This window comes from Salvelinus namaycush, chromosome 1 (assembly GCF_016432855.1).
Source record: "Salvelinus namaycush isolate Seneca chromosome 1, SaNama_1.0, whole genome shotgun sequence".
Taxonomy (NCBI): domain Eukaryota; kingdom Metazoa; phylum Chordata; class Actinopteri; order Salmoniformes; family Salmonidae; genus Salvelinus; species Salvelinus namaycush.
The window spans coordinates 14,470,149-14,542,237 of NC_052307.1; the positions used below are offsets into that span (position 1 = coordinate 14,470,149).

At 41.3% G+C, this 72,089-nt stretch overlaps 2 protein-coding genes and 1 long non-coding RNA gene across 3 annotated transcripts in view; 1 reads left to right on the plus strand and 2 right to left on the minus strand.

Moving 5' to 3' along the window:
• Window positions 1–14,425: 14,425 nt before the first annotated feature.
• LOC120048821 lies at window positions 14,426–17,097 on the minus strand. The gene is made up of 2 exons (XR_005477044.1): window positions 16,919–17,097; window positions 14,426–15,464 (listed from the first exon to the last, which is right to left on the minus strand). It is a non-coding gene; the product is annotated as an uncharacterized LOC120048821 (long non-coding RNA).
• Window positions 17,098–29,110: 12,013 nt separating this feature from the next.
• Window positions 29,111–47,851, minus strand: LOC120053926 (formin-binding protein 1-like). Its single transcript, XM_039001245.1, has 15 exons — window positions 47,777–47,851; window positions 46,142–46,257; window positions 43,922–43,978; window positions 42,868–43,015; window positions 41,573–41,635; window positions 41,384–41,488; window positions 35,146–35,274; window positions 34,653–34,799; window positions 33,658–33,846; window positions 32,754–32,940; window positions 30,929–31,022; window positions 30,681–30,813; window positions 30,187–30,314; window positions 29,663–29,799; window positions 29,111–29,289 (listed from the first exon to the last, which is right to left on the minus strand). Exons 1-15 carry the CDS (start codon window positions 47,849–47,851, stop codon window positions 29,111–29,113), a joined length of 1,887 nt encoding a protein of 628 aa, XP_038857173.1.
• A 22,627-nt stretch (window positions 47,852–70,478) lies between these two features.
• slc2a6 (solute carrier family 2 member 6) overlaps window positions 70,479–72,089 on the plus strand; it is an 18,344-nt gene continuing 16,733 nt past the window's right edge. The window contains exons 1-2 of the mRNA XM_039001257.1: window positions 70,479–70,571; window positions 70,695–70,848. Of these exons, the coding sequence (XP_038857185.1) occupies window positions 70,525–70,571; window positions 70,695–70,848 (201 nt within the window). The 5' untranslated portion in view covers window positions 70,479–70,524. The remainder of the gene's footprint in view (window positions 70,572–70,694; window positions 70,849–72,089) is intronic.

Sequence of the window (72,089 nt, forward strand, 5' to 3'; positions counted from 1 at the left end):
GGGAAACAGCTCCCCTCTGTCTCAGTATGTGTAGCCCATGTACCTGATGCTGTCTGGACCAAAAGAGTATGACATGTTGTCCTGTAGCATTTGATTGACTGATGCCAGCAAGAGCTTGGCCTCCATTTATAAAACAAATTACATAGGAATTAGCCAATCAGTGTTGAGCTGAGCTCAACTGTGGGTTATACTGGTGCAGCAAAACGCCACCTGAGTGAGGCAGTTTGGATTTGGCTTCACACCAATCAAATCACATCCTAAGCAAAACCTAATTTTAATTTTTGGTCTGCTTGTGTTGATGTCCTGCAGTAGCTAGCTTGCTAAATCGGCCATTTCATAAGCCATGGATGGAGATGGGGATTTGAACTTGTTTGAACTTGTTTTGACTTAATTCTCTGTACAAGCCCATGATAATGTTGGCAATTCTGATTTAACCATAAATGTATATGTTGTGCCACTGTCCTGAGACGATTGAAGTTCAATATGTAGCCTAGATGTAGACTAGTAGGCTCATATTAACTAGCTAGCTAACTTAGCTGGTTCATTGTTGCCCATGCAAGGAAGTTAGGATAGCAAGCATTTTAGCTAGGTAGTCTAAGACAACAAAAACTAAAAGCTTACTGTATGACAGAGGGTGAGTCAAAGTTTTTTTTTTTTTGTTTTACTTGCGTGTACCCGCACGCACACACACAAACACACAAACACACAAACACACACACAGAGGCAGAAATCAGTTCCATGGACAGCCACATCATATTTAGCAACATTGATTGGACTAAATTGTTTTTGGTATGTTTAAGTTTGTTTTCAGTGTATTAAACTGAGTATATATAGTCTTGTTGATTTGATTATGTTTAAATGTTTAAGATGAAACGATGCTGAAATAGCGGCGGCAGTGCTCCGATTGACTTTGTGCTGATTTGCGGTAAGTCTGTACTTCTAAATTAGTAGTTTAGTAACTTTCTTGACCATGTTGCAGGTCATGTAACTGTTTGTTACATGTAATATTTGCTTTGCAGATTTCACCGGGCAGATGTTGCTCTCCGGTTTTGGGATGAAACAAATCTATGTGCACTTGAATTTATTCCACCACTGCGTGACTGTCTTTTTGCTGTCTCTGCCTTATTGTAAGTCACGGTGGCGTATGAACGAATGGGTTACAGAACAAACAACGCAAATATCACAACATAGGTTGTAAAATGTATTTTTTACTGGCTTGGCTTAGCTTCCTCAGTGATTTTACCCACGCACCGCTACTGACACTGATGATGAAGATGAAGCCATAGGCTACTACTCACGGTGATGGCTGATGTGCATGTCTTGGCAATAGCCTATCTCAAGATGAGCTACTTTGAAAAGCAGTGCTGCTGTTCGCAAAAAAATTTAATCCATCTATTGGATCTACAGACAGATTAGTCTTCTCTATTCAGCAGTAGGCATTTGTTTTCCATACTGTACGTTTCCCCAGCGATTTTATTTCCAAAAGGCAAACGTACAGCCGCAACCAACCATAGAAATATAATCCATAGATGGCAGTTCCCATTCAAATCAGGACTGGCAGCCATGGCTAGTGTACCCATTAGTTCAATAGTCAAATTGTCAGGGTAAGAGGTTCCAAAACCCTTCTATGGATTATACACTCTTCGAAAAAAGGGTTCCAAAAGTGTTCTTTGGTTTTCCCCAAAAGAGCAACCTTTTTGGTTCCTGGCAGAACCCTTTTTGGTTATAGGTACAACCTTTTTGGGTTACATGAAGAACCCTCTGTGGAAACGGTTCTACTTGGAACCAAAAAGGGTTCTTCAAAGGGATCTCCTGTCACACTCTGGCCTTTGTTATATTGATTTTCTTTATTAGTTTAGTTAGGTCAGGGTGTGACATGGGATGTTTGTGTGTTTTTGTCTAGTTTAGGGTGTGTGTATTGTTTAGGGGGTTTTGTAGTATGTATGGGGTTGTGTTCAGTGTAGGTGTTTAGGAAAGTCTATGGTTGCCTGATTTGGTTCTCAATCAGAGACAGCTGTTTATTGTTGTCTCTGATTGGGAGCCATATTTAAGGCAGCCATAGGCTTTAGGTGTTTGTGGGGTATTGTCTATGTTGAACGTTTGTAGCTTGTGTGTGCACTAACGTTTGTAGCTTCACGGTCGTTTGTTGTTTTGTTTTGTAAAAGTGTTCGTTTCGTGTTTCGTCATCTCTAATAAAAGAAGATGTCCTCATATCCCGCTGCGCCTTGGTCCGCTTATTATGACGATCGTGACATCTCCTATGGGGACAGCAGAAGAACCCTTTTAGGTTATAGATAAACATAAACTCTTAGAAAAAAAGATAACCACCAGTCAGGAGGATACAGACAGCTCAAGAGCTATGATATGCAGAACAAAATATATATATATATAAAATAAGCATAATGACTATGTTTTAGGTATTTGAAAAAGGCTAAATTCTCTAACCACCCCAGAGCCATCCTCGCGTTCTTTTTGTACCCTCAGATTTTGGGGGTGCATGATGTCACTGATAGCAGTAGCATTGCCAACCCAAGCCTGTCAGATTTCTGACAGTCATTACTGAGCTGAAAATGGGTCTAGTCTCCGTGGAGAGTGGGAGAGCTCTACACTCTAAAACAGAGGAAAATGTGTCTGCGACCGTGCTAGGGCTTTTGGGACAGTTTCCTCTCCGTGCTACACCTAATTATAATCTGTAGCAGACAAGGGAAGCGTTTCATTTGAGATGGTTCAAATGTGCCCAGAAATAAGCTTTTGGAGAACAGGAGTTGTAAGGAGAAATGGCAATTGTAAACTTAATCTTACACTGTAAGGGAAATTACTATTAGAAATTGCAGACAAAGACATGCAGTCTAGTTATGCAATGTGATATATTGTATTGCACACTGAGTATACCAAACATTAGGAACCCCCCTCCCCCACACCCAAAATGTGTTGGGGGATGGACTCTACAAGGTGTCGAAAGCATTCAACAGGGATGCTGGCACATGTTGACTCCAATGCTTCCCACATTTGTCTCAAGTTGGCTGGAGGTCCTTTGGGTGGTAGACCATTCTTGATACACACAGGAAACTGTGGAGCGTGAAAAAACAGGTGTCTTTAATGTTTTCTATACTCAGTGTATATTGATATGTGTCTACAATTAATATTGAGCACACATTCTATTCTTAAATATGTGATCTATGATATAAGGGATCGATCCCCCGATTTATTCAGTGGGGCTCAGAAGGGAAACGTTGCTTTACATTATGCTAGATAATAATACTAGCATTTAAATAATGCTTAGAAAAAAGGTTTCCAAAAGGGTTCTGCGGCTTTCCCCATAGGATAACCATTTTTTGATATCAGGTAAAACCCTTTTTGGTTCCAGATAAAACTCTTTTGGGTTCCATGTAGAACCCTCTGTGGAAATGGTTGTGCATGTAACCCAAAACGGTTTTACCTGGAATCAAAAGGGTTCTACCTCTCACTGGGCGCATACTGGTTGGGACACTTTCCTCTTCGTGATACATCTAATTATAATCCGTCATGTGTTGCTGCCATGTTGTGTTGTTGTCTTAGGTCTCTCTTTAAGTCTTTCTTAATTGTTGTGGTCGCTCTCATCATGATGTGTGTTAAGTCCTACATTTTTTTTTTTAAACCCAGCCCCCATCCGCATAAAAGGAGGCATTTTGCCTCGTGGTAGGCCTTCATTGTAAATAAGAATTTATTCTTAATCGACTTGCTTAGTTAAAAAAAGGTTAAATATATAAAACATGTTTAATCAGTGCTGACGTTGAACCAACGTGGAATAGACTTTGAATTGATGTCTGTGCCCATTGGGCTGGAACCAAACGGGGTTAATCTCCTATTGGGACAGCCGAATAACCCTTTTAGGTTCTAGATAGCAATTTTTAATAATTGTGTATGGCTTCACAGATACGAGATGGCTTCATTGATTCAAAGTATAGGGTGTACAAGCATTTTTTGTATTTTGCATATTTTTTTAGATCAGCTTTAATAATTCAGATTGTGGGTTCCATCAATGTAATTGTCTACATCATTTCCAATCCCCCATATATATTTTTTGTAAATATATATACAAATATTTGTTGTATATTCTCCCCTAACCCTACTACCCCTCCCCTAATTGGCGTAAACTAATAGACCACAACACTTAGGCATCTATTTCCAGCTTATACAGTACATAGTATCTACATTTTATGGACACAGCATATTTTACAATAGTTATCTTTTGTTTGTTTTTTAGTTCCATCCTACAGCTACCCTCAACACCTCCAAGCATTACTCAAAAGGAGCTAAAGCACAGATAAACCTACTCTATGCTGTTGTACACTTCCCTCAAAATAGCCCTGTGAGGAGGGCATTTCACTACTATTCTCTTATTTTAACATTTACACCATGTACATTAGTTAATTCATGTTCATCAAACAAAATGTCTTAATATCACCTTAGATGATTTGCCACCGATTTATTTTCCTTCTGATACTTGTCTTGGGTTCACTAGTTTCCTAGCAACCACTTTAAGACAATATTTTGTGTTACTTGTGTTACCATGACCCAGTTTTCTGGAATAATTCAAGGTGGTTAAATATAATTTGCAGGATCAATTTAAACTTAGAATATCTATTGAATTCCAAAAACTTGTACAAATCTTCTGTTTGAAAGGTACCAGGAGTTGGATCAATTCTTATCCTTTACACAATAATAGAGTAATAAAACATAGACTAAATGTACAAAACATTATGAACACCTGCTCTTTCCATAGCATAGACTGACCAAGTGAATCCAGGTGAAAGCTATGATCCCTTATTGATGTACTTGTTAAATCCACTTCAATCAGTATGGATGAAGGGGAGGAGACAGGTTAAAGAAGGATTTTTAAACCTTGAGGCAATTGAGAGGTGGATTGTGTATGTGTGCCATTCCGAGGGTGAATGGGCAAAAAAAGTGCCTTTGAACGGGGTATGGTAGTAGGTGCCAGGTGCACCAATTTTGTGTCAAGAACTGCAACGCTGCTGGGTTTTTCACACTCAGCAGTTTCCCGTGTATATCAAGAATGGTCCACTATCCAAAGGATATTCAGCCAACTTGGCACAACTGTGGGAAGCATTGTCGTCAACATGGGCCAGTCCATCTCCCGACGAATTGAGGCTGTTCTGAGGGCAAACTCAATATTAGGAAGGTGTTCTTAATGTCTTGAACACTCACCGTATATACTCAATGCATGTGCCAGCAAAATACTCAGCAAGTTGTTAGATCACCACCTTGTGGCCAAGACTGATGTTGGGGTAAGGTTTTTATTGAACCAATCACCAATGGTAGGTGGGGTCTAATAAAAGAAGGTGAATGTTCTGTATGATGTTTAAATACTCATTATAGGAATTGATCCTTATAAAAGGCAAATAGAATGAATGGCATACAAATGTAGCAATGAAAATTAATTAAGGTAGGTGGAGTAATGTTTTCAATTCTTTGGACCATTCCCACTGTCGTATGCATAATTAAAGTTGATCCGGTCTTGAAACATGGGGATGGTGTCGTGTCCTGTGATTTTGCTCTTCTCAATGGACGTGTTGAAACCGTTATCTCTGAACATCCCACTTTTCAGCATGTGTTCTGAAAACTTCCGATAACTGCCATTAAAAGTTGTCTGATGGGATAGGAAAAATGAAACAAAATCAGGTTCAGACAGATCAGTGCAAATAATCATGTTTTTTTGTTTGTTTTAGATTTTCATACTGTTTATGGCATCTTTCTTACAGGCATTTCATGAACGGTTGGTCTCTTGCTTCCATATATTTGGCTTGATGTCTGGTAGAATGGGTGGTTTTTCTTCGTACTGAAATAGACAAATATTGTCTCAGTGCATTGATCATCAAAAGCAAACAACCTTTTTGGTGCACAACATTTATTAGCAAAATGGTTAAAGGACCAATACAACTTTTTATTTCTCAATCTGTTTGTAACATATTCTAGTTTTGGGAACATATAACTGTATTGAGATCAAATGTTTCATCGATGAGAAAATGTGCAGAATGTTGGCCAAAAACCATCTTGCATCACCTTCTCCGACTACCGGCCACTGGGTTTCCTCTCATCAACATATTTGGTGGTGAGTGGAAATGCCAACCGGATACTTCAGATTTATACATCCGGTGAAACATCTGGCTCATTGTTCTATCTGTGACAGCGGTGATTGTCAGACCAGGAGACATTCAGAAAATCTTCTCACTAAAACATCTGTAGCGTCCGACCGGTTTGGGCTACACCAGGGATTCTGTTTTTCCATGTATGAAAATGTTATTCGATGCATTTCTATGGGCTAATAGCAGTAAGACCAAATTCAATGTTCCATTAAATATATGTTTATTTTCTACCTACAGGGGTCCTAAAATTCTAAATCAAATAGCAAAAGTATCCTTGGTATGACCATCTAAAAACAATTCCATATGTTAGCTGAGTAGAAAACCATCCAATATTCATTTCTTTAGTAAAAAAACATGTGCTGCTGATAATACTGCCATAGTCGTCAAGGAAGAGGCAGAGGACATGTACAGTTGAAGTAAGAAGTTTACATACACCTTAGCCAAATACATTTAAAATCAGTTATTGACAATTCCTGACATTTAATCCGAGTGAAAATTCCCTGTCGAACGTCAGTTAGGATCACCACTTTATTTTAAGAATGTGAAATGTCAGAATAATAGAGAACGATTTATTTCAGCTTGTATTTCTTTCGTCACATTCCCAGTGGGTCAGAAGTTTACATACACTCAATTAGTTTTTGGTAGCATTGCCTTTAAATTGTTTAACTTGGGTCAAACGTTTCAGGTAGACTTCCACAAGCTTCCCACAAAAAGTTGGGTGAATTTTGACCCATTCCTCCTGACAGAGCTGGTGTAACTGAGTCAGGTTTGTAGGGCTCCTTGCTCGCACACGCTTTTTCAGTTCTGCCCACAAATGTTCTATAGGATTGAGGTCAGGGCTTTGTGATGGCCACTCCAATACCTTGACTTTGTTGTCCTTAAGCCATTTTGCCACAACTTTGGAAGTATACTTGGGGTCATTGTCCATTTGGAAAACCCATTTGCGAAGAAAAGCTTTAACTTCCTGACTGATGTCTTGAGATTTTGCTTCAATATATCCAAATAATATTCCCAACTCATGATGCCATCTATTTTGTGAAGTGCACCAGTCCCTCCTGCAGCAAAACACCCCCACAACATGATGCTGCCACCCCCGTGCTTCACGGTTGGAATGGTGTTCTTCGGCTTGCAAGCATCCCCCTTTTTTCTCAAAACATAACGATGGTCATTATGGCCAAACAGTTCTATTTTTGTTTCATCAGACCAGAGGACATTTCTCCAAAACGTACGATCTTTGTCCCCATGTGCAGTTGCAAACCGTAGTTTTGGAGCAGTGGCTTCTCCTTGCTGAGCGGCTTTTCAGGTTATGTTGATATAGGACTCGTTTTACTGTGAATACAGATACTTTTGTACCAGTTTCCTCGAGCATCTTCACAAGGTCCTTTGCTGTTGTTCTGGGATTGATTTGCACATTTCGCACCAAAGTACGTTCATCTCTAGGAGACAGAACACGTCTCCTTCCTGAGCAGTATGAAGGCTGCGTGGTCCCATGGTGTTTATACTTGCGTATTATTGCTTGTACAGATGAACGTGGTACCTTCAGGCATTTGGAAATTGCTCCCAAGGATGAACCAGACCTGTGGAGGTCTACAATTTTTTTCTGAGGTCTTGGCTGATTTCTTTTGATTATCCCATGATGTCAAGCAAAGAGGCACTGAGTTTGAAGGTAGGCCTTGAAATGCATCCACAGGTACACCTCCAATTGACTCAAATTATGTCAATTAGCCGATCAGAAGCTTCTAAAGCCATGCCATCATTTTCTGGAATTTTCAAGCTGTTTAAAGGCACAGTCAACTTAGTGTATGTAAACTTCTGACCCACTGGAATTGTGATACAGTGAATTATAAGTGAAAACATCTGTCTGTAAACAATTGTTGGAAAAATGACTTGTGTCATGAACAAAGTAGATATCCTAACCGACTTGCCAAAACTACAGTTTGTTAACAAGAAATTTGTGGAGTGGTTGAAAAACGAGTTTTAATGACTCCAACCTAACTGTATGTAAACTTCCGACTTCAACTGTATGTGTTGCCCATGTATCTGATGCTCTCTGGCCAAAAGGAGAATGGCATGTCATATTCGTTTTGGCCAGACAGCATCAGATACTTGGGCTACATATAGTAAGCCAGAGGGGTGCTCTTTTGCTCACTCGGATACTTTTTCTAATGAGATCGTTTCAACCACTTGCGAATTGAAGGAAAGTTGGCGGGTGCACAGTGCACTGTTAGAATTAGAATTATTTTGGATGAACGTGTGAAAGTAACCTACATTTCATCAGATGAAAACATGACTGGTTATGTTCATGGCACATGACTGGCCTCTGCCTGGAGCCTCCAAATCACTAAGTCCGCCCCTGCTAATGGGAGGGATATGTAACCTGAAAACTAGCTGTTATTGGCAGAGATGTTTGAATCTCTCTTTGTTTTTGGTCTATTAAAGAGGATCCTGTACTTTTCAATACTTTTTCGCCTGTAGTTCTGAAAGTAGCACTCATGAGCCGAAAGTGGTCCCCGACAATTGCACATCTCTGTCTGTCTGTCTGTGTGTGCATGGGAAACATATATTTACATTGCCAAAGCAAGTAAAATGGACCAACAAAAGTGAAGTAAATATTACACTCACCCAAGTTCCAAAATAATAGAGACTTCAAATGTCAAATTATGTCTATATACAGAGCTGTAACGACGTGCAAATAGTTAAAGTATAAAAATATGGGTTGTATTTACAATGGTGTTTGTTCTTCACTGGTTGCTCTTTTCTTGTGGCAACAAGTCACAAATGTTGCTGCTGTGATTGCACAATGTGGTATTTCGCACAATAGATACGGGAGTTTATCAAAATTGGATTTGTTTTCTAAATCTTTGTGGGTCTGTGTAATCTGAGGGAAATATGTGTCTCTAATATGGTCATACATTTGGCAGGACGTTAGGAAGTGCAGCTCAGTTTCCACCTAATTTTTTGGTTTGTGTGCACATAGCCTGTCTTCTCTTGAGAGCCAGCTTTCTCAATAGCAAGGCTATGCTCCCTGAGTGTGTACATAGTCAAAACTTTCCTTAATTTGGGGTCAGTCACAGTGGTCAGGTATTCTGCCACTGTGTACTCTCTGTTAAGAGCCAAGATGAGAGGAGTGGCGCCGAAGGAGATCGCTGCCGTTTTACGATCCCGTAACCAATTGTGCTATTGTGTACGTTTTTTTGCATTATTTCTAACTTATTTTGTACATAATGTTTCTGCCACTGTGTCTTATGACCGAAAATAGCTTCTAGATATCAGGACAGCGATTACTCACCCCATACTGGAGGAATACTTTTTCTTCAATGAGACGGAGGGGAAGGATTTACTTCAGACACCCAACAAGGCCCCCCTCCCCGTCATTCACAGGCAAAAGAGATGGAGGTATCGTGGACGAAGGTCCGGGTGCCTTGTAAGGATCCGTCGCCGAGAGGGTAATCTACCTTTACCATCGGTCCTATTAGCCAATGTACAATCAATCGATAATAAAATAGACAAACTACGATCGCGTATATCCTACCAACAGGACATTAAAAACTGTAATATCTTATGTTTCACCGAGTCGTGGCTGAACGACGACATGAATAACATACAGCTGGTGGGTTTTAAGCTTTTTCGGCAGAATAGAACAGAGGCCTCTGGTAAGACTAGGGGTGGCGGTCTATGTATATTTGTAAACAACAGCTGGTGCACAAAATCTAAGGAAGTCTTGAGGTTTTGCTCACCTGAGGTAGAGTATCTCATCATAAGCTGTAGACCACACTATTTACCAAGAGTTTTCATCTGTATTTTTCGTAGCTGTCTATATACCACTAGAAACTGATTCTGCCACAAAGACCACACTCAATGAGCTGTATACGGCCATAAGCAAACAGGAAAACGCTCATTCATAGGCGGCGCTCCTAGTGTCTGGGGACTTTAATGCAGGGAAACTCAAATCCGTTTTACCTAATTTCTACTAGCATGTTAAATGTGCAACCAGAGGGAAATAAAACTCTAGACCACCTTTACTCCACACACAGACGCATACAGAGCTCTCCCTCCATTTGGTAAATATGACCATAATTATATTCTATGGAAGCACCAGTGACTCGGGCAATTAGAAAGTAGTCAGATGAAGCAGATGCTAAGCTACAGGACTGTTTTGCTAGCACAGACTGGAATATGTTCCGGGATTCTTCCGATGGCATTGCGGAGTACACAACATCAGTCACTGACTTCATCAATAAGTGCAACGATGACGTCGTCCCCACAGTGACCGTATGTACATAACCCAATCAGAAGCCATGGATTACAGGCAACATCTGCACTGAGCTAAAGGGTAGAGCTGCCGCTTTCAAGGAGTGGGACTCTAACCCGGAAGTTTATAAGAAATACCGCTATGCCCTCCGACAAACCATCAAACAGGCAAAGCGTCAATACAGGGCTAAGATTGAATCGCACTACACTGGCTCCGACGCTCGTCGGATGTGGCATGGCTTGCAAACTATTACCGACTACAAAGGGAAGCACAGCCGCGAGCTGCCCAGTGACACAAGCCTATCAGACGAGCTAAATTATTTCTATGCTCGCTTCGAGGCAAGTAACACTGAAGCATGCATGAGAGCGTCAGCTGTTCCGGACGACTGTGTGATCATACTCTCCGTAGCCGATGTGATTAAGACCTTTAAACAAGTCAACATTCACAAGGCCGCAGAGTTACCAGGACGTTTACCAGGACATGTACTCCGAGCATGCGCTGACCAACTGGCAAGTGTCTTCACTGACATTTTCCAACTCTCCCTGTCTGAGTCTGTAATACCAACATGTTTCAAGCAGACCACCACAGTCCCTGTGCCCAAGAACACTAAGGTAACCTGCCTAATGACTACCGACTCGTAACACCCACATATGTAGCCATGAAGTGCTTTGAAAGGCTGGTCATGGCTCACATCAACACCATTATCCCAGAAACCCTAGACCCACTCCAATTTGAATACTGCCCCAACAGATCCACAGAAGATGCAATCTCTATTGCACTCAACACTGCCCTGGACAAAAGGAACACCTATGTGAGAATGCTATTTATTGACTACAGCTCAGCGTTCAACACCATAGTGCCTTCAAAGCTCATCACTAAGCTAAGGAACCTGGGACTAAACACCTCCCTCTGCAAATGGATCCAAAACTTCCTGACGGGCCGACCCCCAGGTGGTAAGGGTAGGTAACAACACATCCGCCACGCTGATCCTCAACACCGGGCCCCCACAGGGGTGCGTGCTCAGTCCCCTCCTGTACTCCCTGTTCACTCATGACTGCATGACCAGGCACGTCTCCAACACCATCATCAAGTTTGCCGATGACACAACAATGGTAGGCCTGATCACCAACAACGATGAGACAGCCTATAGGGAGGAGGTCAGAGACCTGGCTGTGTGGTGCCAGGACAACAACCTCTCCCTCAACGTGATCAAGACAAAGGAGATTATTGTGGACTACAGGAAAAGGAGGACCGAGCACGTCCCCATTCTCATCGACTAGTTGAAGTGGAGAATGTTGAGAGCTTCAAAATCCTTGGTGTCCACATCACCAACAATCTAACATGGTCCAAACACACCAAGACAGTCGTGAAGAGGACACGACAAAGTCTATTCCCCCGCTTCTTTAATCAGAACAACAGTTTTCAGCTGTGCTAACATAATTGCAAAAAGGGTTTTCTAATGATCAATTTGCCTTTTAAAATTATAAACTTGTATTAGCTAACACAACGTGCCATTGGAACACAGGAGTGATGGTTGCTGATAATGGGCCTCTGTACACCTATGTAGATATTCCATAAAATAATCTGCCGTTTCCAGCTACAATAGTAATTTACAACATTATCAATGTCTACACTGTATTTCTGATCAATTTGATGTTATTTTAATTGACAGAAAATGTGGTTTTCTTTCAAAAACAAGGACATTTCTAAGTGACCCCAAACTTTTGAACGGTAGTGTACATATTACCTCGACTAACCGGTGCCCCCACACATTGACTCTGTACCGTTACCCCCATATAGCCTCGCTATTGTTATTTTACTGCTGCTGTTTAATTATGTTACTTTAATTTTCTATTTTTTACTTAACACTTTTTCTTCTAAAAGCATTCTTGGTTAAGGGCTTGTAAGTAAGCATTTCACTGTAAGGTCTACACCTGTTGTATTCGGCCCAAGTGACAAATAAAATTTGATTTGAAATAGTATTCTAGTTTGCTCAGTTTTTTTGTTCATTCTTACCAATGTGTCAAGTAATTCTATTTTTGTTTTCTCATGATTTGGTTAAGTCTAATTGTGTTGCTGTCCTGGGGCTCTGTGGGGTCTGTTTGTGTTTGTGAACAGAGCCCAAGGACCAGCTTGCTCTTCTCCAGATTAATCCCTCTGTTGGTAATGGCTTTGTTATGGAAGGTTTGGGAATGGTTGTAGAATTTAACAGCTCTTTTCTGGATTTTGATAATTAGCGGGTATCGGCCTAATTCTGCTCTGCATGCATTATTTGGTGTTTTACATCATACATGGAGGATCTCTCTCTCACACTCCCTCTCTCTGCTGTGTCCACTGAGCAGTTGGGCTAGCCCTGCAACCTCATTGGATAATACTTGGCCGGCCTCTTGCTAGCTGTCACTCAAATGCTAGGGGCTCATTGGCAAGAACTCGAATTGCTAGGGGGCTGGCCCACATTGGGGAAAGTGGCACAGCAGTTTCAAGAAAACAGTTGCTTTCAAACTAGGGATTCCATGGCTAATTGAGGTAAAACAATAATTCTGCTCATAGATTATGCATGTATGAACTACACATTGACACATCCGGTACAAAGTGGTAGGTTTAAAAAATACTTTGTCACCAAAACATAGACATTTCAGGCAGTCTTTTCCATACAGCAATTACACTAAAAGGGCATTATCATTTTCACAGTATTATTCCAACCTCAGTGTATACACTAACCTATCAGGCTATCTTATTTAAAATTAGGTTAGTCTTGTTATTGTGAACGTCTAGTTTCAATGTTGCACACACACAAAAGCATCGAGGCTACCCTGTGAGTGGTGATAATGCAATGGGGGAACACAGCGTTCCTAACCGCATTGCGGGTTCGCTTTAAATGAGCACTTTAACATGCTGTAATTAGGATTTACCTGTAGCCTTGAAAGCAATCGGGGTTATTAAAACGCTTAGGAAGATTTTTGTCCACTTTGTAAACGTCACTGGTTTTCATAGCTTCATTGCCGTCTGATGGATGAGTTCCCACATAGTTTTCAGAATCCATGATTATGAGACGAAGGATTCGGGCCCCGATGCGCACGACAACAAGGAGTAGGCTACTGTTTAAATGAGTTGCTACCAACACAACTGTAACGAGGTGACGTCGGAGGGTTGGAACCATAGAGATCCTATTTTACGGGCTATAGAAGTAGGAATTAGAATACTAGAATGATCATGAACCTTATGGTATAAAAGTCAGGGAGTTGGTCAGCCATGGTTTGCCAGTGTTGTGACAAGATATTGTGTAAAACAATATATTTGAAGAATTATCAGAACTGTTGTTACGTAACTAGGAGTGGTGGGTGCGGAGTCAGGCGCAGAGAGCAGAGGTTTAAGGAAACCCGTATTTATTCCGGTGAGAAAAGGTCATGCCAAAACAACAGGCGAATAAATGACCGGCCCAAAACAGGACACAAACAGTCCGGAAAAATACAAACAATACCATCCACAAAACAGAACAGAGAAACAAGCCCGTACAAAAGCAGGCGGGCATAACAGGCTTAAATAGCCCTAAACCAAACCCCAAACGAGAAACAGGTGAAACCAATAAGACATAACCAACAGAAAAGGAAAAGGGAATCGGTGGCAGCTAGTAGACCGGTGACGACGACCGCCGAGCGCCGCCCGAACAGGAAGGGGAGCCACCTTCTGTGGAAGTCGTGACAACTGTATGTTAGCTAGCTAGCCAGTTTTAGCAGAATGATTCCGTAAATGTTTCCAATTAACTACCAATATGACAACATTCCATAAAAATAAATGCAGCCAATCCACAGCCATACAGTGGCTTAATAATTTGATTAAAGGACAAATTGTAAATGCAACAAGTAATGATATTGTATCATATAATAGCACTCACAGCTTTCCACAAAAATACAACATTTAGATATTTGTGGTCTGTTTACATACAGAACATTTGTATAAAGCCCATATAAACTGTATTTATAATTATATAACAATATTGTAGGTTGACAATAATTCTATTACACAATTTGAGATATATCCCATGCCTTACTTTTATTTTCAGGTAATGCATCACCTCTGCCTCTACTTCCATTCATTCCATTTGGATTTCTCCCTAACCACAATAGCTGCCATTTTCACCTCATTCTGGAACTTTGAGGGTTTATGACATAGCCTAGCCTCTCTATTAAAAAACTTGTCAATGGGTGCATCAGGGTCGCTTTGTTCAGAGACTGATTGTGTATTCAATTTCGCCTCTAAGTGTAGAATTGAGTTGTCAATTATAATGAAAATTTATTAAACAGGCACTGCAATGTAATTGTCTATTTCAAAACATGTCCAACTAGGAGAGTTGGCTATAATGTTTCTGAACATTATTCAATTATAGGCCCATTTTTTGATATTTGAGAAAAAGAAAAAAAATCCTACAAAGAATTAAGACATAATAATAGGCTATAGCCTAATATGACTGTTTCAATGTACTGAAACTAGACATATGCAGTCAACATAAATATAACAGTCACAAGGCACAGGGAATTTCTTTTGCAAGTATAAATAAGATTTACCATTTAGAGTTATAATTTTCAAATGTCAGTGTTACATTCAACAACATATTTAAAGTAAATAATTCAACAATAACATTTAAGTAAACTGGCTAGTCAATTTCTTCCCTGGATATGAAAGTATCCTAAATTATTGTATTCAAATGCTGTCATTCTGACACAAGGGCTGAGTTTTCATCACATTTCCTGCTTCACAACTGGCTATACAACGATGAGAAGCATAGGATTATGGAGAACTGTGGTGCTGTCCGTCTCTCGTTGGCAGTGACAGCCACAGTGCATTATTACTCACGGTACGAGTTTGAGACTGGCCGAGCGCGTACCAAAAGTAATAATGGACCGTGAAGCAGGCAGAAACTCTTATCTTCGGTTTATCTGTGGGGGAAAAAATCCCAGGTTTGATCTGGCTATGAGAAGCCAACAATCCTCTATATCCCATTGTACAATATTGTAAAATTCCATTGGGCATTGAGGTTGGGGTGTGAGATTATAGCTTCCATCTATCTGAAACAAGAGAAGAAAAAATGTAATATTAGCCGACAAAACCCACTGGGCACATACTGGTTGAATCAACGTTGTTTCCAATTCATTTCAATGAAATGACGTTGAACCAATGTGGAATAGATGTTGAATTGACATCTGTGCCCAGTGGGAATTTGATGTCAAAGGTACATGAGCTTTACCAATATCTAGCCTATATTATAGGGCTGCATTTTGAATAGCAGAACAATAATCAGGCCTAGAGGGCAGCATGCATAGCCTAACACAGTGGTTCCCAACCTTTTTCCGCTACTATACCACCTACGGTATTTTGCTCTGCCCAGAGTACCTCTGAGTACCTCTCCCTCATGTGCCTACCATTAGGCATATGGTCTCATAAGTCTTCTCAAGTACCCCCTGTGGATAGGCCAAGAACCCCGCCCACTGTTCACGCCATGTTCATCTAGTTTTGAGTTACATTTGAATGAGTTTTCAACTAATGTGAATTCAACTTGAAAAAAAAATCAACAAGTCATTGGGTTTAGGTTAAAAGTTGGCAGAAAAAAAACACGAATTGCCCTTAAATTGATTACTTTTTGCGAATCCAATCAGTTTTCCATGTTGATTTTGTTCAAATGACTACATTGATTCAACCAGTGTTTGCCCGGTAGATAATGATGTTTGCATTTTCAAGGTATTATTGCAATAGTGTGAATCATTAGTGGGACATTTGTGTTTGAGGGTAGGCCTACTGTAAAATCACAAACTTTTTTTGCATCAAGGTGGGTGTTTACATCACTGGCTTCAATTCAAAACAGGCCAATGTATGATCATTGTAATGTCTAATAATAGTGTATGACCTGAATTCGTTGATGCTTTTAAGCTTTAAATGTTCAATATATTGTGCTTATCAATGGTCTAACAAGTTCCTTGGTTTATTAGGCCAGTGGTTCCAAGCCTACCCTCAAACACAAATGTCCCACTAATGATTCACACTATTGCAATAATACCTTGAAAATGCAAACATCATTATCCACCGGGCAAACACTGGTTGAATCAATGTTGTCATTTGAACAAAATCAACGTGGAAAACTGATTGGATTCACAAAAAGTAATCAATTTAAGGGCATTTCGTCTTTTTTTCTGCCAACTTTCAACCTAAATCCAATGACTTGTTGATTATTTATTTATTTTTCACGTTGAATTCACATTAGTTGAAAACTCCTCCAAATGTAACTCACAACTAGATGAACATCACGTGAACAGTGGGTAGGCGTCATGGAGAAACATTTCAGTGTTTCAAGTAATCAAAGGACAAATAACAAATTGCATTTTCTGAATAAAAAATTACAGAGTACTAGTTTTGAATATATGTTACCTTTGTATATCACAACTGCATCATGATAATACTGACTTTTACGTTTTCTCTGGGAAAAATAAAGTTTAATCTATAATGGTGAAATGTCCTCCCTACTTACCATAGAATGGAGAACAAAATGCCAAGCCTCTTGAGTCTACCTGGTTGCAGCTGCCACATCACCTCTATTCACTTGACTGACTTGTTGGGCTATTTTGCCATCGCGACCATCTCCCAATATTGGTTTCATCACAGTACAGGCTACAAATGTGTATTTCCCTTCTGTTCCGTCGCTGCCGAATGGAGAGGAATGGTATAGCCTGCCCGTTTTGGAAGTGCTTTTTATGCATACCTTCCTGTTGCGGCCGGGAACTGGACGGTCATTCCCAAGCCGGAATTCCTGTGTGTGTTTCCAACTGATAAAATAAGTTGTAAAGCACAAACACCCTCCATCCTGCTGAAAATGCTTCACGAATGACATCTTCAAAGAAGTACGTGCTTTCTAGCGTCCATGTGTAAAGCAGCTTGAGTTCTAAAATCCATTGTTTGTGTTTGTAAAAATCTATTAATTAGACCAGAATTACTGTAATTCATCCCATTGCATATTGCCATTAATTAGGCCTAAAGATGTTCAGAATGAGGCTGATTATGAAGGCATATAAAGGCAACTTAATGTGTCAACTGAAATGACTTCCTCTACATTAAAATACATGTACGGTCATACATGCCATAGCCTACTGTAGCATTGATCTAAACCGATTTAATGACCCTAAGTCTAATAAGGCACGACCGTGATTGTTATCACCAACGTGGACTATTTAGCTTTTTATCCACTAGCACAGTAGTATAATAGTGTAGTAAGTCGTCTACTTGTGTTGTATAGAACATTAAGTCGTTTTGAGTTTGCAAGAAAGGCATTTCACTGTACTTGTGCATATGACATTAAAACTTTAAATTTGAGACTAGTACACTGTAAAGGCCTAGTTAACATATAGTTAGCTGCTAAGTCATTTTTTCTAAAGGACGTTTTTACTACAAGTCTGGGGTATAAGTGAGTGTGTGGATAAACAGTGATTTATCCTGCTTCCTTAGGGTATGTGCCATTGGTCTTTATAAAACTCTGTCAGTCCCCTTCTTTGACGCAGATCCGTTTCCTGTGTGAAGGAGACTTTGTATTGTTCTGAGGGCCCACCATGCAGTATCACCATCCTCCAGTCACTTCCCGCTTCCTCTCAACCAGGAAATGCTGCATTGCTATTTTCCACCAATAATCCAGATTTAAATTCAAAATTTTAAGGAGAGGATTTGTAAACCTATTGACCGTTAAATGGTGAAGGAGTCTCCCATTGTAAGCATTGGTGTGTTAATACACCTAGGACTGGGCCAGATTTACTAAGCGTTCAGCAAGGAATCAACACCAAAATGAAGACTAAACCAAGACACTTCATGTACACTCTAGCTTGATACAGTGCATTCGGAAAATATTCAGACCCCTTGACTTAACACATTTTGTTACCTCACAGTCTTATTCTAAAATTGATTGAATTGTTTTTTTTCTACTCATCAATCTACACACAATACCCAATAATGCATTTTTGCCAAATGTATTTAAAAAAAACGGAAATAATACATTTACATAAGTATTCAGACCCTTTACTCACTACTTTGTTGAAGCACCTTTGGCAGAGATTACAGACTCGAGTCTTCTTGGGTATGACGCTAGAAGCTTGGCACACCTGTATTTGGGGAGTTTCTCCCATTCTTCTCTGCATCACCTCTCAAGTTCTGTCAGGTTGGATGGGGAGCGTCACTGCACAGCTATTTTCAGGTCTTTCCAGAGATATTCGATCGGGTTTAAGTCTCTGGCTGGGCCACTGAAGGACATTCAGAGACTCCTACGTTGTCTTGGCTGTGTGCTTAGGGTAGTTGTCCTGTTGGAAGGTGAACCTTCGCCCAGTCTGAGGTCCTGGAGCAGATTTTCATCAAGAATCTCTCTCTGTACTTTGCTCCGTTCATCTTTCCCGCGATCCTGACTAGTCTCCCAGTCCCTGCTGCTGAAAAACATCCCCACAGCATGATGCTGCCACCACCATGCTTCACCGTAGGGAGGGTGTCAGGTTTCCTCCAGGCGTGACGCTTGGCATTCAGGCCAAAGAGTTCAATCTTGGGTTCATCAGACCAGAGAATCTTTTTTCTCATAGTCAGAGTCTTTAGGGGCCTTTTGGCAAACTCCAAGAGGATTGTTGTGTGCATTTTACTGAGGTGTGGCTTCCGTCTGGCCACTCTACCATAAAGGCCTGATTGTTGGAGTGCTGCAGAGATGGTTGTCCTTCTGAAAGGTTCTTCCATCTCCACAGAGGATTTCTGAAGTTCTGTCAGAGTGCCCATCGGGTTCTTGGTCACCTCCCTGACCAAAGCACTTCTCCCCCGATTTCTCAGTTTGGCCTGGCGGCCAGCTCTAGGAAGAGTCTTGCTGGTTCCAAATTTCTTCCATTTAAGAATTATGGAGGTCACTGTGTTCTTGCAGACCTTCAATGCTGCAGAAATATTTTGGTACCCTTCCCCAGATCTGTGCCTCGACACAATCCTGTCTCGGCGCTCTAATCAAATAAAATGTTATTTGTCACTTGCGCCGAATACAACAGGTGTAGTAGACTTTACCGTGAAATGCTTACTTAACAAGCCCTTAACTAACAATGCAGTTCAAGAAATATAGTTAAGAAAATATTTACTAAATAAACTAAGGTAAAAAATGTTGTAAAAAGTAACAATAAAATTACATAAATAACGGGGCTATATACAGGGGGATAACGGTACCGAGTCAATGTGCAGGGGTACAGGTTAGTTAAGGTAATTTGTACAGGGGTAAAGTGACTATGCATAGATAATAAACAGCGAGTAGCAGCAGTGTAAAAACAAAGGGGGGGGTTGTTAATGTAAATAGTCTGGGTGGCCATTTGATTAATTGTTCAGCATTCTTAAAGCTTGGGGTTGAAGCTGTTAATTAAGTAAAAATAATTTAAAGTACTACTTATGTCGTTTTTTGGGATATCTGTACTTTACTATTTATATTTTTGCCAACTTTTACTTCACTATATTCCTAAAGAAAATAATGTACTTTTTACTCCATACATTTTCCCTGACACCCAAAATACTCATTACATTTTGACAGGAAAATAGTCCAATTCACACACTTATCAAGATACTGTAACATCCCTGGTCATCCCTACTGCCTCTGATCTGTTTGTAAATTATGTTGGAGTGTGCCCCTGGCTATCCGTCAATAAAAAATAAATTGTGCCGTCTGGTTTGCATAATAAGGAATTTGAAATGGTTTATACTTTTACTTTTGCTACTTAAGTACATTTTAGCAATTCCATTTACTTTTGATACTTAAGTACATTTAAAACCAAATACTTTGACTTTTACTGAAGTATTATTTTACTGGGTGACTCACTTTTACTTGAGCAATTTTCTATTAAGGTATCTTTACTTTTACTCAAGTATAAAAATGTAGCACTTTTTCCACCACTGCTCAGTACTTTGTTGAAGCACCTTTGGCAGCGATTACAACAGTCTTCTTGGGTATGACGCGACAACCTTCACACACACCTGTATTTGGGGAGTTTCTCCCATTCTTCTCTGCAGATCCTCTCAAGCTCTGTCAGGTTAGATGGGGAGCGTCACTGCACAGCTATTTTCAGGTTGCTCCAGAGATGTTTGATCAGGCTCAAGTCCGGGCTCTGGCTGGGCCACTCAAGGACATTCAGAGACTTGTCCCAAAGCCACTCCTGCGTTGTCTTGGTTGTGTGCTTATAAGAGAAGATGAGCGACATGTGGAGGGGAGGGAGATGATCACAAAGACAGGTGAAACAGATCAGGGTGTGACACAAAGAGTTCAATCTCGGTTTCGTCAGACCAGAGAATATTGTTTGTCATGGTCTGTTTTAGACTGATTCAATGAACCATTGTTTTTCTGTTCAAAATGTTGTATCAAGTCTGACCAAATGTGCCTAATTGGTTTATTGATACATTTTCAAGTTCATAATTGTGCACTCTCCTCAAACAATAGCATGGTCTGCTTTCACTGTAATAGCTACTGTAAATTGGACAGTGCAGTTAGATTAACAAGAATTTAATCTTTCTGCCCATATCAGATATGTCTATGTCCTGGGAATACAGGAACAACCTCATACTAGAGGTTATTAAGTACTTTACACCACTGGTACTGAGTAAAGGGTCTGAATACTTATGTAAATGTGATATTTCAGTTTTAAAAATTGTATAAATTAGCAAACATTTCTATAAACCAGTTTTTGCTTTGTCATTATGGGGTATTGTGTGTAGATTGAAGAAAAAAAAGCGATTTAATCAATTTTAAAATAAGGCTGTAACTAACAAAGTGGGAAAAGTCAAGGGGTCTGAATACTTTCCGAATGCACTGTATATTCAGCCTGTAATCTTAGTAACATGACAACTAGTCTCTGGGAGTGGTCTTGGTCTAAATGGAAGGCTCTTGGTCATTTTAACTAACAGCACACAAGGAATGTAAAGACATTCCTTGACTGCACAGACACATCTCCAATGCATAAATCCATAGGAGTCTAAATACGTGTGCAAGCGTTAAGGGTACAGTATAACTGAAGTCCAAGTCCAGTATAAATGGTTCCCACATTTTAATGATCAACTACAGAATGTTTCAATACATTGTCTTGCATGGCCTTCATTTTGAGCCTAGATCAACACAGTTGAAGACGTTTTAAATTTTTTAGACACAAAGATGTGTATGAGGATGGTGTAAATCACCTCTTTCAAATAAAGGCGGGTGGGGTCTCAATCCAGAGCTGTGACATGGTTTCCAGAGCTAGGAGCCAAACAGGAATTCCTGGCTCCCCATAGCAAGTCTCCGCTTCCTCTTCAGAGAACACAGAGCGACCTCGTAGGGGGTGGCTGCACATTCCCCAGCTCATCAAAAGCAGCAGTAACGGCATCATTGTGCAATTTGGGACTCATAATTAGGAACATAATGAGCCTAATCTGTCCATCATTTTGATCCCCAAATCACCATCAACACACACAGTTCAGTCTTCAGAAGGGGGATTCTTGCCCCAGGGCTGCGTCTGCTTGAGTATTTAAATTAGACAAGCTCAAATAGTACAGCTTGTGTTAGGATGGCTCATTCATGCTCCGAGATAGTACATTAGTAGAACAAGCAGCCATTCTGGAAGGGTCTGCTGTCTGTATGAATGATCCATGTAGCCAAGGACCGAAAAAGACTGAGTTCATAATGGACAAGAGGGAAAGGCAGGAGCAGCACAGGATGTATGATGGGTGTGGTGCAGACATAACCTAATTCTCACACACAAACAAAACGCCAGGGCTACTGGGTAAAGCATAGTTACTAAACTCATTTTGAATTCCTTTGCTCGCAGTACTGAGGCCCATTTCATTCTACAACTTGAAGATCAAATCGAGAACAAATGAAGGAAGTGATGTAAGAAGTTCCTAACTTTATCGTGGCCTAGCAGTCTTCACCTGCTAAACTAATTACCCCCTCACCGTTCAGCGTTGAGGGCTCAAGGGCCTACCTCATCTAACACCCACACACAGTACTGAGCCCAGTCAAATCAAGCCTAGCCATACTGCACAGGCCTGGTTACGCATCACCCATAGTTGTTGGAACCATGCTGGAAAGAAAATATCCAAGCCAGTACAGTGTGCTTCTTCTGGCACAATAGTGTGAAAAGGGTATCCAACGAGGGAATTGACACATGATGAGGACTATCAGTGTATCAGTCACCATAAGATACTATCCTATCTACAGTGAGCTCCTAACATATTGGGACAGTGACAATTATTTTATTCTTTTGATGGTGTACTCCAGCACTTTGGATTTGAAATAGTGAAATGACTATGAGGGTTAAAGTGCAGACTGAGCTTTAATTTGAGGGTATTTGCATCCATATCGCTTGAACTGTTTAGAAATTACATCACTTTTTGTACATAGCCCTCCCATTTTAGGGGACCAAAAGTATTCTGACGAATTCACTTGTGTATTAAAGTAGTCCAAAGTTTAGTATTTGGTCCCATATTCATGGCACGCAATGATTACATCAAGCTTGTGACTCTACAAACTTGTTGGATGCATTTGCTGTTTGTTTTGGTTGTTTCAGATTATTTTGTGCCTAATAGAAATGAATGGTAAATAATGTATTGTGTCATTTTGTAAGAATAAGCATAGAATGTTTCTAAACACTTCTACATTAATGTGGATGTTACCATGATTACCGATAATCCTGAATGAATCGTGAATAATGAGTGAGAAAGTTAGAGGCCTAAATATCATACCGCCACCAAAATTCGAACCTTCCATGTTATTGTAATGGTGAGAGGTTAATATGTCTTGGGGGCATGATATTTGTGTTTCTAACTTTCTCACTCATCATTATTCATGACGCATTCAGGACTATCTGCAGTCATAATAGCATCCACATTAATGTAGAAGTGTTTTGAAACACATTCTATTCTTATATACAATAAAAGTGACTCCAAAATGACACAATACATTATTTACCATTACTTTCTATTGGGCACAAAATAATCGGAAACACAAGCTAGAGTCACAAGCTTGAAGTAATCAATGCATGCAAGGAATATGGGACCAAATACTAAACTTTGGACTACTTTAATACACAAGTGAATTTGTCCCAATACTTTTGGTTCCATAAAATGGGGGGACTATGTACAAAAAGTGCTATCATTTCTGAATGGTTCACATGATATGGATGAAAATACCCTCAAATTAAGTATGACAGTCTGCACTTTAACCTCAGACATTGTATCACTCCAAAGTGCTGGAGTACGTAGCCAAAAAAATAACATAATTGTCACTGTCCCAATAATTTTGGAGCTCACTGTATGTGATGTGCATGTTGAGCAAATTATATTTTTGTGGTAAAATAATCCATCTAAAGATTAAAGTAAGTATTCAAGCTAGCACGCACACACACACACACACACACACACACACACACACACACACACACCACACACACATCCTATCTCTCTGTGAAAGAACCAGCAACCAGGATTTTGCTGGGACAAATATGCCATCTAGTGGGTTGAATAAGTGTTAGGACAAGTTGTACCTACATAGATACAGTTGAAGTTGGAAGTTTACATAAACCTTAGCCAAATACATTTCAACTCAGTTTTTCACAATTCCTGACATTTAATCCTAGTAAAAATTCCCTGTCTTAGGTCAGTTAAGATCACCACTTTATTTTAAGAATGAGAAATGTCAGAATAATAGTAGAGAGAATGATTTATTTCAGCTTTTATTTCTTTCATCACATTCCCAGTGGTTCAGAAGTTTACATACACTCAATTAGTATTTGGTAGCCTTCATATAATTAATTAAAATGCCTTTATTAGTATGGCATGTTCAATAGAAACAAAGTTTTAAAAAACTTTGTTTCTATTGAACATGCCATACTAATAAAGGCATTTTAATTAATTATATGAAGAGTGCCTTGGTCCTCCTTTCTTTTTTATGACCAGCAAAGAGCACCTTCTATCTACCAAAATGTACTATTGTGTACCTTAGTAGCGCTTCCTTTCCTCCTCTTTCTACTAGTATTTGGTAGCATTGCCTTTAAATTGTTTAACTTGGGTCAAATGTTGTTTCGGGTAGCCTTCCACAAGCTTCCCACAATAAGTTGGGTGAATTTTGACCCATTCCTCCTGACAGACCTGCTGTAACTGGGTCAGGTTTGTAGGCCTCCTTGCTCGCATACGCTTTTTCAGTTCTGCCCACAAATTTTCTATAGGATTGAGGTCAGGGCTTTGTGATGGCCACTCCAATACCTTGACTTTGTTGTCCTTAAGCCATTTTGCCACAACTTTGGAAGTATGCTTGGGGTTATTGTCCATTTGGAAGAACCATTTGCGACCAAACTTTAACTTCCTGATTGATGTCTTGAGAGGTTGCTTCAATATATCCACATAATTTCCCTCCCTCATGATGCCATCTATTTTGTGAAGTGCACCAGTCCCTCCTGCAGCAAAGAACCCACACAACATGATGCTGCCACCCCCGGACTTCGTGGTTGGGATGATGTTCTTCGGCTTGCAAGCCTCCCCCTTTTTCCTTCAAACATAATGATGGTCATTATGGCCAAACAGTTATATTTTTGTTTCATCAGACCAAAGGACATTTCTCCAAAAAGTACCATCTTTGTCCCGATGTGCAGTTGCAAACCCTAGTCTGGCTTTTTTAATGGCGGTTTTGGAGCAGTGGCTTCTTCGTTGCTGAGCGGCCTTTCAGGTTATGTTGATATATGACTCGTTTTACTGTGGATATAGATACTTTTGTACCCGTTTCCTCCAGCATCTTCACAAGGTATTTTGCTGTTGTTCTGGGATTGATTTGCACTTTTCGCACCAAAGTACTTTCATCTCTAGGAGACAGAACGCATTTCCTTCCTGAGCGGTATGACGGCTGCGTGGTCCCATGGTGTTTATACTTGCGTAATATTGCTTTTACAGAGGAACGTGGTACCTTCAGGCGTTTGGAAATTGCTCCCAAGGATGAACTAGACTTGTGGAGGTCTACAATTTTTTTTCTGAGGTCTTGGCTGATTTCTTTTGATTTTCCCATGATGTCAAGCAAAGAGGCACTGAGTTTGAAGGTAGGCATTGAAATACATCCACAGGTCCAATTGACTCACATGATGTCAATTAGCATATCAGAAGCTTCTGAAGCCATGGCACCATTTTCTGGAATTTTCCAAGCTGTTTAAAGGCACAGTCAACTTAGTGTATGTAAACTTCTGACCCACTAGAATTGTGATACAGTGAATTATAAGTGAAATAATCTGTCTGTAAACAATTGTTGGAAAAATTACTTGTGTCATGCACAAAGTAGATGTCCTAACCGACTTGGCAAAACTATAGTTTGTAAACAAGACATTTGTGAAGTGGTTGAAAAACGAGTTTTAACGACTCCAACCTAATGTAAACTTCCGACTTCAACTGTATATAACGGTATGTATTCATCATTCATCAGGCTTTTCTAAAGAATATAATACATCCCTTATTTCCATTTCATAGTGTCATTTATTTCCAAACTCCAACATAGTATATTAGATTTCAGAAAACATTTCTAGGTGAAACAAATCCCAACGTGGAACAGAGGTATTATTCTTCTCAAAATAAATAAAACTGGCATTATTTGACTATAAAATAAATAAACTTAAAATAAAGACATGATTCCAAGCTGTAGCATATAGTTATCACATATCACACACCAGAGTATATAATTACATCATTAATGTCAACAGTCAAGAAACAAACCTTGCTTTCACACCAGTTCTGTACAGTATAAGGAACAGTACACAGTGAATTCAAAGCACAAAATACTTCTAGAATACACTGAAACTTCAGTAATATGCATCTCTATCAGTAGACATACAAATACTGCCATTTGTCAGTTTGGGTTGGTAATCAGCTAATGCAAAGAGCTGCAGCTCCCAGATTAACTTCAGTGAAAATTTTAAACAGAAGTGAGATATGAAACTGTCAGTGTCTCTCTGGAAGATGGCAAAACTGCATGGACATATCAATAATTCATTGAGAAAGCAAAACGGTCATGCTTGCATTGACAAAAGAAATCACAAACACGTTTTGTTAAAATTACAAAACCACAGGCACAAACACAGGGTAGGAAAGGAACAAGGTGGAACCCCATAAGTGATGAGTTAACGTAATAGATAGTCAGGCCCCCTACAGGACTGGCACAGGCATGACAGGGCAAGCATGCATGCGTAGAGAAACACAGCGCCAACCGAAGAGTAGCTACCGCCACCACAAGTAGCCAGAAAGAGAGAGAAAAGGAAAACAAAGTGTGAGAGACGGAGAAAGAGTTGTGAGACAATCACCATAGTTACTGCCTGTATGGCGGTGTAGCCAGAGAGAGCAGCTGTCACTCATATTGAAAGGCAATAGGAGAAAGCAAAATGAGAGATCCGTCATCTCCGCTCAGATTGTATGCTTACCAGTAGACCTGCACTGAGTGCTTGAGTTAGACTATAACACAATGCACTCATTTGTCAAAGTTTCCAACTAAAACTCAAAAGTAAAATTGGTGCCAGAACAAATTTGTGCAGATTTGTTGCAAGCCAACAATCGGTGTCATTTAAGTATGATCGGTATATAACCTATATACCCCAAAATAGATACATGGGTGTGTACAGTAATCGTGAGGCATTACTGTGTTGAATAAGAGCTGGAATTGAATTCCCCTGGAAAATCAGCAACATTGTTCCAGTGCTAAGAAAGACTTAGATGTATTCTGTTTTATCTCATTGACATTACTGTAAACATGTTTTTTTGTGGCGCAGACACAGTGGCTTTTTTTCTTTGCCATGGGGTTTAAGCAATTGAATTCCAGCCCAAGTGTAGTGTTGTTTTCCATGGGTATTTTCCTAAGGTGTTGTGATGATAGCTTGAAGGCAGGTTTGGAATAGTAAATATGTAACAAGGCCGTCTCAGACTCCCCCCTCCCCTTAAACAGGTACCGCCCCTGGCTTCAAGGTACAGTAGAATAGCAAGTAGCCACAATATGAACATACTCATCTGCAGTTAGAAAAACAACAAGCAAGCTTGCAGAAACAATCAATAAGAAAATGACTAGAAATGGTGGTTGCCCCGCAATGTGTGTTGTTTTTGCTCCATTCAACAGAACCCCACAATGGATTTCTGTACTGCGTCGCAAATTGGACTGCCTTGCAACTTGTCCGTTTAGTCTGTCGTCTCTCTGACTACAGTTTTAAGAGGAGGGCGCTTTTTGAAGGACCTGTGCCCTGCCATCCCTGTGCGAGCCAAAGACTTTTAGGAATCTGCAATAAGAAAAAAAGCAAACAAAAAAAGCAAACAAACAAAAATGACACGACATGTTAGAGGTGATGCATCAAGACACGAGGAAAGTCATTCCATGACATTCCTTCACATTCTGACAATTATTGTGGCAGATTACGTTTCCCTAGAGTTGAGTCTATGCTGCACGAGAGCATGTTTCTGACCGTCAATGGCAAATCAACGTACAGAAAACTTGAGGCTACATGTGTTAATCATTTTCAAACAGAGGAATATCACCTGGTTGCAATACTATGTTCATTCATCTACTTTGACTTATCAATTGGCTCAAGCATGCAAAACAACTCCGTATCAAATAAAAAACTAAGCGGGGATATATTATTCATTCTAAAAAATAAATTAATCATATGCCAATGATAGTGGTGATAATGGTGGTGGGTGCGTTACCATGTGTCTCAGAATGAAACGTTTCTGTCGAGAACACCACTGTAAACCTAACACGACATTCAGTAATTTAGGCGCTTCAATGAAGCCCCATTGTCAGATTTTGGAGGAGTCAACAACAGTTTGTATAAGAGAATACATTACTAGTCTGTTGTACCATCCTAATCAAGATACCATGCAAGCCATGTTCTTTTTTCTTTACTGTGTAAACAGGCATGTCCTCTTTGAAACATGCCACATGCAACAACTGATTTAATTTGCGAAGCAGAGAGGCAATCTTACAGTAATCCCCTGCCAATGATGGTTGCTGCTCAAGTGCAGATATGCGATGTACTGTTAATGCAATGCAGTGGAGGCTGGCAGAGCATAACGAGTCTCCCTTTAGGCATGCAATAATAGCTATTCCAAATAGGAATTGATATGTTTAGATGCAATGCTCTATGGGAAACCATATTTTGTTGGTCAAATAAATCAAGAAATGGACATTGGTTATTATTATTAGTGCTAGAAGCAAGGCGTAGCTGATATGCAGTGGAGGCGTGCAGAGCATAACGAGTCTCCCTTCAGGCATGCAATAATAGCTATTCTAAATAGGAATTGATATGTTTAGATGCAATGCTCTCTAATATGAGAAACCGTATTTTGTTGGTCAAATAAATCAATAAATTGACATTAGTTATTATTATTAGTGCTAGAAGCAAGGCGTAGCTGATATCAACAGGGGTCGAGACAACTTAACTTGGTTCTGACAACTTATCACATCCACACGTCTTCATACACACAAACAAACACTTCTCCAAAATTTGTTTCAACGGGTGCAAAATGGTAGAACGTAAAAAGCCCAAGTACAAATGTAAATACAGTCCGTTGTTCTGAGAGTTCCGTCCCAAATGATTCTGTGATATTTCTGAAACACCAGAGTTCAGGGGGGTTGAAATGTCAGGATATTTGTGTTTGTTGGTCCACCCATTTCCCCTCTCTCAAACAATGACAATTATATGTATGTCATAGCACCTTTGGCATTTGTGTCGAAAAAGACCTTGATGTAAGATGTGGGTACGTATCCCTCTTCGTCCTCGTTCCTGCGCACCCGCGTCCACCCGTCACCCTTATCCTCCTCTATGACATACAGCAGCTCCCCCTCGGTCATGGAAATGGTGCCTTCGTTCTGACCTGAGAAGGGGAGACAGGAAAGAGAAAACAGCAAGTTACTGTTATTTTACAGCTGACTGTGTTAAAATGTTACTTACTTCCAAAATGCCTATGCTGCACCAACAGTAGATCGTTAATGTGAAAAACTCTCTCAGGGTGATGCAAAGCACCAAGTTCATTTGCAATAATTTAACAATAACCTATGTAATGACATAAAGTTTACATTTCTGAATATGCCCCGATGATTTAAATCCTCTTTGCAGACCTTTTATTTTTAACATGACGGAAGAAGCCACATCCTTGTTATTTGATCCAGGCGAGACATCTGTTCTGAAAAATACATCAAACCCCAATCTAACAACAACACAGATTTCCAGAAGGGGCCTTGGCATACCTTCAAAAGGGTAGAGTGATTTGCAGGTTCCGATAGTGGGGAGTGGGTCCTCGTAATCAAAGTCGTCATCAAAGTCGGTGCTCCGAGATTTGAGGTGATGCTCTGTGCTATGATCCTCTGTGTAGCTTCCGTCCGGGCTAACCACATGAAGAGCAACAGTAAAGACCAACAACATGGATACTATATGTGTCATTTTTCAAGTCACCAGCCTCCACTGGTGCAAACCCAAATATATCATTCAAGGTTGCACATATGGCCCTGGTGAGATTTGTCAAATCCATAAACCCATACATTTAAATCAGTATTAATACGCATACATTGAGTCAATAGACAGTCCTTGTCAGATATATTTAGAGCATAATAGATCATGTGCAACAAGCCCACAAAACAAGTTTTAGTAAAAACATATGGTAATCTCTTGTGACAGACATTGTTAGCTAGCTAGCGCGAGGTTTGGTTGTGTTTTTTTCCCCGTCTGCTAGTCCACCGTTTCTGAGATATAGTAAGGGGCACATAGGTTCTACCTCTCTCGGTTGACATGTGCACAGTTGTTGTTGACTGGTGTAGTAGTCTGGGAGTTGTACAATCCACTTGGTGGTCTGTGTGGTTCACTCTTCTCTGCTAACCTGGTCTCCACCTCTACCAGCCAGGCCTGCAGACAGACATCAAAAGGTTTAGTCTCAACAATACTTGATGATACATTTCAAGGTTTATTAATCGTCCAACAAAATGCTTACCTTCTCGACAATGCAACAACAACAATAAAAGATAAGAATACGAATATAACAATACGGACATACATGAACTAGCGTGTGGAATACCACTCCCTTTTTCTTTATTTTGGATCGGCGTGGGGAAAATGAGGGGAAAGTCAGCGGTGAAAGACTCAGACACAGGATTCAAACCCAGATCTTAGTGTGTGGTCAGGAGTCGTCAGCACCACCACTAGAACATACTCTGGCAAACATAAAATATCTAACATGCATCGACATGGATCCTTTGTAATATTTCAACTTACTTCATATTTCCTTGATTCCAGTTGTAACTTGTCAATATTTTGGCAGATCTCCTCTAATCGTGGGTCCACACTGTTGGGGTCCCCCATGTGTGGGTTCTTTATGTACACGTCCTTCATTTTAGACAGAGCATCCCTACAACGCATTCATACATTCATATTGAAGAATTGTTCCCGTTTTTAAATAGACCAGAGTTAGTTTAAAACTCCTTATCTAGATTCAGAATTGGACTTTCACACATGTACTCTACCTCTGATCCATCTCTTTTTGTATTTCCTTGTTGATGTCATTGATTTTGGCCTGGAGCTTCTTCCTCCTCTGTTCAGGAGGCAGGTGACTACAATCTTCAGGGCCAGAACCCTATGACAAAACAAACCACCAAATAAACACCCAGACATCCTCCTACTAAAAGAGGCCTAACGCCATGGAGCAGTGACTTTTATATATGTTTAATGTCTTCATCTACCTTGCTGTGAAAAGGTTTTTGCCCCCTTTCTAATTTTCTCTACTTTTACATATTTTTTATACTGAATGTTATCAGATCTTCAACCAAACCTAATATTAGATAAAGGGAACCCGAGTGAACTAATAACACAATAATTAACATACTTGAAAACCGACAAATGTTGCTGAGTTAAAGCAGTTCTGCATGCAAGAGTGGGCCAACATTCCTCCACAGGGATGTGAGAGACTGATCAACAACTACGGGGAGCATTTGGTTGCAGTCATTGCAGCTAAAGGTGACACAAACGGTTATTGCGTGTAAGGGGGCAATAATGTTTTCACACAGGGGAATTTGGCTTTGCATAACTTTGTTATTTTTATTTTTTTATTTTTTATTTAATTTTTTTCCCCTTTTCTCCCCAATTTTCGTGGTATCCAATCGCTAGTAATTACTATCTTGTCTCATCGCTACAACTCCCGTACGGGCTCGGGAGAGACGAAGGTCGAAAGCCATGCGTCCTCCGAAGCACAACCCAACCAAGCCGCACTGCTTCTTTAACACAGCGCGCCTCCAACCCGGAAGTCAGCCGCACCAATGTGTCGGAGGAAACACCGTGCACCTAGCCCCCTTGGTTAGCGCGCACTGCGCCCGGCCCGCCACAGGAGTCGCTGGAGCGTGATGAGACAAGGATATCCCTACCGGCCAAACCCTCCCTAACCCGGACGACGCTAGCCCAATTGTGCGTCGCCCCACGGACCTGCCGGTCGCGGCCGGCTGCGACAGAGCCTGGGCGCGAACCCAGAGACTCTGGTGGCGCAGTTAGCACTGCGATGCAGTGCCCTAGACCACTGCGCCACCCGGGAGGCCGTTATTTTATTTATTTAGTTAAGTTTACTTTTTTGTTGTTATTTGTAAACTCAGGTCCCCTTTATTTATTATTAGGTTTTGGTTGAAGATCTGATAACATTCAGTGTCAAATATATGCAAAAATAGAGAAAATTCCGAAAGGGGGCAAATACTTTTTCACTGCACTTTATTGTTGTCAGTAACAATGAGATCTGAGATGAGCATATTTAGTTGAAAGTACACCCTTTCGATTCCTCTATAGTGATGTAGATTGCATTTGTAATGTGTGCATTACAAAACCCCAATCATCAACCATCTGAAGAGTTATGAAAACAGTAGTGCTTACCAGCTTGAGAGAAAGCTTTCCAAGTGAGGGGAGACAATGGGACGAAAAAGACACAATGTCAACATACGCTTGAAACTTTGAGACGGAAGTATGACACTGTACAAGCAGCAATGAAGGGTTGTGGACATTTGCAGCATTTTGTCCACCTACAGTATAAACAAATCTTAAACAACATGACACACACACACACACACACACACACACACACACACACACACACACACACACACACACACACACACACACACACACCAATTGTAAATTGGACATTTGGACACAGTGCCAGAATAAACAACTTCCATACGATTGTCTGCAGGTGGTAGGCCAGGTTAGATGCCATTCAAAGGGAACGAGCAACAGTAGGAGCCACTATCAGTAGCCCATAGGCACCACGTCAATGTCATAAGCACAGAGTCAATCTCCCTGTACACAATCAACTTACCCCACGCTTCAGACTCCTTAAGCATTGCATTTTATGTTTGGAGGTCATGAACTCGTTGAGGCGGTGGGAGAGGGGCTCACTGGGTTGCTGGGGAGACTGGGGGCCGTTGTGCACGGCACCAGGTGATGGGGAGGTAGGGGGGGGGGGGGGTGGTTGGCGTGGGGAAGCTAACAAAGACATAAGCTATGGGTAAGGGTCATGGAGTGGTATGGAACAAAACAATAACAGAACGAAATCAGGAAAAGTAACACCAAAAATAATGAAATGATGGAAGAACAACAAAGAATCTGGTTACCAACACTTAAGACGGCAGCGGTTAAGACACTGTGTCCAGCACAAGTTAAACATTTAGATAAATAGTGTTTCCAACAAGCATTTATTTCATATTACAAAGAATCCCTCTGCAGTCCAGTCGGACACCTGGGCCGCGTTCTGTCGGACACCTGGGCCGCGTTCCGTCGGACACCAGGGCCGCGTTCCGTCGGACACCAGGGCCGCATTGAGTCGGACACCAGGGCCGCATTGAGTCGGACACCAGGGCCGCATTGAGTCGGACACCAGGGCCGCATTGAGTCGGACACCAGGGCCGCATTGAGTCGGACACCAGGGCCGCATTGAGTCGGACACCAGGGCCGCATTGAGTCGGACACCAGGGCCGCATTGAGTCGGACACCAGGGCCGCGTTCCGTCGGACACCAGGGCCGCGTTGAGTCGGACACCAGGGCCGCGTTCAATGATGAGAGTGGACAGGATTCCTTATTCTTCATGTCAGAGATGTGCGTGTGTTCGTCAACATATATTTGTGCCTGAACATTACACAGCGTGGTGCCCTGCCGAACGCGGCCCTGGCTAGTACAGTAGGTAGAGGACAGTCTTGTGGACTGATGGTGTTGTCCTTACCTTGTTTCTCTTGATGAAAGGCCACAGTTTTCCCCTGCTGTTGCTGCGGCTGGGCTTGCTCTCCCCTTGCGAGTTTAGATAGCTGGACTCTGACACTGTCCGCCTCATAGACAGACTATAGTCCTCAACCTCTACGTCGCCAGGTGGCTCGAAGCCAGACTTGTAGGATTCCACCACATGCTTGGTGTCCTGTTGGGGATAGTGAGTTCATTAATGTATAACAGACAGAATATTATGAATATTTACCAAATGCATTTCAGCTTGAGGGCACCAAAATGAACCAAATTGCAGAAACTAATTTGCACTTTAAAGTACAAGTATTCCTCACGGAAGCCAACTTCAAAACTACGGCATTTTAAACTCTTATCTGGCGCAGGGAGACACAATTACAGCAAAGCCATGGCTCTTCAAACACACCACAGAAAGCATTTTAAAGTACACGTGCTGATCTAGGATGAGTTTTATCTTCACTATAATAAATGAATGGCGGTTGGGGGGCTGATCCTGGACCAACACTGATCTCAGATACATAGTAAAACTGAGTTCACGCTACTGTATTTATTTGTATTTTTTTACCATAAGTAAATGTATATGTCAACAAATGCCCCAAAACTGGATTCCTTTGAGATATAGAATAAAACTGGTCACTATCGGTGACGACACCCGTGTTGACTTTGCCTAGCAACAATCACATTTCATTAATGTGAAAGTGGGACAGCCATTAAAGAAGCACCAAAGTCAGCGTTTTGAAGGTGTAAATAATTTATCTCCTCCTCCTATATTTAGTGGGCTGCTAACCCTTTACCGCTTCAGCGAATAGAACAACGAACAACTGCAATAATATTCTCTCCGCTCTTTTATATAGAAATCCAGTCAAATGATGTCACTGATATGTATAACTGATTTTTCTATGCACTTTCCTCGCAGTTTGTCACTATGTAAAATGACTGTACATAACAAGAACCGTGTTATAAACATGCAGTAGCCCTACTAACCATTTTTGGCTCTATGGATTCTGCTGCGTTGGTCATGCCATCTAAACATTTGCCAACAATAGGTAGCACTTTCCGATCGACCTCTGCGTAAGTCTTCATAGACTCTCCCACTCTCTCTATACGTTTTTCTTCCATCTCCTGTAGCTTCTGCAGTAAAGAAGACATTCTTAGATTAAAATAGGATTGTGAGTTGCCTAACACATACAAATCAGTTATATTGTGAACAGGGTGGATGTGAGTACTGGCAGTACTTTACTAGGACTGAAATAGGTGCCGGTACCCCTTTGGGGTGCCTGTACTGTTGATGTATTGGTGCAGGAGCTCCATAATAGTTTTGAGCAAATATTCTATGAGGTGCAGTTGCTCAAGCAGTAGAAATGTTGAGGAGGTCCAGTGAGCTCCTGCCCAAGTCAAGCACTGAGCACTGGTGAATGCAATGAGTTTCTCCCCGAAGCGCTTCCAGTCAACCGGTACTGTGAGTGAGGTGAACTACCTGAAAGATGTGAGGTATGAGGGTATGATAATGTGCATTCTGCTCCTTGTTGAACTTCTGCAGGAAGGTGAGGTATTCATTCTTGCTGTCCTCTGCCACTTGGTGTTTCATCTGGGCCTGCTGTCTGGCCTGTATACCGAGAGGGAGTTCAGAGAGGGTTTAAAGATTTGCACGCACGCCAACAAGTGGGACTGTAAACCTTGCGTTGTTCCACAGAACATTGACACAGTACATTGTGTGTTAACACGCATAACACTGAACAAAGTAAAGTCAATATTTAAAAAATGATAAACAGAATGCGAATAATATTGAACTGAAACCCCCATACAGACATATAGTATGCTTGAGTTAAAGCACAAAAACTACACAAATCTCAAAACCACACATTATATAAGTACCACTGTCGTTATGGTCCACAGCGTGTTGTAAAAAAAATAGCCAAGCGTGGCCTAGGACTGTATACAGTGTGGAGACTTTATTCACCCCCAAAAATATATTTTCATCAAATGATCACGAGAGAGTAGAACCAACCCGCCCTTATCCTCTTATTACAGTTACATTTATGCATCTGACATTCCAGGATCTTAACCGTGTCAATGAATATTTCATATGGCTCTGCCACGTCGAACAAGACAAGGAAACACGGCTAAGGGAAGCGCTTAGGCCATAGATACATTAGTGGCAGGAAACTAGAATTCTGTGGCTTTCCTTTCCTCTTGGAGGGAGAGAGGAGTGTTGATAGTGGATATAGTAAAGCATAGTAGAGTTATACAAATGATGACCTGAGGGTTAGTATGTGTGTCAAAGCTGAACTATGCGGTGTTACTTTGCTGTGAGTGGGCCTCCCCTATAGTGTCAAGAATGTGTATTTTACCATGCCAGGAAGTCAAAACCATTAGTTAATGTCATGTAATGCAGCTCCTCAATTCACATTTAATGTTTATGATGACCAGATGAAGGAAACATTGACCATAACAAACAACAATAACAAAAGAAAACAGGTTAATTTAGCATGCACATACTCCACACAGATACAGGATGAACACAGACAAACTGTCCACTGACAGGACAAGACCTGGATGGTGTGTCAGCAGACTGTTGAGGACTGTATCCATAGCATAACAGGACTCAGAGCAAACAAACAAAACATTTTGTATGCATGACATTATACTTTGCAATCTAAACAATGATGCATTTTATTTGTGCCTATATTTATTATGTGTTTATATATGAATATGTTTATAGATGCGTCTATTCACTGTAGTGTCATTCAATTACCATTTAGGAATAATGTACCCACTAACTAACCACAGCAGTTGCTTTCTTTAAATACCCATTCCAATCCATAACTGTGTCCCTTCCAAGTCTTTGGAGATCTTATTTTGAAATGACGTTCCGAGTGAAACCAGCAATAGTACACTATATATACAAAAGTATGTGGACACCCTTCGGCTATTTCAGCCACACCCATTGCTGACAAGTGTATAAAATCGAGCACACAAACATGCAATCTCAAACATTGGCAGTAGAATGGCTATACCAAAGAGCTCAGTGACTTTCAACGTGGCAAGGTGATAGGATGCCACCTTTTTCAAAAAGTCAGTCAGTCAAATGTGCTGCCCCGGCCAAATGGAAGTGCTGTTATTGTGAAGTGGAAATGTCTAGGAGCAACAACAGCTCAGCTGCGAAGTGACAAACCACACAAACTCACAGAACAGGACCGCCAAGTGCTGAAGCGCATAGTGTGTAGAAATTTTCTGTCCTCAGTTGCAACACTCACTACTGAGTTCCTAACTGCCTCTGGAAGCAAGAACTGTTTGTCGGGATATTCACGAAATGGGTGTCCACGGCCGAGCAGCCGCACACAAGCCTAGGATCACCAAGCGCAATACCAAGCATCGGCTGGAGTGGTGTAAAGCTCGCCGCCATTGGACTTTGGAGCAGTGGAAACGTGTTCTCTGGAATGATGAATCACACTTCACCATCTGGCAGTCCGACGGACAAATCTGGTTGTGGTGATGCCAGGAGAATGCTACCTGCCTGAATGCATAATGACAACTGTAAAGTTTGGTGGAGAAGGAATAATGGCCTGAGGCTGTTTTCATTGGTTCGGGTTAGGCCCCTTAGTTCCAGTGAAGGGACATCTTAACAATTCTGTGCTTCCAACTTTGTGGCAACAGTTTGTGGAAGGCCCTTTCCTGTTTCAGCATGAGAATGCTCCTGTGCACAAAGAGAGGTCCATACAGAAATGGTTTGTTGAGATCGGTGTGGAAGAACTTGACTGGCCTGCACAGAGCTCTGACCTCAACCCCATCTAACACTTTTGGGATGAATTGGAACGCCGACTGCGAGCCAGGACTAATTGACCAACATCAGTGCCCAAACTGGAAGCTAGTCACCACAGCAATGTTCCAACATCTAGTGGCAACTTTTCCCAGAAGAGTGGAGGCTGTTATAGCAGCAAAGGGGGGACCAACTCCATATTAATGCCCATGATTTTGGATTGAGGTGTTCGACAAGCAGGGGTCCAAATACTTTTGGCCATGTAGTGTATGTCTACGGGTGTACATTGAACATAGAGACAGATCCTTAGAGACATACAGACGCCTGTTAAACCTACCTTGAGATAGCACCGCTATAAGACGTGATGGAAAACAAAAACAGAGTTAGTTTCAGAGCACTACAGACAGGTTTTAGATGTCCTAATTATGTGAAAGTTGTATTAATTTATTAGTAATGTACTGAATGAACTATTAATGAACATCTAGACTGCAAAAAGGCTTGAACTACAGTACCAGTCAAAAGTTTGGCCACACCAACTCATTCAAGGGGTTTTCTTTATATTTACTATTTTCTACATTGTAGAATAATAGTGAAGACATCAAAAGAATGAAATAACACATCTGGAATCATGTAGTAACCAAAAAAAGTGTTAAACAAATCAAACTATATTTTATATTTGAGATTCTTCAAAGTAGCCACCCTTTGCCTTGATGACAGCTTGCACACTCTTTGCATTCTCTCAACCAGCTTCATGAGGAATGCTTTTCCAAAAGTCTTGAATGAGTTGAGATGGTTTGGGATGAGTTGGACTGCATATTATGCTGATCACTTTTTGGCTGCTTTTCCTTCACCCTTGTGGTGGATGAATCAGAATTATTTGGGTCACATAGATCATTTAAGATGTCTTATCTGCATAATATGTCTATGTGATATACTTGTTATAGTCACTTGGGGCCCAGAGAGGGGAGAGGTCAGGCTTGTCTTTCACATGTCTCTGGTGCTCTGCAGAATATCAGAAAGGGAAGAGGACAGGATGGAACATTGTCTTCATATGTGAATGTATCTGTTAAACCATGTGAAGGGATGGTGTGATTAATGGGGAGCCAATTACTTGTCTCCACAATGTCTGTGCGCAAGTCACTCTCTCCTTTGGCATTGTGGGGAGTTGTATGGCAGTGTCTGGAACCATTGTATGTCCTCTCTGATGTTGAACTTATCCTGTGATAGTGTATGACATAGAGGCTCACTCCCCTCAGTGAGCTTGTCCAGGAGAGGCGTCAAGAAGGGGTTTTACTTGAGATGGGAGTATCTAGAGTTGACATTTGAGTTATGCCATTGGATGAGGTAATGGTTCTGTGCTATGAAGTACCAGGAACGAGATTAGAAACTCGTCTAAGGGACCAAACTGAACGATAATTTATAGCGAATGCTATCTGGCTACGGGATACTCCTTTCTCAATTAAAAGTCCCTTTGTGAAGTGTTCCTAATATCTGTGGTTCGTCATGTAGGTTGAGAGGGGTGTATCTTGGCTATAAAAGATCTTTGTACTTTTGTGTTGTCACTTTTCAATGGTTCATTAGAAATGGTGCATCATTGAAAGTCAGTGCTATTGCAAAAATCTTATTATTAAAGATGGAGTTTAAGTATAACTCTGACTGGTGTGTGAAGTTTGTCTCTCTCCTCATTTGGTAATGCAGAAATTAACCACCACACCCTGCGGTCCAACTCATCCCAAACCATCTCTTGGGTTGAGGTCGGGTGATTGTGGAGGTCAGGTCATATGATGCAGCACTCCATCACTCTCCTTGGTCAAATAGCCCTTACACAGCCTGGAGATGTGTTGGGTCATTGTCCTGTTGAAAAACAAATTATAGTCCCATTAAGCGCAAACCAGATGGGATGGCGTATCGCTGCAGAGTGCTGTGGTAGCCATGCTGGTTAAGTGTGCCTTGAATTCTAAATAAATCACTGACAGTGTCACAAGCAAAGCACCATCACACTTCCTCCTCCATGCGTCACGGTGGGAACCGCACATGCGGAGATCATTCGTTCACCTACTCTGCGTCTCACAAAGACACGGCGGTTGGAACCGAAAATCTCAAATTTGGACTCATCAGACCAAAGGACAGATTTCCACCGGTCTAATGTCCATTGCCTGTATTTCTTGGGACAAGCATGTCTCTTCTTATTATTGGTGTCCTTTAGTAGTGGTTTCTTTGCAGCAATTTCACCATGAAGGCCTGATTCACGCAGTCTCCTCTGAACAGCTGATGTTGAGATATATATGCTTCACAGAGTTTAAGTAACAGACATTTGGGCTGCAATCTGAGGTGCAGTTAACTCTAATGAACTTATCCTCTGCAGCAGAGGTAAGTCTGGGTCTTCCTTTCCTGTGGTGGTCCACATGAGAGCCAGTTTCATCATAGCACTTGATGGTTTTTGCGACTGCACTTGAAGGAACATTCAAAGTTCTTGACATTTTCTGGATTGACTGACCTTCATGTCTTAAAGTAATGATGGACTGTCATTTGTCTTTGCTTATTTGAGCTGTTCTTGCCATAATATGGACTTGATCTTTTACCAAATAGGGCTATCTTCTGTATACCCACCCCTACCTTTTCACAACACAACTGATTGGCTGAAAGGCATTAAGGAGGAAAGAAATTCTACAACTTTTAATAAGCCACACCTGTTAATTGAAATGCATTCCAGGTGACTACCTCATGAAGCTGGTTGAGAGAATGCCAGGAGTGTGCAACGCTGTCAAAGACAACGGGTGGCTACTTTGAATAATCTAAAATATACAATATATTTTGATTTGTTTAATACTTTTTTGGTTACTACATGGTTCCATATGTGTTATATCATAGATTTGATGTCTTCACTATTATTCTACAATGCAGAAAATAGTACAAATAAAGAAAATACCTTGAATGAGTAGGTGTGTCCAATCTTCTGACTGGTACCTAATGTGGAATACATTTTTTTATACTTTTGACTATGGCATTGCTTGTATGGTTTTCAACGAATTTCATAGGGAAGGTGACTTTGTACAACAGTAACTGACATGCAAAATGTATATTAACGTTTAATGATAACTTATTCTGTTTGGTTAGTTCATGTTAGCTTTCTGAGATTCTTGACTTGTACATTTAGGGGGTACATTTCACTGCGTGATGTCAATAGTGCCTGAGAAGGTTTGCAAACTGTTTGCATCTTTGTACAGTTGTAGGCAACCGTGCAATGTCATGGCTAAATCAACTGAAATCAACTCTTTGACTTGGTTTAAAGTTACAGGTGATTTGGCCAAATGTTTTTAACACTGCACATTTGCCCCCATCCCTACCATTGATTTTTGGTTAGTGGTGGTTTATGTTAACTGGAATTAGCAGTGGATGTTTAAACTCAATCTTGTTGCCACTACTGTACATTGAGCTAGCTTTGTTTCTACGTTGGACAGATCAGATACCTGATAGACATGGAAAAACTGTTTTTTGCAATCAATACTGAAATAGCACTTATCTAATCAGTTCTGAAATAATTGTAATGTTTTTTGGAATCGGCATTGCACTGGTACAGTAACACGGCTTGGTTAGCATCTGAGGAATTGAGTTTAGAGCGAACAATGAGAAAAGCCCATTGCTGGAGCGCCATGAAGCACTATACCATTGTCTACCAGCAGTGATTCATATTTGGATCCTACCCCACTTCCAAGAGGGACACAGCATTCTCTTGTCAGTGCAGCTGTTGCCACGCAAACCATGTTCACAGCTTTATGAGTAGGAGTAGAGTGGAGTGGCGACTAAGAGTAGCTGCACATTCTCACACACACACACAGGCGCCAAACGCACACGCGCATGTGTGTGGGCCCACACATGCACGCACACACACACGTGATGAGCTCAAGTCAATTGTGTGTAGGAGTGAACATTTCTACGTCAGTCTATAACTTACCTTTTCGACGTCCACTTTAGTCACGTTGATGTCAGCATCAATCTTGTCGAAGTACTGCTGGGCTCTATCCGCCTCCTTACAGTCTCTCTCAAATCTCCGTTTACTCTGAAAAGAAGCAATTCACATGTCAAGTTGGAATGGTTCAGTCGTGTATCTCTTCAATTACTCCTACCTCAGGAGGACACTTACGGATTCTAGTTGTTTCCAAGAATTCTCAATGTGTTGCTGAGCTCTGCGGCCATCATGGAAATGCTGCCAAAAAAATGGTATATGTTAATCTGTTAAAAGACGCATGAACAGCAGTAGAATCATTTGTGGTTTGAACCCTGAACAGTTTAGTATCTAGAACTAGACAGTCAAGAGACTTCCACATCTCTTATGAAATATCTTATGACGCTCCTTATGATGATTGGAAGAGCTACGCACTGTAGACTACAAGCACACAACATCCCCACCAAAAAGACACATCTACTCCTTAGCCATTCCATGGAATCAAAACTACTGAGCCAAAACTAAACTGACTAAAGAGATTTGCTGATGTGTTTATTCTTGACTAATGTAATGCTCCTCACAGCATATACAACCACCTCCAAGGGCACTTACGGAATCTCACTGAAGGCTCAAAAGGCACTTCTGCTTTTGTTGTGAGTTGAATTTAAATGATAGGAGACGTAAACCATTGGTGTGGCTTTCAAAGCTAATGTTCAATGCCTGGTATCAGGACCTCATTTAACTACACCATGTTCTAGTTGGGAATTCTATAAATGAAAAAACATACGTCGGAGTGAGCTATCGATCAAATCTACCTTTACTACAGGTTAGAAATTCAAAATAATGCAACAGGAATGGCAGGCCTGAAATAAGCTGGTTTCAAAAAACTAAAAAGTACTAACTCTCTCGCTCTGAGCTGAGCCGTCAGACAAGAGGCCAAAACCAAAGCCTTACAAAAGTGTGTGTGTGTGTTATACATTGCTCACATCATACACACCCCTCCCCCATGTCATATTAGTTCCAGCCACCCAGCTCCAGACAGAAGCCTGGTCCACTTATCAGCAGTGGAGGCTACTATGGATGGGTGGGGGCACTAGGGTCAACCTGCTCCCAATCCATTGACCTGGATACTTGACCCAGTTCTACCCCGGGATTTATTGGATGGGCTGGTGCAAAATGATGAACACCACCATGACAGATTATCAGCTTGATCCCTGGCTGTGTTGGACAGAGCAATGACAATCACCAATGACATAATAGCATTTTTGTATCTGCTCCAGCAATTGATTTTGCACATTTGTTGATCTGATTGTTATGTTTTCCAAAGCACCGTGCACTGGTTGACCCGGGATTGGCTGGTTTGGTTCAGATCATGTGACAGCCATAATCTCTGGATAGCCTCACTACAAAATGGTTGAGCTGCCAATGATCACGATCTGGGAGAGTTCAAGTCATGTCTGAACGAGCGATACACAGGAAAAGGGATGTTTTACCGATTTCCTCTCTGCTTTCAACTCCTGGATGTATCGCGTCAGCTCACAGATGATGTGAGTGGTGAGATCCTCAGCCATGACCTCGTGTTGTCCCGCATAGTCGTTCAGCTCGTTCAGGGTCATCAGGAAGGCCCGACAGGACGTGTACCTGGTAACAAGACGAGACGTGACCACGAAATGTGTTTAAAAACTTTTTTCACATTTAATCACGACAGCTTTATTATTATACATCCTGAGAAATACTGATGTCATACTTCTACAGAAGATTATCAGCACATTCCACTATCAGAGAGGAATATATTTGGTCATATAATATGATAAGAAAAAATGTATTACTATATATTATGGACTATATAATATTCAAAATTATAGAATTTACAGACCACTTTGACAGGGTCTTTGAATGACAGGACATACTTAGAATTCGTTTTTTGTGATTTTGTGACTAAGGAGGGGAAATAAGACATGGATAACACCCTCATTTGGAAAAGGTTATATGGACACCCCTGATGCTTAAACCAATATTTCACTTCAGAATTGGTTAAAATTAGGTCAAGGTTAGGGTAAGGATTAGGGTCAGGGTTAAGGGTGGCTAGTCGGTTTAAGCGTCATGAGAGTCCGTATAGCCCTTCCCCCCTCATCTGGCACTACTTTCTTCAAAGGCTTCCTCCCTTGCCTTAAGAAATGTCTCTAATTTTCTCTCAAACAGTCACTATGCACATGTGTCTTGGAATTGTCCAACTGTTTAGCACATACAACGAAGGATAACTTCTTGATGAAAAAAATGTATCCATCTGGAAATAACCTTGGATTTAGCTACACAGTAACCTCCAGGGCAAATATGGAGTGTTTCACAGCAAGCCATGAAAGTCTAGCCATGTTAATCTGAAACAGCTATTTTTACCACTAACAGCCGGTAACAAGTGGAGATGGGAAATCAGCTAATTAATTACATGACTTCATGAATTCATCACAAAAAGAATAGTCACATTAATGTGCACGGTCAACCTGAAATAGTGAACATTAATCCTTGATGCATTTACATTTCACTCACTTGTATTCGTCTTCCTCTCTTGAGTTTTTCTTGGGCTGATATTTTTTCGATAAGTTTCTGTTACGGAATGGAAACAAAATTCAGTACAGGTGTAGAAAACATGTAATACACTGTAAATGAGGTCACTGTGGAGAAATACAGAGGGACACATGTAAACAAAAATATAGTATATTTGTGTACTCATGGGGAAGGGATGCCCAGTGACAGGATGTCAAAATCTGTTGATGAATGGACGGGCCTTAAGCGGAGTGACAGCCACCTGCCTAAGCCTCAGGAGAAGGTCTCTCACAGTGCTAAATCCTGCTTTATGGTGACCCCTAACAGAGAGGGGTAATCCAGAGGCCTACTAATACATTTAATGGGCAACTAGAATTTTGATCCTGACAAGTCACAGATTATCCTCTGTGTACCTCTGCATCTGGGTCTCTTATGTACACATCTCTATGAACAACAGCGTGATTGGACAAGAAAGAGCAGCATGAGAGGGGAAGTCATCCCTTAGCTTTAATGTGAAACTCAGGATGATTCATCCAACTGGGGATAGAGCCTTCCTGTGAAAGCACAACTGTATGTGCAAGATTCATCTTGAAATATCATCGTACTATCTGTACAATGACACTTATGGTTCAAAAGAAAAATGTAAGATATTTCACATCATGTAATATAATATGCATCTTCTGAGTGGACTATCGGAAGCAGAATTCCAGAATACATTTCTCCCCATGAATCACTGGTAGCCTCCACTCACTGTGCTCTGCTCCAGACCATCTATTCTTATGTGTTGCTAAGCAGATTGCCAGACGTGCCAGCCACCTCTTTTTGTCTGCTTGCAGCCACATGACAAATCTGGATTTGCTTCGTGCTTCTACACCTGCATTGCTTGCTGTTTGGGGTTTTAGGCTGGGTTTCTGTACAGCACTTTGAGATATCAGCTGATGTACGAAGGGCTATATAAATAAATTTGATTTGATTTGGATCCTGACACAACAGCACATGGTGCAAATTCCATACGCCCAGATTCACGTTAACCCTTTGGAACTAAAATGACTCATAAGACCCTAGTCTGTCTTCTCAGGCCAGTTTAAACCCCTGCTTTTCTTTTGGGGCTTTTGCCTAATTTATAAAGGCTTAATTCCTCCATTCAGTGTCCAATCCGTGCTGTCCATATTCTGATGTGTTTAGTCTATGGTTTCCTAAATCAATATACTACCAACTGTACCATCAACATGTGTAATGAATTCAAATCTATTATGGTTGGTGTTGAAAAGTCACAATTTAACAAGACACCTCATATGCAATCTAAAATGGTGCCATTAGTTATACTGGCTGGAGAACAAAACACACCCATTGGACAATCCAGTTCAGAGCTGATTGCAGCACTATTGCTGAGGCACAGAAAACCCCTTATAATGTTCTCCAGATACAAGGTTAATGTTGGTTGATTATGCATGCAGGAATTTGCTGGTGTGTATTCCTTGGTGAGTGAACGGCAGACAGCGATGCAACTCATCCACTGTCCCCGGGGACTACTCTGTCAGAGACTATCACTGTCTGGCAAGTACTCCCATATTATACAGTGGGAAGCTCCCAAGACCATTGGGGGATAACAAATGTGGGTCATTGCTATGGATAACCTAGTAACCATGGTAATGTGTTACCTACGCAACCTACACTTCCGGTTGCATCGAGATAAAGGCCTGTATCTGTTTCTAATCCATCTCACTTTGTTGTTACATAAACTACCACCATTAGGTAGGCCTACATTCATCTCTGAATTTAGAACATCACTTTGAAGTGGGCTGATATTTCTACATTTATTTGTGCCCTTTATTTAAGCAGGTAGGTTATTGAGAAGGCATTCTCTTTCAACTACAACATTGTAATGTGCAGTGATAGACTAGAGCAACGTAATATTACTGTACCACTGGGCCCTGTTGGCCTGGTGTATGCATGTCAGAAATGTTGATCAAAATCTGAATACCACAGATAATTTTGTCACTCTTTGCGAGCATTACCTCGTGACATTGCACTTGATTGTAACATGACTTAGACGACATTGGTGATACAGGCTCTGTAGTGTTTTATCAAAGTTACTCAAATCAACAAAACATACCAAAACATGTTTTAGTAGTCCTGTACTCAAGCGGGCACACGTCCGCCATGAGAGACAGACAGTATCAAAATGGGGAGTGATGAGGGTAATGTTTTCCCAGCCCTTACCTGATTTGCTTTGCATAGCTGATTTCAATTTCAGATCTCTCCTTGACAAATTTTGTATACTTCTCCACAAACTCAATGCCCCAGTGGGTGTGTTTTTCCAAGTTGTCAAACTGGTCCTGTAAGAAAAGAAAGAGAAATTAAAATGAGAATAAATTATAAAACAAAGCAGTAAGTTCATTTTCAAACTCACAAAAAATAGCTGGCCCTGGCAAGACTGGCTCTAAAGCAGCATGTAGCCTAGTAGTTAAGAGCATTGGGCCAGTAACCGAAAGGCTGCCGGTTCGAATCCCCTAGGTGACAATACCGCCGATGTGAGCATGGCACTTAACTCTAATCGCTCCTGTAAATCGCTCCAGAGTGTCTGGTAAATTACGTGAATTATCTCCGTGGCTTTTCTTCCTAAAGAACATTATTTTATTTTGCAGGCTTGAGGCAATGTTCATAAAAAAATGAATAGCAATGAGCTATTATGGTTAAATTAGAGAGGGATAGTGTACATCAGTCTTTGTTGAAACACTAGGTCTGTAATTCTGCTGCTACTTTACTTTCTGCTGTTGTACAGCTACAACTGTATGTAGGCCTACAACATAAGATACAGGAGGCAAATTGTGAACATAATAGCACTATTGTCGTTCAGTCAGTGCGGTGGGATATGTATTATATGTTATGCACTCAAATGAACAATGTGGTGGCGGGTTACTTTTGCATCTATGCAATGCATTCAATAGCCTATTTGTGCACGCGCGTAGGCTGGCACATCTAAACAACTTAATAAAATAAAAGAGCATTCCTATTGAACTATAGGCTAGATTCCATTTCCCAAAAGAAAACAATCGTTGCAAATATTGAATTCGTTATGTTGGACTGCAATAGGCCCTTTTGTGAGCGCAAAAACGTCCTGTTCGCTGTTCTAGAGTGTCAATAGCCATTTCATTTATTCTTCTTCTTATTATTATCATTGTTATTATAATAAGGTGAAATGAGACAGACAACTGAGAAGAAACACATTCCCAAATGCGTTGCCTACAATACCGCGCTCGCTACAATGTTACAAATGAAACATGTTGCCAGAGTCGCTACTATGTAGCTGTAGCTACTGTATCTCAATGCAGCTGTAGGCTACACGCTGTAGCGCAGCTACTGTATCTCAATGCAGCTGTAGCTACTGTATCTCAATGCAGCTGTAGGCTACACGCTGTAGCGCAGCTACTGTATCTGCAGAGTATAGACCAGTGGTATGGACCCCATTTGCAAGGGCTTCGTGATTGTAATAGGTTAATAGGGAATTATAGTGTAAGCAACTCTAGCTTTACACGTAGACAACATGGGGGATAGATATTGAGGTTCATAAGAAATAAGTATATCCATCACCGTGACTAAAACCCGATTCTGTAGACAACAGTGCAACAGTCGACCAGTACTGAATCCGCCACTATTACTAACCTATACCTCCGATAATGAAACCTGCATGCACGCGCAGAGAAGTATCATGGCAGCATGAGCGTTATGCTCGCTCGCTACTTTGTTGCAAAGACATACACAAATACTTAGTACCTCAACAGATCATAAGGTTGACCATCAGATAAAAGCAAGAACAAGTTTCATTAACGGAAATATTTACGCAGTTCTACGTACCCACAGCTCCGTCCCCCATCTGCAACTCATGGTCTCAGAGCAATTTCTACCAAATGATCCACGATTTCTAAGCATGCGCCCAATGGTATGTTCAGAACTATATCTGAGCACAAAGGTTTGTGTAGCTTTTCACCGACACATCCTGTCATTACAAATGGTGATTTGCCGTCAGATATCGGGTTGATTGCTGCTCCTACATGTGGGGCATCCATCCGCCTAGCCCGATAACAGCACGCGGCCGCGCGCTTCACTGGGGAATCTCTCCTAGCTGCTGCTCACCGGTAGCATAGAGCGCTTGTTGTGATGTATAATGAATGGATAAACGTTGTGATACTCAAAACGGTGAATATTTGTTATTTCAACGTGAAACTATTCAACCCATAGCCTACCACAGTGCATTCGGGAAAGGACCCCTTCCCTTTCCCACATTTTGTTACGTTACAGCCTTATTCTCAAAATGACTAAATTAAATGTTTCCCCAATCTACACACAATACCCCATAATGACAGAGCGAAAACAGGTTTTTAGAATGTTTAGCAAATTAATAAAAAACACATACATAAGTTTTTAGACCCTTTGCTCTGAGACTCGAAATTGAGCTCAGGTGCATCCTGTTTCCATTGATCATCATTGAGATGTTTCTACAACTTGATTGGAGTCCACCTGTGGTAAATTCAATTGATTGGACATGATTTGGAAAGGTACAGATCTGTCTATATAAGGTCCCACAGTTGACAGTGCATGTCAGAGCAAAAACCAAGCCATGAGGTCGAAGGAATTGTCCGTTGAGCTCCGAGACAGGATTGTGTTGAGGCACAGATCCGGGGTAGGGTGCCAAAAAATGTCTGCAACATTGAAGGTCCCCAAGAACACAGTGGCCTCCCACATTCTTAAATGGAAGAAGTTTGGAACCACCAAGACTCTTCCTAGAGCTGGCCGCCCGGCCAAACAGCAATCGGGGGAGAAGGGCCTTGGTCAGGGAGCTGACCAAGAACACGATGGTCACTCTGACAGAGCTTCAGAGTTCCTCTGTGGAGATGGGAGAACCTTCCAGAAGGACAATCATCTCTGCAACACTCCACCAATCAGGCCTTTATGGTAGAGTGGCTAGACGGAAGCCACTCCTCTGTAAAATGCACATGACAGTCCGCTTGGAGTTTGCCAAAAGGCACCTAAAGGACTCTCAGACCTTGAGAAACAAGATCTTCTGGTCTGATGAAACAAAGATTGAACTCTTTGGCCTGAATGCCAAGCTTCACGCCTGGAGGAAACCTGGCACCATTCCTAGAGTGAAGCATGTTGGTGGCAGCATCATGCTGTGGGGATATTCTTCAGCGGCAGTGACTGGGAGACTAGTCAGGATCGAGGGAAAGATGAACAGAGCAAAGTACAGAGATCCTTGATGAAAACCTGGTCCAGAGCTCTCCGGACCTCAGACTGGGGCAAAGGTTCACATTCCAACAGGACAATGACCTTAAGCACACAGCCAAGACAATGCAGGAGAGGCTTCAAGACAAGTCCCTGAATGTCCTTGTGGCCCAGCCAGAGCCCGGACTTGAACCCAATCTAACATCTCTGGAGAGACCTGAAAATAGCTGTGCAGCGACGCTCCCCATCCAACCTGACAGAGTTTGCGAGGATCTGCAGAGATGAAATGGGAGAAACTCCCCAAATACAGACTTGAGGCTATCGCTGCCAAAGGTGCTTCAACAAAGTACTGAGTAAAAGGTCTGAATACTTATGTAAATGTAATATCAGTTTTTATACATTTGCAAACATTGCTAAACACCTGTTTTTTCTTTGTCATTATGGGGTATTGTGTATAGATTGAGGGAGAAAAAAACCAATAATCAAGTTTAGAATAAGGCTGTAACGTAACAATGTGGAAAAAGTCAAGGGGTCTGAATACTTTCCGATTGCACTGTACAGAAGTTGCAGCTGTAGACCACAAATACAGTAGAACAGAATTACAAAATAAACATGATACATACAGGCCTATGCAATGGTGTAAAGTACTTAAGTAAAAATACTTTGAAGTACTACTTAAGTCGTTTTTTGGGTCTCTACTTTACTATTTATATTTTGACAACTTTTACATCACTACATTCCTAATGAAAATAATGCACTTTTTACTCAATACATTTTCCCTTACACCCAAAAATACTTATTACATTTTAATGCTTAGCAGGACAGGAAAATGGTCAAATTCACACACTTATCAAGAGAACATTTCTGGTCATCCGTACCGCCTCTGATCTGGTGGACTCACTAAACAAATGCTTTGTTCGTACATTTGTCTGTTTTTTTTGTGTGACCCTGACTATCCTTAAATAAAATAAAACAAATTGTGCCATCTGGTTTGCTTAATATAATGAATTAGAAATGTATACTTTTACGTATATTTTAGAAATTACATTTACTTTTGACACTTAAGTATATTTAAAACCAAATACATTTAGACTTTTAGTATTTTACTGGGTGACTTTAACTTGAGTTATTTTCTATTTAAGGTATCCTTACTTTTACTCAAGTTTGACAATTGAGTACTTTTCCCACCACTGGGACTATGTGTCTCTATACTGTAAGATCAACTGGTACAGTATGTAATAACACTGGCTAATGTAATAATGTTTTTAATTTTATAGGATAATGTGACAGCTAAATCACCTAGATAAGGCAATAAAACTGTTGAACAGATAAGGTGATATGTTTTTCTGGATAAGTTTAATAACCATAAGCTTACTCTTTGGACATGTAGGCCTATACAGTATAGCAACTAGTACAGCTGATAATAAAAACAAACAACTGAAATAACCACCATTTTGACTGTCACTATAGCAATCCATGAAACACAATGTGACACTTTGAATTATGTTGAGCTTGTCATGTTGACTCTTCCAACGCTTGTTGTGCTGTGGAGGGCATGTTTTGCCAATTGAGCTATCTCCTGTGGGATCAGAGAGAGGTTGTTCAGAGGTTTAGCTGATAAATTACTTGGAGAGCGCTGACCTATACAATAAAGCAATAAGAATCAGACGTGTAGTAGACTTACATCTGAGCCCCTCCCAAAAATGTAACTTTTGTTGTATTTAATCAATAAGGCACGAGAGGGTGTGGTATACGGCCTATATACCATGGCTAAGGGCTGTTCTTATGCACAACGGAACACGAAGTGGCCATATACCACAAACCCCCGAGGTGCCTTATTGCTATTACAAACTGGTTACCAACGTAATTAAAGCAGTAAAAAGTTATATTTTGTCATACCCGTGGTATACGGTCTGATATACCACGGCTGTCAGCCAATCAGCATTCAGGGCTTGAACCACCCAGTTTATAATTAAGCAATAAAGCCTGAGGGGGTGTGGTATATGGCCAATATACCACGGCTAAGGGCTGTTCTTAAGCATGATGCAACGCAGAGTGCCTGGATACAGCCATTAGCCGTGGTATATTGGCCATATACCGGAAAACCCCCGAGGTGCCGTATTGCTATTATAAACTGGTTACCAACATAATTAAAAACAGTAAAAAGTTATATTTTGTCATACCCGTGGAATAAGGTCTACATACCATGGCTTTCAGCCGATCACCATTCAGGACTCGAACCACCCAGTTTATAAATATCTTAAAATCAATCTTAGTCTACATTAACTGCATTTTAGGCACAGTCAATGACTTACCTTATTTGATGAAAACTGCCTCTCAATCTGCTCCAAGACATCTGGTATCTTCTCAGCAACTAACTCGGGTATGACATCACCTGGGAAAACAGTCACATACAGGGGCTATGGTTTTCTGAAGGGAAAATTATAGCACTACATTCAAGGTGAGGAGTGTACACTAACCATAACGGGCCATAGCACTGAGGAGGCTACAAAAGTTCCCTACGATCTCTGGGTTGTCATGGTGTTGGAGTTCTGCTTCCTTGACAATAACTAATCCATTTCCTCCATTGGGGGTGAGGAGAAGCCTGAAAGCAGCCAACTCTAAAAGGAATAGAGGAACAGGGACAGTTCTCATATGTTCTGATATAAAGTCTTAATGTTTATGTTGACTCACCTGAGCTTTTGACAAGACTGTCCAGAGCAAGGAAAGCATACTTCACCACATAGCTATGCTTTAAATGTGCTTGGAGTGCGTGCATCAACAGAAGGGTGGAATCCTCAATGCCCTGGTCTTCAGTTAAACCTATTAGTGGAGAATCCGCCAATCAGTTAGTCAGTCAATCAATCGATCAATCTGGTGATGAATCAATCATTTGGGTGTGCTGGTGTGCAAAGACAAGCTGTGGAAACTACATTTCTGACTAATTTGTATAATTTGACTTAGGGCGTTTTCACATATAAAATGTAGTACCCTGGTTCGGTTTCCTGGAGCGTTTGTGAGAATTCTACAGAACATGTTTTGCTTTCACAATACCTGAAAATAACAGTTTCAGGGTGCAATCAGCAAGAAGCACATTCTACATGATGCTAGCGAGCTAGCTTATTTACAACGGGCAAAAAAAATTATGCAACTCAAGCTGCCGCGTCACAATACCTGTATCTTGGACCCGCTACTCAAGCAGGTCCAGGATTTGTTTAAGCCGGGGTTCGTTTGCGTTTCACACATGCTTTATAGCATGGATCTGGGTCTGGGCCATAAGGGGATATGTGAAAGCGCCCTTAATATTCTGAAGGTCTTAGCCTACCTTGTAGGGTCAGGGACGACAGGGCTGCACACACAGACTCCATCACTGTGCTGTCCTGCATGTGTGCCTCTCCTGCCACACACACAGCCTCCACAGCATCTTTCAAAGGTACAACTCCAAGGCAAATTCCTGGAAAAGCACAATATGCTGTTCACACATACAACACTTTGGCTGGTGGTAGAGCTCATGGCGTGTGCAAATTATCAAGAAATTGCAGATCATTTCATTTACACAATGACAGCTCTCACTTTGTGTCAGTACGCTCCATAAGCATTTGCAACAGGGCACGACAATGTCACAATCCTCTGGAAACTTCCTCAGTGTGTTCAGCACCTCTCTGATACCGTCCAGGTCCAGCACTTCTCTGGCTGCCTGCTCTGATGAAAGGGAGGTATGTCAGTAATAATATAGGGAGGGGCTTGCCAGTGCTGAAGTACCCTCAACAATAGGCTTAGCACCCCCATTTGCACTAGCCTGGGTACCAGACTGTTTAGCTAATATTTCACTCATAGTACTCCGTGACATATGCCAAATTCATGTTTAGCATGACAAGGAGTAGAAAGGAGTGGAATGATAGCTAAACAAACTGTGCACCCCCCAAGTAAAGAATGTATAAGCACACTGTGCATTTGGGAAAATCCAGGTAACCTGAATCTAAAATGGTAGATTACCTATTATTAAAGTATTACTGACCATCCCCGGAGATACAGAAGAGAAGCTGAAAGGCATGAGAGAGCAGTGGTGCTTTCTCAGGGTGATTGTGCACGGCGTTCAGGACACAGGTGATCACTTCCTTGGTAAGCAGACAGGAGCCATCCCCAGCTTGGCCCAGCACTTCAAGGGTATTGCAGAGAGATGACAACCTTGTTGTCTATACAACCAAACCTAATGCCAACATGGCAGAGGAATCTAACCCACATTCGTGCAACCCACCCCAAGTGTTCACCTACCTGCAATTAAACGCTGGTGTAGGACCTGGCAACCATTTTGCTGAACACCTGCACAGTCCATGTGACTTTGCATGGCAGTGGTGACAGCTATAACAACGTCAGTTACCCTGTAGAAAACTACCATAACAATTTAAAGTTAAAGTAGAGGGCATGTTTTTCTAGAGGAACATTTGTAATATCCTGGTCCCAGATCTGATTGTTTGGCATGACAAGGACCATGAGTTATCTATTTTTATTTGACCTTTTATTTAATTAGGCAAGTCAGTGAAGAACAAATTCTTATTTACAATGACAGCCCACCCAGGCCAAACACAAACAACGCTGGGCCAATTGTGCCCTCCCTATGAGACTCCCAATCATGGCCGGATGTGATACAGCCTGGAATCAAACCAGGGACTGTAGTGACACCTTTTGCACTGAGATGCAGTGCCTTAGACCACTGCGTCACTTGGGAGCTCAACCTATATAGCACAAACAGATCTGGGACCAGGCTAGATTTGTATGATAAGAATTTTAAAGATCATATCGCCCATAATGAGCAAAGTAAACAGCCTTACCGTTCCTTTCCTCAGACAGCAGGTATGACAGAGCTGACATCTGGACAGATTCCACATCTCTGTAGGTCTGCATGAACTCTGCAAATTACAATTGACCACTATTCGTCAGAACACAACTGCAAACTCTTAAGGACAAGTAGGCTATAGGGATTAACATCTGCAGTAATTTAGACACGTACATTCATTCGCACAGTATTGTACAAAAACATACACAATTTTAATAAAACTAGTAGGGAACGGAGGACAGTAAAAGGAAGTACCGACCGAGCACACTGTCAAAGCCTTGGTGGAATGGCAGCCCATGGACACCAGGGGGCAGTGTTTTCTTCATGGTGTGTAGAGGGGAGCCACACAACAGCAGACACTGCTTCACCAGATCCTCATTCACCAGTTCCCTTTATTGGAGAGATAATCTCAGTTGACCCAGAACTAAAATCTTGTGTAATTTTGTCAGATGGTACCATTTATGTTTACGTAGTCTGTTCACGAGACATTAGTGAAGGGATAGCATAACACTAGTTCATCTTATCCCCCCTGTATCTATAACTAAAGTTCAAGTTTAATTTATATTGCCATTAATAAGTACAATACATACATTGAAATGTCTCTGAGAGCTCAACCAGACCTCAACCTCTGAATGTCTCTGTGACGAGAGCTCAACCAGACTTCAACCTTGGAATGTCACTGTGGTGAGAGCTCAACCAGACTTCAACCTTGGAATGTCACTGTGGTGAGAGCTCAACCAGACTTCAACCTTGGAATGTCACTGTGGTGAGAGCTCAACCAGACTTCAACCTTGGAATGTCACTGTGGTGAAAGCTCAACCAGACTTCAACCTTGGAATGTCACTGTGGTGAGAGCTCAACCAGACTTCAACCTTGGAATGTCACTGTGGTGAGAGCTCAACCAGACTTCAACCTTGGAATGTCACTGTGGTGAGAGCTCAACCAGACTTCAACCTTGGAATGTCGCTGTGATGAGAGCTCAACCAGACTTCAACCAAACTGTGACAGCTGACAGTCTAGGGCACATGTCCCAAACTCATTGCATGAAGTATCTGCGGGTTTTCGCTCCACCCTTGTACTTGATTGATGAATTAAGGTCACTAATTATTAAGGAACTCCCCTCGGCTGGTTATAGAAGTCTTAATTGAAAGGAAAAAAACAAACCCGCAGACTCTCAGTTCTCAGTGGAATGAGTTTGACACCCCTGGTCTAGGGCGACTACACTACTCACCACACGCTGGTCCTGGTCTTTGGGTTGCGGTCCAACATCATACTGAGGACTTGGTGGAGGCCCTTGAGGACGATGACGTCCAGTGATGTCTGGTCCTCTCTGATCCTCAGCAGCTGAGAGATAGATCCCTCCGCCTGTGGATGGGAGATCAGGGTCTTATTCATTAGTCCACACTGTAGTAAAATGTTTTGCAACGGAAAACAAGGATTTTTTTTTTGAGGGGGGGGGCAAGTTCCCTGTTTCAGTCCGCTTTCTTCTGTTTGGTGACTAGTGACTTCAACCGTCAGTAGTGTTTCTCAAACCTCTCTTCCAGTACCCTCAGCCTTCCCACTTCTTTGATCCATTTCAGCACACCTTATTCAACTAGTCAAACCAGGTGTGCTAGTAGGGGAAGTTGGGGGAAGTTGCACAACTGAATGCATTCAACCGAAATGTGTCTTCTGCATTTAACCCAACCCCCAACCCCTGAATCAGAGAGGTGCGGGGGACTGCCTAAATTGACGTCACTGGCACCCGGGGAGCAGTTGTTGTGTCGGTTAACTGCCTTGCTCAAAGGCAGAAAGGTCCATTTTTCCACCTTGCCAGCTCGGGGATCCAAACAAGCAACTTTATGGTTACTGTCCCAATGCTCTAACCGCTAGGCTACTTACCGCCCCCGATAGTACTGGACTAGATTAAATGATTTACAGTACATAGGTGGGATACTCGAGGAGAGCGGTTGGGAAATGCTGATCTACAAATCAATCCCACCTCTATGGTAAATGAGGAGTAACTAGTCAGTCATAGACGTACATCAAGCATGTGACAGGTCAGCATGTCGAGAAGGACACACCCCAGGGACCAAATGTCGGACTTCTCAGGCATCTGATGATGGGTCAGGCTCTCTGGAGCCATCCATCGTTTGGCACCTATAGAGATACAGTAAATAGCAAACAAAGTAAACTGTACTGTTATTAATTACTACATAATTCAATTTAATAAAATAAAGTAAAGAAATATTATATACACACAGTCCTTTACTCTTTTCTGTAACTTTACTCTATCTCCTGTGATGGAGGCAGTTCCAAAATCAAATATGACAAACTTGGCCTCTTTTGTCATCAGAATATTTGATGGCTTCAAATTCCTACAAAAAAAGAGAGAAATTGTTCTCTGAAATTATAATTTTTAGAAACCATAGAATATTCATTCACGCAAACTATACAGGCTTGCCTGGCAGTACATTTCAATGTGAGGGGCAGGTTACCTGTGAGCAATACTCCGTTTGTGCAAGTAGGCCAAAGCATCCACCATTTGTCCCAAAAATGTCTTGATGACCTGGTTGGAAAACAACACTCATTGCCCTCAATGCTTAAGGGGTTGATAACATACACTATGTGTTAATACTGGTTCAACTAGTGATGGAAAAATCTATTGAGTTGTTGATGACCTTTTTGTTGATCTTCTTTTCCTCCTGTCTGTGATAAGAGATCACAGTGGACAGGGTTGTCATGTATGGGCAGTCCATTACCATTGAAAGAAAGACAGAAGATACCTGAGAAGGCAAAATGATTTAATGAGACTGACATTCACGATTTTACATTTGTAAATGTTCATTTTAGTCATTTAGCAGACACTCTTATCCAGAGCAACTTACAGATTTTTCAACTAGTCGGCTCTGGGATTCAAACCAGCAACCTTTCAGTTACTGGCCCAACACTCTTAACCACTAGTCTACCTGCTGCCCTATGTGTCATATACAGGACATATACTTAATCTGTAAATAACAAACTTACACTTTCATCCCAAAAAATGAATAACTTCTTATACGTGACAATGTTGGGATGTCTCACATTCAGCAGACAATGAGCCTGATGGAAAGAACACATGACTTTGATGGACACAGTGACAGTGTGTACCAAAATGTCAACAGATAGGCCTATCAGATGGAATAGCCAGATGGTGACATGTGGATCAAGTAGCTGACATATACTAGGCTTACTACTGTACTATAACACGGTAGATTATTAAGTAACTTTGCATTGTATCAATACTAGTTTTGTGAGAGGCCTACAGGATCTCACCTCCTGGTATGCTTGGTTGGCTCTGCCTTCATCCAAACACTCAACCTGTGGGAGACAGAATTATATCAGCATGTCAGCATCTATTCTAAAAAAGAACCAATGCAAATCCTTATCAAATGTGTGCCCACTCCACTACAGTATAACGTTACCTTCTTTAGTGTAAACTCTAGATCAGACGTACTTTCCTTCACAAATAGAACTGTCCCAAAGCATCCGGGGCACATTGCATCCAAAATCTTAAAAACAATGTTTACTTTACATGTTACAGTAATGCAAATGAGCGAGTGAATAAATAAACAAAAACATAAGTTACTAATTATGCTGTAACAAATCGGCACGTTTTAATGTAACCATTGCAGGCCCCTTGATATTACGTCTGTCAGAAAACTACATTGAGGTTAACTGTTGATGCAGAAACTTGAACCATGAAAATATACATATTTACCATATAATCGTCCATGGTGCAGTGTGTTCAAGGTGTAGAAATCTGTGCGCTGCTTTAGCAGCAGTGTTCAGTGTTGTGTTTCGAATAAGTGCATAGAAACAAGGCTGTGACGGTTATGAGGGGATTGCATATGCGCATGCTCAATTGCGCATACGCGTATTCAGATATTAATCAATGTAACGTCTCAGCCTGGGACACAATGCAACTCCACAATTATGTTTAACCGTTCAGGATACATCACATTCAGTTTAGCCTCTGCCACAGACTTTCAGCTCATCTTCAGTAATGTTAATGTTGCCATTATGTTGGTAACAATAAAAAATAAAAAACGTGAACGAAGGTTGGGAGCCGAGGCTCTACCTTGAGATAAAATTAACTGAACCGTGGTAGTCATGTGATTGTGACCTGCCGGCTGCGAGCGTGTGATTGGTTGCAGGCACACACTGTTAATTGTAAGTATTTTGAGTACAATTTGAGTTGGTGGCTGTGTGGACTTGGAGACTGAAGAAGGCAATGTGATGCACGAAACGTTGGTGGTTTACATTTCTGGAATATATCAAGTTTGCGACTCTCTTTATTCTATAGCCTTTTACAGGTAGTCAGCACCGCTATTATCTTTTTTTGTGGTGTGCACCATGTCATTTACTGGACTTGGAGACTGCCAATAAATGTAATTATTGTGTATGATATATATTTTTTATTTTTATTTTATTATCTAAGGGCTGGCCATGCATGGCACACCTTAGTTCTACCTTTTTAATATTTATTCCTGTATGTGTGTGTTAGACTTGCTGCCGCCAGGTGGCGCCAGATGACGGCAGGTAGCCTAGGCGTTAAGGGCGTTGAGCAAGTCACTGAAAGCCACCAAATTTTTCCACCAAATATTGATTTCTGAAGTTAAAACATTAGCATTGTGTTGTTTAAAAATGAATATGAACTTATTTTCTTTGCATTATTCGAGGTCTGACAACACTGCATCTTTTTGGTTATTTTGACCAGTTGTCATTTTCTGCAAATAAATGCTCTAAATGACAATATTTTTTCAGGTCTGTTCAACGCTGGTCCGACCAATCTGATTCCACGCTTCAAGACTGCTTCGCTCACGTGGATTGGGATATGTTCCGCATTGCGTCCAACAACAATATTGACGAATACGCTGATTCGGTGAGCGAGTTCATTAGAAAGTGCATTGACGATGTCGTACCCACAGCAACGATTAAAACATTCCCAAACCAGAAACCGTGGATTGATGGCAGCATTCGCGTGAAACTGAAAGCGCGAACCACTGCTTTTAACCAGGGCAAGGTGACCGGAAACATGACCGAATACAAACAGTGTAGCTATTCTCTCCGCAAGGCAATCAAACAAGCTAAGTCCCAGTATAGAGACAAAGTAGAGTCGCAATTCAACAGCTCAGACACAAGAGGTATGTGGCAGGGTCTACAGTCAATCACGGATTACAAAAAGAAAACCAGCCCCGTCGCGGACCAGGATGTCTTGCTCCCAGACAGGCTAAATAACTTTTTTGCTCGCTTTGAGGACAATACAGCTCCACTGACACGGCCCGCTACCAAAACCTGCGGGCTCTCCTTCACTGCAGCCGAGGTGAGTAAAACATTTAAACGTGTTAACCCTCGCAAGGCTGCAGGCCCAGATGGCATTCCCAGCCGCGTCCTCAGAGCATGCGCAGACCAGCTGGCTGGTGTGTTTAAGGACATATTCAATCATTCCTTATCCCAGTCTGCTGTTCCCACATGCTTCAAGAGGGCCACCATTGTTCCTGTTCCCAAGAAAGCAAAGGTAACTGAGCTAAACGACTACCGCCCCGTAGCACTCACTTCCGTCATCATGAAGTGCTTTGAGAGACTAGTCAAGGACCATATCACCTCCACCCTACCTGACACCCTAGACCCACTCCAATTTGCTTACCGACCCAATAGGTCCACAGACGACGCAATCGCAACCACACTGCACACTGCCCTAACCCATCTGGACAAGAGGAATACCTATGTGAGAATGCTGTTCATCGACTACAGCTCAGCATTTAACACCATAGTACCCTCCAAACTCGTCATCAAGCTCGAGACCCTGGGTCTCGACCCCGCCCTGTGCAACTGGGTCCTGGACTTCCTGACGGGCCGCCCCGAGGTGGTGAGGGTAGGTAACAACATCTCCACCCCGCTGATCCTCAACACCGGGGCCCCACAAGGGTGCGTTCTGAGCCCTCTCCTGTACTCCCTGTTCACCCACGACTGCGTGGCCATGCACGCCTCCAACTCAATCATCAAGTTTGCGGACGACACTACAGTGGTAGGCTTGATTACCAACAACGACGAGACGGCCTACAGGGAGGAGGTGAGGGCCCTCGGAGTGTGGTGTCAGGAAAATAACCTCACACTCAACGTCAACAAAACAAAGGAGATGATTGTGGACTTCAGGAAACAGCAGAGGGAGCACCCCCCTATCCACATCGACGGGACAGTAGTGGAGAAGGTGGAAAGTTTTAAGTTCCTCGGTGTACACATCACGGACAAACTGAATTGGTCCACCCACACAGACAGCGTTGTGAAGAAGGCGCAGCAGCGCCTCTTCAACCTCAGGAGGCTGAAGAAATTCGGCTTGTCACCAAAAGCACTCACAAACTTCTACAGATGCACAATCGAGAGCATCCTGTCGGGCTGTATCACCGCCTGGTACGGCAACTGCTCCGCCCACAACCGTAAGGCTCTCCAGAGGGTAGTGAGGTCTGCACAACGCATCACCGGGGGAAAACTACCCGCCCTCCAGGACACCTACACCACCCGATGTCACAGGAAGGCCATAAAGATCATCAAGGACAACAACCACCCAAGCCACTGCCTGTTCACCCCGCTATCATCCAGAAGGCGAGGTCAGTACAGGTGCATCAAAGCAGGGACCGAGAGACTGAAAAACAGCTTCTATCTCAAGGCCTGTTAAACAGCCACCACTAACATTTTGTGGCCGCTGCCAACATACTGACTCAACTCCAGCCACTTTAATAATGGGAATTGATGGAAATTATGTAAAAATGTACCACTAGCCACTTTAAACAATGCCACTTAATATAATGTTTACATACCCTACATTACTCATCTCATATGTATATGTATATACTGTACTCTATATCATCTACTGCATCTTGCCATCTTTATGTAATACATGTATCACTAGCCACTTTAAACTATGCCACTTTATGTTTACATACCCTACATTACTCATCTCATATGTATATACTGTACTCTATACCATCTACTGCATCTTGCCTATGCCGTTCTGTACCATCACTCATTCATATATCTTTACGTACATATTCTTTATCCCTTTACACTTGTGTGTATAAGGTAGTAGTTGTGGAATTGTTAGATTACTTGTTGGTTATTACTGCATTGTCGGAACTAGAAGCACAAGCATTTCACTACACTCGCATTAACATCTGCTAACCATGTGTATGTGACAAATAAAATTTGATTTGATTTGATTTGTTCTCTTCATTTTTTCCAGAGCAGTATATCTAAATTATTCAATGATGGTTCTTCTAAAATCATATGGGTTCTTGCAATAAAAAAATGCCTCTAATGGTTTTTCTTATTGAACAGACCCCAATAGTTGTTGGGGTTCTTGGGGGAACCCAACTGAAAATGTTGAATTTGAAAAAGAACTAGGCTAGTCAGTTAAGAACAAATTCTTTTTTACAATGACCACCTACTGGAGAACAGTGGGTTAACTGAACAACAGATTTTTACCTTGTCAGGTCAGGGATTTGATCTGGCAACCTTTTGGTTACTGGCCCAACACTCTAACCACCAGGCTACCTGCCACCCCTAATCTACAGTGCCTTCAAAAAGTATTCATACCCCTTGACTTATTCCACATTTTGTGTTACAGCCTGAATTCAAAATATATTAATATACTTATTTTCTACACACAATACCCCATAATAACAAAGTGAAAACATGTTTTTATAAATGTTTGCAAATTTATTGAAAATGAGAAATGTAAATATCTAATGTACATAAGTATTCACACCCCTGAGTCAATACATGTTAGAATCACCTTAGGCAGCAATTACAGCTGTGTCTTTCTGGGTAAGTCTCTAAGAGCGCTGTACACCTGAATTGTACAATATTGCACATTATTCTTCGAAAGATTATGCGTGCTCTGTCAAGTTGGTTGTTGATCATTGCTAGACAGCCATTTCCAAGTCTTGCCATAGATTTTCAAGCATATTAAAGTCAAAACTGTAACTAGGCCACTCAGGAACATTCAAAGTCATCTTGGTTAACTAGGGATTTGATCCGGGATTTGGCCTTGTGTTTTAGGTTATTGTCCTGCTGAAAGATGAATTTGTCACTAAAATTATAACATCATTATACAAAGTGTATTCGGAAAGTATTCAGACCCCTTGACTTTTTCCACATTTTGTTGTTACAACCTTATTCTAAAATGGATGACAGTTTTTTCCCCCATAATGACAAACCAAAAACAGGTTTTTCGAAATTTTTGCAAACGTATTACAAATAAAAACTGAAATATTCCATTTACATAAGTAATCAGACCCTTTACTCAGGACTTTTTATTTTACTAGTCAGTTAAGATCAAATTCTTATTTACAATGACGGACTATCCCGGGCAAACCCAGACGACGCTGGGTCAATTGTGCACCACCCTATGGGACTCCCAATCACGGCCAGATGTGATTCAGCCTAGATTCAAACCAGGTGTCACCTCTTGCACTGAGATAGCTGTGCCACTCGGGAGCCCAAACAACACAACATTTTCAGTCACCTCCTTGTCTGAAAGACAAGTGGATAAACCGGTAAATGTTTTATTTTACCTTTATTTAACTAGGCCAGTCAGTTATGAACAAATTCTTATTTATAATGACGGCCTACCCTGGCCAAACCAGGCCTTTCCAAATCATGTCCAATCAATTGAATTTACCACAGGTGGACTCCAATCAAGTTTTAGAAACATCTCAAGAATGATCAATGGAAACAGGATACACCTGATCCCAATTTCTAGTCTCATAGCAAAGGGTCTAAATACTTATGTAAATGAGGTATTTCTGTTATATATTTGTAATGAATTTGCAAACATTTCAAAAAAACTGTTTTTGCTTTGTCATTATGGGGTATTATGTGTAGATTGATGAGGGGGGAAAGTATTTTAATAGATTTTAGAATAAGGCTGTAATGTAACAAAATGTGGAAAAAGGGAAGGGGTCTGAATACTTTCCAAATACACTGTATGTATATTTTGTATATATATATATATATTGTATTATTTATTTATTTTTATATATATTTTATTTATGAATTTTCGTTTTTACGAACATACAGATAATGACAGAAAACAATAGATTGACAATACCCCCCACCCCTCAACTGAAAAAAAATCTAAATAAGGAATTAAGGAATTGGCACCTTGCTTCATTGATATTTGACCTACTGTAAAATATAAGGACTATGATTGTCATTAAAAATAATGACTGTGGATCAGGGTTGGTTACATGTTGTGTGTTGTGTTTCCCATCATCATGTGAAAGATACGTGATAAAGGGCTGCCATATCCTAACAAACGTACAGTTGAAGTCGGAAGTTTACATACACTTAGGTTAGAGTCATTAAAACTCGTTTTTCAACCATTCCACAAATCTCCTGCTAACAAACCATAGTTTTGGCAAGTCAGTTAGGACATCTACTTTGTGCTTGACACAAGTAATTTTTCCAACAATTGTTTACAGACAGATTATTTCACTTATAATTCACTGTAGTGGGTCAGAAGTTTACATACACTAAGTTGACTGTGCCTTTAAACAGCTTGGAAAATTCCAGAAAATTATGTCATGGCTTTAGAAGCTTCTGATAGGCTAATTGACATAATTTGAGTCAATTGGAAGTGTACCTGTGGATGTATTTCAAGGCCTACCTTCAAACTCAGTGCCTCTTTGCTTGACATCATGGGAAAATCAAACTAAATCCTTGGGAGCAATTTCCAAACGCCTGAAGGTACCACGTTCATCTGTACAAACAATAGTACGCAAGTATAAACACCATGGGACCACGCAGCCGTCATACCGCTCAGGTAGAAGACGCGTTCTGTCTCCTAGAGATGAACGTACTTTAGTGCGAAAAGTGCAAATCAATCCCAGAACAACAGTAAAGGACCTTGTGAAGATGCGGAGGAAACAGGTACGAAAGTATATATATATATATCCACAGTAAAACGAGTCCTATATCGACATAACCTGAAATAGCTCAGCAAGGAAGAAGCCACTGCTCCAAAACCGCCATAAAAAAGCCAGACTACGGTTTGCAACTGCACATGGGGACAAAGATCATACTTTTCTGAGAAATGTCCTCTGGTCTGATGAAACAAAAATAGAACTGTTTGGCCATAATGACCATCGTTATGTTTGCAGGAAAAAGGGGGAGGCTTGCAAGCCGAAGAACACCATCCCAACCGTGAAGCACGGGGGTGGCAGCATCATGTTGTGGGGGTGCTTTGCTGCAGGAGGGACTGGTGCACTTCACAAAATAGATGACATCATGAGGATGGAAAATTATGTGGATATATTGAAGCAACATCTCAAGACATCAGTCAGGAAGTTAAAGCTTGGTCACAAATGGGTCTTCCAAATGGACAATGACCCCAAGCATACTTCCAAAGTTGTGGCAAAATGGCTTAAGGACAACAAAGTCAAGGTATTGGAGTGGCCATCACAAAGCCCTGACCTCAATCCCATAGAACATTTGTGGGCAGAACTGGAAAAGCATATGCGAGCAAGGAGGCCTACAAACCTGACTCAGTAACACCTGCTCTGTCAGGAGGAATGGGCCAAAATGCACCCAACTTATTGTGGGAAGCTTGTGGAAGGCTACCCAAAACATTTGACCCAAGTTAAACAATTTAAAGGCAATGCTACCAAATACTAATTGAGTTTAAATGTATTTGGCTGAGGTGTATGTAAACTTCTGACTTCAACTGTATTAGATCTGCCAGAGTTATCATGTCAAATCCTTTCTATATGTAGCAAGCTGGTGATTTCAGCTAACCAGGTTTTAAAAACAGGTACTGTCTCCTTATTCCAAAGGCTTAAAATGTTTATTTTTGCAATAACCATGCCATATTGTACAGTCTTCTGTTCCCAGTGGGTTAAAGTCGTTAAATGAGGTGACCTGCCTAAAACTGCAGTGTCCCGGGCTGGTTTGAGGTTAAAGCTGTATACACGTGAGAAACACTTAAAAATATCCTGCCAGAATGTGTGCAGTTTGGGGCATGACCAGAAGAGGTGACCCACGGTACCCTCTGCAGATGTGCACTTAGGGCATATCGGAGAGACCGAGGGGTAGAACGAGTGTAATTTGGTACAGGAATAGTGTAGTCTGTGAATCACTAAGTTTGTGTCGGGAGTTTATCGAGCACAAGTGAATATCTCGAAGGCAATCAGCCCAACAGTCATCAGTAATCTCCATACCAAGGTCTTCCTCCCAGGTCTACTTCAAATGTTGTGTGGATACAGAGTAATATGCTGTAAAGTGATCTACAAATCTGGAGATCAAACTCTTGGAGCCAGGAGCGAGGTTCATGAAAATATACAATTCGCGGGCAGGTGTAATTGCCTCAAAATGTGGTATATTTAAGCGAAAGTAGTTTCTTATCTGAAGATATCGGAAGAAGTTAGATCCAGGAGATCATACATTTCCCTCAACTGTGCGAATGTGGCAAAAATATTATTGATGTCAAGGTCTGCAATAGTAGTAATGCCCTTTCTCTTCCAGCATAAAAAGTGTTGTCAGTTAGTGAGGGGGAGAAAGCATGGTTATGGCAAATAGATGTACAGACAGGTCTCCGGGAGACCAAATATTTTCCTTATTTGATACCAAGTTTTTAATGAATTTTTTTCTATAAAGTTATTTCCAGGAATACATGTAAGGGATTTAGCTGATGAAAAGAGAAGTGCTGGAAGAGAGGTGTTGTGTATATCTTGTTCAATAGCGAGCCATGAAGGGGTGGAGGGATCCACCACGCCAGGGTATGCATCCTACCAATAAACCAGTGCTCTAGCATTTGATGCCCAATAACAATGCTGAATATTTGGCAGACTCAGGCCCCCTAATTCTTTGGGCTTGATTTTATGTTTTTTTTTAGATATGGTGTACTTTGCATCCCCACACAAAAGGAAAGATAATAGAATCCAAGGACTTGAAAAAAGCTTTACTTCAAAAATATAGGCAGATTCTGAAAGAGAAAAAGGAATCTAGGGAGTGTAACCATTTTAATAGCATTAACACGGCCTATCATAGATAGAGGCAACACTCTCCAGATCTCAATGTTACACTTCAACTTCTCTATCATGTCGAGGTAGTTCAATTTATAAATCAATTTAGGGTCCTTAGGGATGACAACTTAAATATTTAATTTTGTCTCCTGTGACTTTAAAAGGAACATGTTTAAGGAACTCTGGGTTTAAGTCACCTTTAAGAGGCATAAATTCGCTTTTATCCCAGTTTATGGTGTACCCATAGAGTTCTCCAAATGATTCGATGTGCTCCAACAGCGGTGGAAGTGACTCTTCGGGGCGTGAGACGAACAAGATGATATCATCCACATAGAGCGAGATGCTGTGATCAACCTTTCCTATGTTTAGCGGAGCAATGGCAGGATGGCTTCTGATACTGATAGCTAGGGGTTCCATAGCAATGGCGAATAGCAACGGACTCAAGGGGCATCCCTGGCGGCAGGAACGTTGAAGTGAAAACGGAGGTGATTTATTGTAATCTGTGAGAACTGAAGCCGTCGGGCACGCATATAGTTTTTCAACCCAAGAGACAAAACTCTCGCACAGACCAAACTCATTTATTACTGTCAGGATGTAGTTCCATTCCACTCGGTCAAATGCTTTTTGAGCGTCAAGTGCAAGTATTGCAACTTTAGAATCTTTGTCATGTTTGGAATACATGATATTCATCAGTTGCCTAACGTTGGAAAATGAAAATCTGCCTGCGATAAAACCAGTTTGGTCATGATGAACTATAGTCAAAATGCATTTATTTAGTCTGTTCGCGAGTATTTTAGTAAAAACTTTGAGATCGCATCCGAGGAGGGCAATAGGACGATATGAAGATGGATCTGTTTCATCTTTATCTTTCTTTAATATTAGGGAGATATTAGCGGAGTATAAAGATTCTGGGAGTCTGCGAGTTTCAATAGAGTGTTTAAACATCCTGAATATAAGAGGAGTAACCTTTTCTGAATAAGCTTTGTAAAACTCGATACCAAAGCCGTCAGGGCCAGCCGCTTTTCCATTAGGGAAGGAACATTTTTATTTATTTATTTCCCCTTTATTTAACCAGGTAGGTTAGTTGAGAACAAGTTCTCATTTACAACTGCGACCTGGCCAAGATAAAGCAAAGCAGTGCGACACAAACAACAACACAGAGTTACACATGGAAAAAACAAACATGCAGTCAATAATACAATAGAAAAAGTCTATATACAGTGTGTGCAAATGAGGTAGGATAAGGGAGGTGAGACAATAAATAGGCCATTGTGGCAAAATAATTACAATATAGCAATTGAACACTGGAGTGATAGATGTGCAGAAAACGAGTGTGCAGGTAGAGATACTGGGGTGCAAAGGAGCAAAATAAATAACAGTATGGGGATGAGGTAGTTGGATGGGCTATTTACAGATGGGCTATGTACAGGTGCAGTGATCTGTGAGCTGCTCTGATAGCTGGTGCTTAAAGTTAGTGAGGGAGATATGAGTCTCCAGCTTCAGTGATTTTTGCAGTTCGTTCCAGTTAAAATGGGACTGTGATCGGAAGTTATTATATTATAGAGGTGACGTTAGATGTCAATTTAGAGCCTGTTAAAAAGTAGTCAATTCTTGTGTATGATTTATGCACATGTGAGAAGAAAGAATAATCCTTATCCGTAGGGTGTTGTAATCTCCAAATATCGACGAGGTTCATTGTTCCAATTAAATTATTCAAGACAGTAGTGGAATTCAGTGAAGTGGTAGGGCGAGTAGGAAGCCTATCCATATAATGATCCAAAATGCAGTTAAAATCTCTGCCTGTAATTAAATGTGTGGTTGATAAATGTGAGCGGACCAAGTAATTGGGCGTCACTCTAAAGCGGGAAGGTGGAACAAACGAGTCAGGAGTAGGTTTTCTTGATTGAACACAGTTCTATATTGAGGGCATTTGGTCAACACAAACACTCCAACATAATCAATGAAAATCTTCTTCTCCAGATCAAACAGGAACACAATTGTCTTTAAACTACAACAAAAGTCACGGGATTGTCACCGTCTTAATGGTGCTTCATAGATAGCTCCTCTGTCTCGGTGGCCATCTTTCAGAGATAGTTCTTCCCCCTTCTCTGCTGGTTCCATACTCTCTCTTATAGGGGAAGGAGAATATCTCGTTAGTAGTGTCAGCTGTGCTTAATTGCCTCTGGTTACCTTGTCTCCCATGCCTTGTTGGGCTACCATCTGTGAGTCCAGCCTGCCCTCTGGTGGTCCTTCCGCATAAATTTGGTAAGAGACTGAAGACATTCCGAAAGAACCCTGGTTCATCGAGGTTCGGTGCATAAAGGTTTATAAATGTTACATGTCGTGATAGAATATGGCCTATTACTATAATAAAGCGGCCATTGGGGTCGCTTATAGTTGAAATATGTTTGAATGGGACAGTTTTTCGAAATAATATGGCTACACCTCTAGCCTTGGATGAAAAGGTTGATTGATAAATTTGTGATACCCAACTACATTTTAATCTCCATTGCTCTGTATGCTTTATGTGAGTTTCTCATAGAAACACAATATCTCCAGATAAAGATTTCAAATGTCAGAAAACTTTTCCTCTTTTCAAATTCGTTCTCAAACCTTGTACATTCCACGAAAGAAGGGTAATGTAAAGAAGTAGAGTTATCAGTAGTCATAATAAATAATTATTTGGTCCTCAAATACATTATAATTGTAACAGTAGGGTTGGCGCAACATGTAAAGAGCAAAGGACAAATGAAAAACACAAAAAAAACATTCTCCACCTCCCTCCCCCGTCCACTTCCCCAAAACGAAGTGGAATATAAATTCCCACATAAACACTGTGGAACTGCTGGACACTACAGGGAGACATAGGTTTCCTAACCAATGTATAGTGAAACTAAATTGGCGTACCTTCAGGTGGTCCGACTGGGCCCCCTCACTCTTATGTCTATAACAATTGCTCTTATAAAATAACTGAATTGAGCCAAACAATGTTGTCAATATGTCCCTACTGGAACAGGGAAATCGGTTAGGTGCAGTTTTACCCACCTGTAGGACTATGACAGCACTGTCATATCTGAAAACGGCCTACCGATCATTGTGAACAGCTGCTCTGGCCGGCCCTAACGGTCCTAGGCTTTGGTGGCTATAGTAGTATTCCTGTCAATGAAAGACTCGGCATCCTATGGTTTTTAAAACACCTTCAACCAAGCACGGAAGAGGAGGCCATGTCTGATTCCTGCATCTCTGAGCTTCTTCTGAGCTCCATCAAAGGCCTGGTGCTACTTGGTTACCTCAGCAGTGTAGTCTGGGTATATGTTAACCCGAGCTCCGTTGAAGGACATGGGGAATTGCTGGCGGGACAGGCGCAGAATCTTTTCCCTCTCGGGGTCGTGGTGTATTTTGGCAATCATGATGCGGGTAGCGCAGCGGAGAGCCACTTTCGGCCTTGGGGGAAATGGTCAATCCCTAACAGTTTTGGTATAAATACTGCCAAGAACTGTGTTGGTCTGCCCTTCTCAATTTTTTCTTCCAAGCCTGTGATTTTGATATTTGAACGCATTGAACGTCCCTCAAGGTCAATTAGCTTGAGTTTCATAGCTTTGTTTGCTGTTAGTAGCTCTTCATACTATCCCTTGAGGGTGGCGATGCGTGTCATGTGGTCACCTGCATTTCCTTCCAGATCAATAATGCGAGTTGTATGTTCAGCCAGGGAGGATTGCACTGACTGTAAGGATGAGTCGAGATGATTAAATCGAGTGTTCATGTCCTCTTCCATTTGCTTGATAGCTGCTAATATAATAGTCGGTGAGGGCTCCGAGTCAGGGTTAGCCATGCTAGCCATTACGGCCAGGCTAACGCAAGCATCGCCATCCTCGTCTTGTGCTGTGGTGGGGACTTTGCCGTCTTTCATTTCTGTTTTTGGATTAATTCGTTTTCCCTTGGCCTTGTTTCTCATGGAGTTGCTCATTGTATAATTTTGTTCGGGCAAAAGTAGAACTGAAATCAATTTTAAGCAAGGGTGAGGAGAAGGTAGTCGGAGAAGAGTCTACTCCATGTGGTGCTCACTAGCGCCCCGTATTATTATTATTATTTATAAAGAAAATATATATATATTTACAGAAGAAAATATATGATGCAGACAATTACATTGATAGAAGCTATAATCTATCTGCTATTATTTAAGCTGATCTACCCCCTAAAACAAAAACTAAAATAATTTGTTGGTAAATGACAAGTCTGTAATGACTGAACAATGTGTGTGCTATATGAGATAAGACAACCTTTCACATGTTTAGGTCTGTTGCTCAATCAAGGAGTTATAATCATATGACACACAAGTGTACAGCTTGCCACAGACTGGGGATTTATGTTCTCCTTCCTTCCTATGACAACCCAATGGAATTTGTTGTGATTGCAGAACTCTAGTTTCACTTTCAGCTTGTTAAATGACAATAGCTTTAGAACTAGTTTAAGACTTATTCGGACAGGTTGCAACAAGGAAAATGGACGAGAAAACACCGCTAATAATCAAGCCCACATCGCGCACAAGGTAGGCTACAATCAAATAATTTATGTGCTGCTTTCTATCAAAGCCATCAGAGATTCTGACCAAATGCTATTTAAAAAACATGAAGTTGTTTATTCATATTACTTCCTTTTTTTTCATTCACAGCAATGCCAGGCTATACCTTGCTGTTTTTTCTGCTGTTTTGGGGAATTTCAATTTCGGCTATTCCTTGGTGTACCCCTCCCCAGTGATCCCTCAACTCAAAAACAGTGATAACCCCCAATTGAGGATGGACACAGAACAGATAGCCTGGTTTGGGGTGAGTGAGAAAAACAACAGATGACTTCTCATTCAGTCAGTGTCTCCTTCATTAAGAGAATGTTGTCCGATGACAGCCAATAAGATAATGCCTTACCTCAATGATAATGTATTATTTTATTTTTTTAAATAAAAGTACAGCTACAGTGGGTAGAAGTAGTATTTGATACACTACAGATTTTGCAGGTTTTCCTACTTACAAAGCATGTAGAGGTCTGTAATTTTTATAATAGGTACACTTCAACTGTGAGAGACGGAATCTAAAACAAAAATCCAGAAAATCACTTTGTATGATTTTTAAGTAATTAATTTGCATTTTATTGCATGCCATAAGTATTTGATACATCAGAAAAGCAGAACTTAATATTTGGTACAGAAACCTTTGTTTGCAATTACAGAGATCATACGTTTCCTGTAGTTCTTGACCAGGTTTGCACACACTGCAGCAGGGATTTTGGCCCACTCCTCCATACAGACCTTCTCCAGATCCTTCAGGTTTCAGGGCTGTCGCTGGGCAATACGGACTTTCAGCTCCCTCCAAAGATTTTCTATTGGGTTCAGGTCTGGAGACTGGCTAGGCCACTCCAGGACCTTGAGATGCTTCTTACGGAGCCACTCCTTAGTTGCCATGGCTGTGTGTTTCGGGTCGTTGTCATGCTGGAAGACCCAGCCACGACCCATCTTCAATGCTCTTACTGAGGGAAGGAGGTTGTTGGCCAAGATCTCGCGATACATGGCCCCATCCATCCTCCCCTCAATATGGTGCAGTCGTCCTGTCCCCTTTGCAGAAAAGCATCCCCAAAGAATGATGTTTCCACCTCCATGCTTCACGGTTGGGATGATGTTCTTGGGGTTGTACTCATCCTTCGTCTTCCTCCAAACACAGCGAGTGGAGTTTAGACCAAAAAGCTCTATTTTAGTCTCATCAGACCACATGACCTTCTCCCATTCCTCCTCTGGATCATCCAGATGGTCATTGGCAAACTTCAGACGGGCCTGGACATGCGCTGGCTTGAGCAGGGGGACCTTGCGTGTGCTGCAGGATTTTAATCCATGACGGCGTAGTGTGTTACTAATGGTTTTCTTTGAGACTGTGGTCCCAGCTCTCTTCAAGTCATTGACCAGGTCCTGCCGTGTAGTTCTGGGCTGATCCCTCACCTTCCTCATGATCATTGATGCCCCACGAGATGAGATCTTGCATGGAGCCCCAGACCGAGGGTGATTGACCATCATCTTGAACTT

Excerpts from the sequence above, each read along its gene's own strand:
- LOC120053926 (XM_039001245.1), bottom strand. The coding sequence starts at position 47,851 with ATGCTTAGAAATCGTGGATCATTTGGTAGAAATTGCTCTGAGACCATG. Across the intron at positions 33,847-34,652 it reads AATCCATAGAGCCAAAAATG|GACACCAAGCATGTGGTGGA; the intron begins GTTAGTAGGGCT and ends TATCCCCAACAG. Across the intron at positions 32,941-33,657 it reads CTTTCATCAAGAGAAACAAG|CTTATGTCTTTGTTAGCTTC; the intron begins GTAAGGACAACA and ends CCTTACCCATAG.